The sequence below is a fragment of the Schistocerca americana genome, chromosome 5 (genome assembly GCF_021461395.2).
Source record: "Schistocerca americana isolate TAMUIC-IGC-003095 chromosome 5, iqSchAmer2.1, whole genome shotgun sequence".
In the NCBI taxonomy this organism is placed as follows: domain Eukaryota; kingdom Metazoa; phylum Arthropoda; class Insecta; order Orthoptera; family Acrididae; genus Schistocerca; species Schistocerca americana.
The window spans coordinates 684,314,187-684,386,275 of record NC_060123.1 but is presented as its reverse complement, the minus strand read 5'-3'; the positions used below and the strand labels follow the sequence as shown (position 1 = coordinate 684,386,275).

Below are 72,089 nucleotides of genomic sequence, written 5' to 3'. Positions count from 1 at the left end.
TTTCGATTACGCGGTAAGTCACACAAATCTGAGGGCTGTGAATTCAGCTAAATGCTTAGGGATTACAATTACAAATAACCTAAATTGGAACGATCACACAGATAATATTGTGGGTAGAGCAAACCAAAGACCGCGATTCATTGGCAGAACACTTAGAAGGTGCAACAGGTTTACTAAAGAGACTGCTTACACCACGCTTGTCCTCCCTATTCTGGGGTATGGCTGTACGGTATGGGATCCGTATCAGGTGGGACTGACGGATGACATCGAAAAAGTACAAAGAAGGGCAGCTCGTTCTGTATTATCGCGAAATAGGGGAGATAGTGTTATTGACATGATACGTGAATTGGAGTGGCAATCATTAAAACAAGGGCGTTTTTCGTTGCGACGGAATCTTCTCATGAAATTTCAATCACCAGTTTTCTCCTCCGATTGCGAAAACATTCTGTTGGCACCCACCTACATAGGGAGAAATGATCATCACGATAAAATAAGAGAAATCAGGGCTCGCACGAAAAAATTTAACTGCTCGTTTTTCCCGCGTGCCGTTCGAGAGTGGAACGGCAGAGAGACAGCATGAAGGTGGTTCATTGAACCCTCTGCCAGGCATTTTACTTTGAATAGCGGAGTAATCACGTAGATGTAGATGTAGAGGCTTGGACGTCCAGCACCTTGTCACCCACACGTGGTTTCTCGACCCATCTTACACCTCTTACACCTCTCATAGATTAAAAACTGAAATACACAGTACTGATGCTCCACAATAACATTTATTTTACAGTTCGTTGTGAATTGGCTTTTGGTTTTGTAGGGCAGCCTCAGATATCTTAAGGCTAAACAGATAGTTTATAGCTGTAGAAAGTTATCTGATCTGTTACGACGACCAGTCAAACACACAAACATGATGAAAAATGACAAACAAGACATGAACAAATAAATTTTACAAGAATTTACACTCAAAACTTAAGAATGTACAAGCCAAAACCGCTTCTCAACAGAGTACTGGCATTGACTGCTCTGTGGCATGAACAAAATAACTGGTGAATGTGGTGGTCAGGAAAAAAAACGGGCAGACGAGAGGAAGGAGTCAGTGGAACGTTGGTGGGCACTAGTTACTTTATGTACATCACACACGTTACCTAATGACGAGGAAAATGTTAACTGGCTGCTAGCACTTTAGCATGGATAAATAATGGAACTGGTTTTGATCATTAAGGATTAAGTCAGGACTCTTTGAATGGTGTTCATTGACTGTCAGAATTTCAAGTCGTGTTAGTTTACTGCTTTTAGCTCCTCTACTGAGAATATCACTTTTGGCTTCTCAAGAATGGCATTCATTCAGAACGTGTTCAGCAAAGGTGAAATCTTTCTTTGCTAATCTCCCAACTCCTTTCGTGTTCAGTCAGTCTTGCAGTTATAGCCCTACCTGACTGACTTATACATAATTTTCCACATAAATAGCAGGAAACAATACAAATTATTCTCTGTTCTGAAGCCAGAATCTTGTTTTTACTGTTGAACAGAATGCGGGCAGCAGTATTCCTGCATTTTGTCTTGCCAGCATCTACCTGTGACGTCACTTGTTGTCAGTGATTTAGAGCCTTGTGAGGTGGATAGAGAAGTCCTGTTATCCTCTGTTTTTTCTTTCTACTAAGTACGTCGTCAGTCAGGGCTGAACTGTAACCTTTACTGCATGCTGTTTCTTTAACTATACTTCACTCGTTTTAAAATTTGATTTCGTTTGTGGTGTGAATAGCACCACAGAGTGCAATTTCAACCAATACTCCGAATACCAAATTCGCTTAAATTATTGAAAAAAATAAAGGATGCACCTGTTTCACCTAGTGCTAAAATAGTCTCATTTGAGGTCAGCAGACACACTAAGCTAGGCTATACAAATGTAATATAAAACCAGAAAAAATCCAGTGTATACAACATTGTCAACTGACACAAAATCAAAATTATTTACTATTTCAGTAGTCCCTGTACACTCAGTTAGATGGGTTTGCAGTGAGGTTTTCTCCGAGCCCCATATTATGTGAAATGTTTGTGAATAAGTGCCGGCCGCGGTGGTCTTGCGGTTAAGGCGCTCAGTCCGGAACCGCGCGACCGCTACGGTCGCAGGTTCGAATCCTGCCTCGGGCATGGATGTGTGTGATGTCCTTAGGTTAGTTAGGTTTAAGTAGTTCTAAGTTCTAGGGGACTGATGACCACAGATGTTAAGTCCCATAGTGCTCAAAGCCATTTGAACCATCGAAAAGGCCCTAAAGCCCTAAGTCCTGAAATACAGTACTGAACCCCGTGTGTAGTCGATGTACTGCGCATGTGGACGGGTCTTCAGTAAGCCCAACAACACAGACAGTTGGCAGTAGCAGACGAAGACTTGCAGTGTGATTGGAGAGTCGCGATTTTCTCCCGTTTCAAATACAAGAGGTCGAGTGGTTCATCCACCCGTTGAGGCGTTTAATCAGCAGTGATCGAGTACTTCAGTTCAGACCGGAGGTGCTAGTTTAGTGTCTCCACGGTGTTTCTCGTAGCGTGACATGGACCAACTCTTTCATGTTACAGCGAAAATGAAGCTGGCACAATCCCACTTAATAAGTGTAGCCCATTCTCCTACACCTCCGTGATGGGCGTTCTGTGGACGCTTTTGTTTTCCAAGATGACAACAGCCGTGTTAAAATGGCTGTACGTACGAACACTCAGAGAATTTCTGCTGGTATCTGAAACAGCTGGTGACACGTACCTATCCATTACTTGCAACTGGGAAGCTCTGCGGGACCTAATGGGTAATGAGCGGCTGCATCTGGATACGGCATACCTGCGGACTCTCTTGTGTGTCTAATAGAGGCCACAGTTACTGCTAGAGGCTGTGTTACAGGACATTAATGTCATGTCTCTTGTGGAAAATGAAAACTGTTAGAGCCCTCCTTGTATTCGTCACAGAATCTGTGTTCTCTACAGAGATTCTTTTGTCTGCCATTTTGTCTATTATTCATTTTCACTGCTGCGTTTGTTGGCCTTTATCAGAATGTTGGCAGCATCATCCGCAAATACTTGGCAGTCTGCTACAACCCCAGCTTTAGTTGTAATATTTTGTCTTCTTTAGGTTTTTCACTCTTAATTCTCGCCTTTTTTCCCAGAATACAATTGAGAACAAGTGATACGCTGTCATCACCTTGTCTGACATCTGTATGTATCTTGTAATTTCGTGATGCCTCGGAACACAGCAGTAACATACATATAAAATACACAATGGGCTTATCACTCAATTAATACGCTCGCCATCGTGCATTATCCGAGTTGATCTTCTTCTTCATGTAAAATGTATCAAATATTTTCTTACGATCCATGGCGTTTTGCAGTTGTCAATCATTTACCCAAGCAGCATGCGTACAATATATTGCATCCCAACCTCACATCGTTCTTTAATCCGAACATTTCCCTTTTGATCTCCCACTCTTATTGTAACCTCCGTGTTCCTATCGATATTGTGCATGAAGTTTCTTTCCTTATAGTGTACACGTATTTTCTGGGTATTTCGAATGTCTTCCAGCGTTAAACGTTCCCGAACAGTCGTATGAATGTGATGATTTTTCTGAAAATTTTCTGCCATTATCATACACTTGCTTATTTAGTTGCTTTACCTGTTCCAAGGCCATACTGATCGTCCTCTAACAGATTCTCACTTGTTTTCTCAATTCTTTTGTACACTACACTGACCACCTATTCGATTTAAAATTCATGTATGCGGTCTTGATAATATGAACAAGGGTTAACATAATATACAGAAATTGTCACTTCAGAATCATATTCGCAATGGGACTACGGCTTGGAGTATTCAAAATTACAAAAGCAAGCATACAGCTGTTTCAGTGTAAAAAATTCATGTATGGGGTTGGCAAACATTTCACTATTGAAATCATTCATATGTACTCTGTATTGCATTAAGATCATTTGGGTGGGCAAAACTAATAATGCGATAACGACGGAGAATACGGCATTAATCAAAGTAGCAAGTTGAACACGAGGTTGCTCGAAACAATGCCCCACAGCTTTTGTTCTGAGATCGTATTTATTCTTAAGGGCTAGAATTTGTTGATATTATCAGTATCAATATATTTTACACGTACTGTTTTTCTATATAGTCTCAATCATGTTCTATGGCCTTACGCCTCCGTCGTGTAGGAACAAGTATTCCCTATTGGTAAACACTCTTGTCCTATGCTCGTAGCTATATTGTGTTCAAAGTGTCTTCTACGTAGATAATTCTTAAGTGTCCCAACCAGATGAAAGTCCTAGACGTCCAGGTCTGGACTACACGATGGATGAGGCAATTACGTCCTTTCCGATTTGGTGATGTGTTCCCGGGTCCTGAGACTAGTTTGTGTGCGTGCGTTGTCGTGTTGGAGCAAGATTTCTTTTGGATTTTTGTCAGACTCAACAGGTCGGAAAGTTCCTTTGCTCAGCCTTCACTTACGCCTGTAAATTAATGTTTGACCGTATTAAAAAAAGAAAAAAACCAAGAGAATTACGCCATCACTGTGAGTTAAGACTGCCATAATGACATTGCCACCAAAGGAACTGCCTTGATTATTTTATGTTTTTGTGATTTCACGTAGTGTCACACAGCTGTCTTTTAGTTTCCTATTCAAAAAGTCCCCATGGACCTTGCCGTTGGTGGGGAGGCTTGCGTGCCTCAGCGATACAGATAGCCGTACCATAGGTGCAACCACAGCGGAGGGGTATCTGTTGAGAGGCCAGACAAACGTGTGGTTCCTGAAGAGGGGCAGCAGCCTTTTCAGTAGTTGCAGGGGCAACAGTCTGAATGATTGACTGATCTGGCCGTGTAACACTAACCAAAACAGCCTTGCTGTGCTGGTACTGCGAACGGCTGAAAGCAAGGGGAAACTACAGCCGTAATTTTTCCGAAGGGCATGCAGCTTTACTGTATGGTTAATGATGATGGCGTCCTCTTGGGTAAAATATTCCGAAGGTAAATTAGTCCCTCATTCGGATCTCCGGGCGGGGACCACTCAAGAGGACGTCGTTATCAGCAGATAGAAAACTGGCGTTCTACGGATCGGAGCGTGGAATGTCAGATCCCTTAATCGGGCAGGTAGGTTAGAAAATTTAAAAAGGGAAATGGATAGGTTAAAGTAAGATATAGTAGGAATTAGTGACGTTCGGTGGCAGGAGGAACAAGACTTTTGGTCAGGCGAATGGAAGGTTATAAATACAAATAGGGGTAATGCAGGAGTACGATTAATAATGAATAAAGAAATAGGAATGCGGGTAAGCTACTACAAACAGCACTGTGAACGCATTATTGTGGCCAAGATAGACACGAAGAACACGCCTACTACAGTAGTACAAGCTTATATGCCAACTAGCTCTGCAGATGACGAAGAAATTGATGAAATGTATGACGAAACAAAAGAAATTATTCAGATAGTGAAGGAAGAAGAAAATTTAATAGTCATGGGTGACTGGAATTCAGTAGTAGGAAAAGGGAGAGAAGGAAACGTAGTAGGTGAATATGGATTGGGGGTAAGAAATGAAAGACGAAGCAGACTGGTAGAATTTTGCACAGAGCACAACTTAATCATAGCTAACACATGGTTCAAGAATCATAAAAGAAGGTTGTATACATGGAAGAAGCCTGGAGATACTGACAGATTTCAGATAGATTATAAAATGCTAAGACAGAGATTTAGGAACCAGGTTTTAAATTTTAAGACATTTCCGGGGGCAGATGTGGACTCTGACCACAATCTATTCGTTATGAACTGCAGACTAAAACTGAAGAAACTGCAAAAAGGTGGGAAGTTAAGAAAATGGGATCTGGATAAACTGACTAAACCAGAGGTTGTACAGAGTTTCAGGGAGAGCGTAAGGGAACCAATGGCAGGAATGTGGGAAAGAAATAAAGTAGAAGAAGAATGGGTAGCTTTGAGGGATGAAGTAGTGAAGGCAGCAGAGGATCAAGTAGGTAAAACGACGAGGGCTAGTAGAAATTCTTGGGTAACAGAAGAAAAATTGAATTTAATTGATGAAAGGAGAAAATATAAAAATGCAGTAAATGAAGGAGGCAAAAAGGAATACAAACGTCTCAAAAATGAGATCGACAGGAAGTGCAAAATGGCTAAGAAGGGATGGCTAAAAATGCAGTAAATGAAGGAGGCAAAAGGGAATACAAACGTCTCAAAAATGAGATCGACAGGAAGTGCAAAATGGCTAAGAAGGGATGGCTAGAGGATAAATGTAGGGATGTAGAGGCTTATCTCACTAGGGGTAAGATAGATACTGCCTACAGGAAAATTAAAGAGACCTTTGGAGGAAAGGGAACCATTTGTATGAATATTAAGAGCTCAGATGGAAACCCAGTTCCAAGCAAAGGAGGGAAAGCAGAAAGGTGGAAGGAGTATATAGAGGGTCTACACAAGGGTGATGTACTTGAGGACAATATTATGGAAATGGAAGAGGATGTAGATGAAGATGAAATGGGAGATACGATACTGCGTGAAGAGTTTGACAGAGCACTGAAAGACCTGAGTCGAAACAAGGCCCCGGGAGCAGACAACATTCCATTAGAACTACTGACGGCCTTGGGAGAGCCAGTCCTGACAAAACTCTACCATCTGGTGATCAAGATGTATGAGACAGGCGAAATACCCTCAGACTTCAAGAAGAATATAATAATTCCAATCCCAAAGAAAGCAGGTGTTGACAGATGTGAAAATTATCGAACTATCAGTTTAATAAGTCACGGCTGCAAAATACTAACGCGAATTCTTTACAGACGAATGGAAAAATTAGTAGAAGCCGACCTAGGGATCAATTTGGATTCCGTAGAAATATTGGAGCACGTGAGCCAATACTGACCCTACGACTTATCTTAGAAGCTAGATTAAGGAAAGGCAAACCTACGTTTCTAGCATTCGTAGACTTAGAAAAAACTTTTGACAATGTTGACTGGAATACCCTCTTTCAAATTCTGAAGGTGGCAGGGGTAAAATACAGGGAGCGAAAGGCTATTTACAATTTGTATAGAAACCAAATGGCAGTTATAAGAGTTGAGGGGCATGAAAGGGTAGCAGTGGATGGGAAGGGAGGGAGACAGGGTTGTAGCCTCTCCCCAATGTTATTTAATCTGTATATTGAGCAAGCAGTGAAGGAAACAAAAGAAATATTCGGAGTAGGTATTAAAATCGATGGAGAAGAAATAAAAACGTTGAGGTTCGCCGATGACATTGTAATTCTGTCAGAGACAGCAAAGGACTTGGAAGAGCAGTTGAGTGAAATGGATAGTGTCTTGAAAGGAGGATATAAGATGTACATCAACAAAAGCAAAACGATGATAATGGAATGTAATCCAATTAAATCGGGTGATGCTGCGGGAATTAGATTAGGAAATGAGACACTTAAGGCAGTAAAGGAGTTTTGCTATTTGGGGAGCAAAATAACTGATGATGGTCGAAGTAGAGAGGATATAAAATGTAGACTGACAATGGGAAGGAAAGCGTTTCTGAAGAAGAGAAATTTGTTAATATCGAGTATAGATTTAAGTGTCAGGAAGTCGTTTCTGAAAGTTTTTGTATGGAGTGTAGCCATGTATGGAAATTCAAACATGGACGATAAATAGTTTAGACAAGAAGAGAATAGAAGCTTTCGAAATGTGGTGCTACAGAAGAATGCTGAAGATTATATGGGTTGATCACATAACTAATGAGGAAGTGTTGAATAGGATTGGGGAGAAGAGAAGTGTGTGGAACAACTTGACTAGAAGAAGGGATCGGTTGGTAGGACATGTTCTGCGGCATCAAGGGATCACCAATTTAGTATTGGAGGGCAGCGTGAAGGGTAAACATCGTAGAGGGAGACCAAGAGATGAATACACCAAGCAGATTCAGAAGGATGTAACTTGCTGTAGGCACTGGGAGATGAAGAAGCTTGCACAGGATAGAGTAGCATGGAGAGCTGCATCAAACCAGTCTCAGGACTGAAGACCACAACAACAACAACAACAACATGGTGCAACGCTAGAAATCGTTACCTAATCTATCGGTCCGTTACAAAAAGGCCCCCCCATTGACGGCAGTTTGCTCCAAGAGTTCAAATGAAATAGCTTCCTTTTTTTTCAAGCTTGTGGTTTGTTTTTGGTATTCTTCGAACTCATCATGAGCGCACATTAGAACATCCAAGAATCTCGGTCATTACATACACAAACACTTCCAGTGCTTACACATAGCTGTATAGCTAATTGCCTAGCTGTGATGCACCTGCCTGCACGAATAATGCCACACATTAGATTCGCCAGGGCTTGGGGGGGCGATGGAGGGGGACATTGGCTGACACGTTACAGACGTGGCCGATATTCAGTCTCTGCACATTGTGTACTCCTATCAGCTCCATAATTATCATACACTGGACTATAACGCTTATGAATGTTCACCACGGTTTCATTTTTTATAGCCAAGAATACAAATATAGCACGTTGCTTGTAACGAGTGCCTTACGCAGGCGCCATTGTGATGGTTCACGATGACCCTGCCATCTCTCGGAATTGATGGAAACTTAGCTCACGCGCAGAAGAAATACCAAGTTTGGCTCTGAGCACTATGGGACTCAACTGCTGAGGTCATTAGTCCCCTAGAACTTAGAACTAGTTAAACCTAACTAACCTAAGGACATCACAAACATCCATGCCCGAGGCAGGATTCGAACCTGCGACCGTAGCGGTCTTGCGGTTCCAGACTGCAGCGCCTTTAACCGCAAATACCAAGTTTAAAGCAGCTTTTATATACAGGGTGCTACAAAAAGGTACGGCGAAACTTTCAGGAAACATTCCTCACACACAAAGAAAGAAAATATGTTATGTGGACATGTGTCCGGAAACGCTTACTTTCCATGTTAGAGCTCATTTTATTACTTCTCTTTAAATCACATTAATCATGGAATGGAAACACACAGCAACAGAACGTACCAGCGTGACTTCAAACACTTTGTTACAGGAAATGTTCAAAATGTCCTCCGTTAGCGAGGATACATGCATCCACCCTCCGTCGCATGGAATCCTTGATGCGCTGATGCAGCGCTGGAGAATGGCGTATTGTATCACAGCCGTCCACAATACGAGCACGAAGAGTCTCTACATTTGGTACCGGGGTTGCGTAGACAAGAGCTTTCAAATGCCCCCATAAATGAAAGTCAGGAGGGTTGAGGTCAGGAGAGCGTGGAGGCCATGGAATTGGTCCGCCTCTACCAATCCATCGGTCACCGAATCTGTTGTTGAGAAGCGTACGAACGCTTCGACTGACATGTCCAGGAGCTCCATCGTGCATGAACCACATGTTGTGTCGTACTTGTAACGGCACATGTTCTAGCAGCACAGGTAGAGTATCCCGTATGAAATCATGGCGGTGAATCGAGGAAGTACAGTTCATACTGACGAAACTAAAATGAGCTCTAACATGGAAATTAAGCGTTTCCGGACACATGTCCACATAACATCTTTTCTTTATTTGTGTGTGAGGAATATTTCCTGAAAGTTTGGCCGTACGTTTTTGTAACACGCTATATATATATATATATATATATATATATATATATATATATATATATATATATATATATATATGTGTGTGTGTGTGTGTGTGTGTGTGTGTGTGTGTGTGTGTGTGTATGTGTGTGTGTGTGTGTATGTATTATTCATTGAACGACCCTCGTAGCTCTAACAAGGGAGTCACATAAGGGTAATTATCTGATTCGATTTGACAAAGCTAGGGGAGACTGTGGTTCCCCGAAGGCCGCTGTACACCAAAGAATGGCCTCAGACGTGGGTACTGTTTTATATATTTGTAACATAACAATGAGGTCACAATAAAGTGACAGCAGAAGGCCAGTTACAGCGTCCTTAAGCAGTCAAATCTACTCCTGTAGTCTGACCTCAGCTGTAACTTCCCATGTAAACAAACTCATTAGTCAGCACCAAGTCGAATTCCGTGCGGCATTACTGCATTTGTGGCCACGAATTAAGAACAAAGGTAAGTGTACCTAGCTAATAATTAAACAATGGACAATAGTGAAAACATCCTACGTAAAGGAAATTTTTTTCCACAGTGCAGATGTAGCGCTATACACACAGTCCAGGAAAACGTTATTGTGATGACGTTCTAAATCTATTGAGCAAGTTGAAGGTGTGAAAATCCAAAACGTGTCCTTGCGTGAAACGAAGCTAGAACTGTATCTGGTTTCTATATTTCTTCAATAATTCAATACACTGCCATTGAGGTTAATCACCATAAATACGGATAATTTATAATTAAAATTGGTTTTAGCACTTGACAAACCAAGGTGAAAAAGATAAGAACAAAAAAGAAATATTTTTGCTCTCCTAATTAGTTTTTAAAATTGTACAGTTAATGTCGCAGTAACCGGATACGGCAATGACGCCGCGGACTGATCGTCTGACGCGAGAGATTTCCCCCAGCTCGTAGCGGACCCTTCTGCCACCAGTGTGCCGCGGGCAGCCTGCACGGCAGGCGCGCGACGTCGCGGGAAGGCTCGTGGCGGGTGGCAAAGTTTGCGTCACGAGACGAGCGGCGGCGGCAATCGCGGTAGCGGATCGATCAGGCGGTGGCAGGCCGTCACGCGGGGTTATCGCGCGGTCTGACTGCGCTGCGACCGCTCTGAGACGCTGTGGGCCGGCAATCCGTCAACCGCCGCCGCTCCGGCATGCGGCAGGACCCGCCGAAATCACTTGCCGTCAGCGGACGATCCCCTAGCACCGTCGCTCTCGTGTCAGTCTTACGTCACCCCTGTAGTGACGGAATAAAATCACCGCTGATTTTTTTCGTAGCTGTATACTTTGACTAGCTTTTTACCCGTGGCTTCACCCGCGTACGCGTGTGTCTCACGTATTACCCACACTGTAAATTTCTGCTGTTTTGACACCATACGAGTCTTAGGGGCATGTTAAACTTACTTGTAGTTTTCAGAAGTTTGCTACGAGCTTTGTTCCCAGAAGATGTTGAAAAAATATTAGATCCCTGCACTGCTCATTCTCATGACCCAGATGACACACTGTAAAGCACCATAAGAGACAAACTACACGTCATAATTTTATTGTATTCCAAGTCAACTAAATGTAGAACAGAAAAACCAACCAATTGTTTAACGCCATTTTTACATATCACCTTCTCCTCATCCACATCCCATACATAGAGGTATTATGGTATCTAATTCTATCAGAAATTTTATACAAAAAGTGAGTCACACATACGCCAAATTTTGGTGAAATGGTTTCAGCAGGTCCCCCTTCTGTTTCTCTTCTTTTCTACATGTTTCATCATACAACGACTTTCTTCTACCTGCCTCTTCCAACAATGTACCTCTTCCAATCGTGTACCTCTTCCACCTGCCTCTTCGCAACTTGCCCTTCTCCCACCTGCCACCCCTCCTACTTGGACAAACTACTTCACACACACTCTGTCTTCCACCTTCAACCTCATATCTTCTTCTATTTTCACCTACTAACTACCCCTCTCCACTTTCAATCTGCCTCCTACGTCTCCACTCCTCCTTCTCGACTCTCTGTCCATATTCTCCCCCCCCCTCCCAATCCACCTCCACCTTCTCCCTATCTCTGTCCATCTCCTTCTCCCCCCTCTCGCTGTCCATATCCCGTGCCCTCTCTCTCTGTCAGTATCCCCCTCGCCTTTCACTGTCTACCCTGCTCCCCTGCCTGTTTTCTGTCAGTCTCCTCACTGTTCACCTCATTGTCCCCCTTCTCTCTGTCCATCTCCTCTTCACCCCTCTCTCTGTCCACCTCCTCCCCTTTCTGTGTCCTCCCCCCGCTCTCTCTCTCTCCCTCCCCCTTCTCCCTGTCCATTTCCTTCAATTGTCTGTCCACCTCCTCCTTGCCCCTCCCTCTGTCCAGCTCCTCCTCTTCACTGTCCATCCTCTTTCTCTCGATGTCCTTTTCCACCCACTGACTGTCCATACACCTTTCCCTCTATCTCTGTACATCTTATCCTACACCCACACTCTATTTATCTCCTACACTACCACTGCCCTTCTCCATCTACCCCGTCCATCTCCTTCTGTCTCCCCCCTGTTTTTGTTCATCTCCTATTCCTCACCTCTCTCTGTGCATTACCTCCCTCCCTATCTCTCTGTGCTTCTCCCATCCTCTTATTTCTGTGGATCTCCTCTTCCACCTTCCCTCTGTCCAGCTACTCTTCTTCCCTCACCTTCATGTGGCCCCAACTGCAATGGAAGCTAGGTGGTTCGTGTCCCCCACAATATTTCTTTCTAGACAATAAGTGTTTTGTGCGCCAAGACGATTCAAACTGATCCAGTGATTTAGGAGATGTAAAACATAACCATACATATACATCTGTTTACAACCAATTTAGCTGTTTCGGTGTACAAGCTACCTCAACGCAGTACAATAAATGGTATCAAGATGACGATACGTTCCGCAATTCATTTTGCACGTCACAAATCTGCTTCTACATCTATGCCCTGCAAGCCTCCTTATGGAGTGCGACTAAGGGTACTTCGCCTCCATCTGTCCGTTCCTCCGTACCCTCCTGCAGACGCGAATTACGTGCAAGAAGGACTGTTGGTAATCTTTTGTGTCTATGTGAGCTCTCATCTCTCTGATTTTATGTTCACGGTCTCTTCGCAAGATATACTGGGTGGTGATAGTTAAACTTACGATACATGAGCCAGTGCAGACGGATAACTATTCACCGTATGAGTATCCAACTAAGAAATGTTGTTCAGACCGTGCGTTGCAAGATTTACGTTGTTAATATAGTACCATGACTTGGTGTTAGGCGCAGGTACTGGTACGGTGACGTAGGTTGAAACACAAGCATGGGTGTCCATTATAGTGGGGTAGCGTCTTTGATTCATAATCAAAACGTCTTGGGTCCCAGGTTCGATCCCCGCCACTGCCTAAATTTTGATAAATAATCAGCATTGGCGGCCGAAGACTTCCGGCATAAGAAGTCAGCCTCATTCTGCCAACGGCCCTGTCCAAGAGGGCGGAGGAGCGGATAGAGGTTCAGGGCACTCTCTTGTCCTAGGGGTGGGAAATTGCCCCTAAAGGGGGAAGAATCAGCAATGATCAACGACATGAGGATGCAGAAGGCAATGGAACCACTGCATTAAAGACACGTAACGTGTATCCACAGGACATGTGGCCTGTAATTGAAGAAGTGTCATGATGATCTCTCCATTGGCAAAAGATTCCGGAATAGTCCCCCATTCGGATCTCCGGGAGGGGACTGCCAAGGGGGAGGTTACCATGAGAAAAAGATTGAATAATCAACGAAAGGATAACGTTCTACGAGTCGGGGCGTGGAATGTCAGAAGCTTGAACGTGGTAGGGAAACTTGAAAATCTGAAAAGGGAAATGCAAAGGCTCAATCTAGATATAGTAGGGGTCAGTGAAGTGAAGTGGAAGGAAGACAAGGATTTCTGGTCAGATGAGTATCGGGTAATATCAACAGCAGCAGAAAATGGTATAACAGGTGTAGGATTCGTTATGAATAGGAAGGTAGGGCAGAGGGTGTGTTACTGTGAACAGTTCAGTGACCGGGTTGTTCTAATCAGAATCGACAGCAGACCAATACCGGCAACGATAGTTCAGGTATACATGCCGACGTCGCAAGCTGAAGATGAACAGATAGAGAAAGTGTATGAGGATATTAAAGGGTAATGCAGTATGTAAAGGGGGACGAAAATCTAATAGTCATGGGCGACTGGAATGCAGTTGTAGGGGAAGGAGTAGAAGAAAAGGTTACAGGAGAATATGGGCTTCGGACAAGGAATGAAAGAGGAGAAAGACTAATTGAGTTCTGTAACAAGGTTCAGCTAGTAATAGCGAATACCCTGTTCAAGAATCACAAGAGGAGGAGGTATACTTGGAAAAGGCCGGGAGATACGGGAAGATTTCAATTAGATTACATCATGGTCAGACAGAGATTCCGAAATCAGATACTGGATAGTAAGGCGTACCCAGGAGCAGATATAGACTAAGATCACAATATAGTAGTGATGAAGAGTAGGCTGAAGTTCAAGACATTAGTCAGGAAGAATCAATACGCAAAGAAGTGGGATACGGAAGTACTAAGGAAAACGAGATACGTTTGAAGTTCTCTAACGCTATGGATACAGCAATAATGAATAGCGCGGTAGGCAGTAAAGTTGAAGAGGAATGGACATCTCTAAAATGGGCCATCACAGAAGTTGGGAAGGAAAACATGGGTACAAAGAAGGTAGCTGCGAAGAAACCATGGGTAACAGAAGAAATACTTCAGTTGATTGATGAAAGGAGGAAGTACAAACATGTTCCGGGAAAATCAGGAATACAGAAATAGAAGTCGCTGAGGAATGAAATAAATAGGAAGTGCAGGGAAGCTAAGACGAAATGGCTGCAGGAAAAATGTGAAGACGTAGTAAAAGATATGATTGTCGGAAGGACAGACTCAGCATACAGGAAAGTCAAAACAACATTTGGTAACATTAAGAGTGCAACGGGAATTCCACTGTTAAATGCAGAGGATAGAGCAGATAGGTGGAAAGAATACATTGAAAGCCTGTATGAGGGTGAAGATTTGTCTGATGTGATAGAAGAAACAGGAGTCGATTTAGAAGAGATAGGGGATCCAGTATTAGAATCGGAATTTAAAAGAGCTTTGGAGGACTTACGGTCAAATAAGGCACAAGGGATAGATAACAGTCCATCAGAATTTCTAAAATCATTGGGGGAAGTGGCAACAAAACGACTATTCAAGTTGGTGTGTAGAATATATGAGTCTGGCGACATACCATCTGACTTTCGGAAAAGCATCATCCACACAATTCCGAAGGCGGCAAGAGCTGACAAGTGTGAGAATTATCGCACAATCAGCTTAACAGCTCATGCATCGAAGCTGCTTACAAGAATAATGTACAGAAGAATGGAACAGAAAATTGAGAATGCGCTATGTGACGATCAGTTTGGCTTTAAGAAAAGTAAAGGGACGAGAGAGGCAATTCTGACGTTACGGCTAATAATGGAAGCAAGGCTAAAGAAAAATCAAGACACTTTCATAGGATTTGTCGACCTAGAAAAAGTGTTCGACAATATAAAATGGTGCAAGCTGTTCGAGATTCTGAAAAAAAGTATGGGTAAGCTATAGGGAGAGACGGGTCATATACATTATGTACAACAGCCAAGAGGGAATAGTAAGAGTGGACGATCAATCTGTACATCGAGGAAGCAATGATGGAAATAAAAGAAAGGTTCAGGAGTGGAATTAAAATACAAGGTGAAAGGATATCAATGATACGATTCGCTGATGACATTGCTATCCTGAGTGAAAGTGAAGAAGAATTAAATGATCTGCTGGACGGAATGAACAGTCTAATGAGTACACAGTTTGGTTTGAGAGTAAATCGGAGAAAGACGAAGGTAATGAGAAGTAGTAGAAATGAGAAGAGCGAGAAACTTAACATCAGGATTGATGGTCACGAAGTCAATGAAGTTAAGGATTTCTGCTACCTAGGCAGTAAAATAACCAATGACGGACGGAGCAAGGAGGACATCAAAAGCAGACTCGCTATGGCAAAAAAGGCATTTCTGGCCAAGAGAAGTCTACTAATATCAAATACCGGCCTTAATTTGAGGAAGAAATTTCTGAAGATGTACGTCTGGAGTACAGCATTGTATGGTAGTGAAACGTGGACTGTGGGAAAACCGGAACAGAAGAGAATCGAAGCATTTGAGATGTGGTGCTATAGACGAATGTTGAAAATTAGGTGGACTGATAAGGTAAGGAATGAGGAGGTTCTACGCAGAATCGGAGAGGAAATGAATATGTGGAAAACACTGATAAGGAGAAGGGACAGGATGATAGGACATCTGCTAAGACATGAGGGAATGACTTCCATGGTACTAGAGGGAGCTGTAGAGGGCAAAAACTGTAGAGGAAGACAGAGATTGGAATATGTCAAGCAAATAATTGAAGACGTAGGTTGCAAGTGCTACTCTGAGATGAAGAGGTTAGCACAGTAAAGTAATTCGTGGCGGGTCGCATCAAACCAGTCAGTAGACTGATGACCAAAAAAAAAAAAAAAGAGTCGACATGAGTCTGGACAAGGTGACAAGAGATTATCTCGTAAAGCTGATGTATGAGGACAATAGCAATAGTGCTGCTGCCTTTCGCTAGTATCGAACCATTAAACAAATACTGAGAAGTCCTCTTTCCGCTCCGGTGTTGGAGAACATCATTCGCAAGTTCGAATTAACTGGCTATTTGGGAATTGCTCCTGGGACAGACCGAGGCCAACAGCGTTACAAATTATTGAAGACGCTACTGTTGACATGGCTGGACGCAATATGTTATCTTCCAGCAGTGCATTAGCTGTATCACAACGCCTGAACACTCCATAGTCCACCGTTCGAAATGTGCTGCGAACAAGTGTGAAATGATATCTCTAGTGTGGTTCCAGGTTACTTGCTTCCGCCTGCCGTCACATTGAGTAATGGCTGTAGCCTAGAGCGCAAACAAGGTACGCAATTAAGAGACATCCAGAGGATTTTCTCGGGTACATCACAGCCCTGAACTGTCGTTTCTACGATTTGTTTTACTTGGTTTCCCGCTTTAAACCTCCCTGTGCGCATACTCCTACACACGTAACTTATGCAGCTGGTTCCAGTGACTGTTGGGGAATCGTGTAATCTTCTTTCCGCCTATTTATGCCCATCCCCTACCTTTTTTTATGTTGCAGGTCAAATGCCAGTACGTTGCACCATGCACCGATCCTCTGCAGATCTTCATGCATTTCGCTTCAATTTGCTAGCGTGACGACGACTTTCGTGTGTACAAGAGCTTGACGGAGCTTTTTCGTTATGTACTGGATCATATACATGTATGGCCGTAGTAGATAACGACAGATGGTTCACGAGGCTGTTATATATGTATATAAACAGTAATGGTCTTGTAATACTCCCTTGAGCTACTCTCAAAGCTAGTTTTAAACCTGAATCTGGTGATTTCTCTCCATCAAGAAAAATGTGCTGTTTGACACCTGCTGCCAGCTCTTCGATCCAATTATTAAGGTAATTTGATATTTTGTAAGCTACTATTGTTTCTTTCCATTAAACGACTGCGCGGAACAGTATCGAAAACTTTTCCAAAGATTTACTGCTTTCTTCGTCACGTTTACGATCAGAACGAGGTGGGTTTTACACGCCGTATTTTGCGGAATCGTTGTTGACTCTTACAGAAGAGATATTCGGTATAAAAAAATGCCAGAAATGAGAACATCTGTTCGACGACCCTTCTTAAAACTAGGGAAGGATACAGATTTCTTACCTTCCCAGATACTTCTGCATTGCAGCACTGGTGCTGTTAGTGATAGTACCTATTTAATCCCTGAGACCGCAAAGTAAGAGGCAGTCGACAATTTTGTATCAGCCTCTATCTCTCTTTGCAGGTATTATTGGTCGTTTCTTCTTGATGAACGACAAGAACGTGATGTTCCATAATTTGTAACATTTTTGTCCAGAACGCGATTGAAAGAGTCATATCTCATTTTCTGCTGACAGCTCTGTTATTACACTTTGCGAGATTCATCACGACTTCTGCCACACTTTAAGCACACATCAGTATAAATACGATGTTGTCGTTGTTGTGGTCTTCAGTCGAGGGACTCTCCATGAATGTCTATCCCAAGCAAGCCTCTTCATCTCCGAATAGCTATTGCAAGCTCCGTCCATTTGAAACTACTTCCTGTATTCGTCTCTTAGTCACTCCCTACAAATTTTACCCCCACACTTCCACCCGTCACCAAATTTTCGATTCCTTGATGCATGAGAAACTGTTCTGCCAACCTAGCATTTCTTTTAGTCATGTTGTTCCATTTCCCTTTCCCGCAAAGCGATTCACTGCCTCCTCACATGTTATTCGATCTAACCATCTGCTCTTCAGCATTCTTCTAAAGCATCACACTTGAAATGGTTGTGTTCACTTCTGGTTTAAACTGGTTATGGTTCACAGTTCACTCCGATACAAGACTATACTCCAGAAAAATCCCTTCATAAAACATTTCCTAACACTTGAATTCGTATTAGATGTTAACGTACATTTCAGAAATGCTTTTCCCGCTGTTGCCAGCATGAATATTATATCCTGTTTGGTCATTAACACGTATTTCGCTGCTCAAATAACGAAACTCTTGTAGTACTTTGAGCGTGTCATTTCCGAATTTAAATCCGCCAGCATCACCTAACTTAGTTCGATTACATTCCATTGCCTTTGTTTCATTTCTGCTTATGTTCATCTTATAATCTTTTTTTCAAGCCACGAGCCATTCTTTTCAAATGTTTTTTCCAACTCCTTTGCCGTTTCTGACAATATTGCAATCTCAGAGTTTTTATTTCTTCTTCCTAAACTTTAATTTGCTCACCAAGTTTCTCCTTGACTTTTTAACTCTTGCTCAGTATACAGATCTAATAACACCGGAGATACGCTACAGACCTGTTTCATCCCCTTATCAATTACTTCTCCTCTTTGAATTTTCTTCGGCTGTTATAGCTGCAGCCTGGTTTCCGTACAAGTTGTAAATAGTCTTTTTCTCTTTTATTACGTACCTACCACCTTCAAAAGCTCAATGAGTGTAATCCAGTCAACATTGTGGAAAGCTTACTCTAATTCTGCAAGGTGCTATAAACATAGATTTGCCTTCGTTCAACAACATTTCAGTCTAAGTCGTAGGGCTAGAATCCTCGCATGTTTCTACATAAACTGCAGAACCTGAACTGAATTATCGCGTGGCCAGAATCTACCAGTTTTTCCATCGCGTGGCCAGAATCTACCAGTTTTTACACTCAAACATAACTTCAGCCAACACATACAGTACCAAACAAGGCAGAAAAAATTGTACAAATTAGCACGTTTAAGTGCCACACAATGGAGGCTACCCATCACACACATCAGAGCATACGACGGCGCTCGCTTCGACTCAATAGAACGTTTTGCCGCAAGTGTGCGGGCACATATACCAGTCCCTGTGCAAGTGTGCGGGCACATATACCAGTCCCTGCACAAGTGTGTGGGCACATATACCAGTCCCTGCACAAGTGTGCAGGCACATATACCAGTCCCTGCGCAAGTGTGCGGGCACATATACCAGTCCCTGCGATGAACAGGATAGCTGTGAGGCGCAGACAGAGAAATGTGTTCCTGAGACTGTCAGTGGCATTCAGTATCACCTCAGCTCAGGCACTGTGTGTGATGTTTGGTGGAATCCATGTAAGTATCAAACATCGAGCTGCATACTACTGGCTGGAGAACGGAAATCCAGCAGAAAGGGCAACTAAACACTAGAGGGTCGACATCTGTCAACGATAGTGGGACCAAAGTGATAAGGGTCCTTTGGTATTCACCTTTTTCACCAATATCGGGGATCCGTTACGAATGAAAGGTGCGAATCCGAGGGGTGGCATGGCCACCTCCTGTATCCAGTGAATTTGCAGCGCGTTTCGCTTGCTTCTAGTGGATACTGCCAGTATGGGTACTGTCGATCTGTGGAACATTTAGCGGTACAGCCACTTTGCACTCAGTACAAGAAGCACTCAGGGACGCACACAAGTAAGTACCATTAAACAAACACACAGATCAAATTTTTAAAATTTAACACACTGCCTGTAAAGAAATGAGACCATATCAACATCCGAGTTAGACGCAAGCGAGACGAATGGGTTAGCTCAGATGAAGAATTCAGCACAGCGGTTTCCTGTGACATTATCACCTACGAGGAGACAAAATAAACAATAACACGTAGATAACACATACCATAGACTGAATAGTCATACACAGACAAAGCAGAATAGTAATCTGTTGATCTATTAAGTAGGCTAGTTCGTGACCTGTTATTGTACCAGTTGCCAAGTAAAACATGTAACTAACTACAATAACATAGAAAAAGTAACACAAGTAACCTAGCTAATTAACACACTTATACTGACGAGATAAAAAATAACAGCCAACGCAGACAACAAACGAAATAAATGCAGAAATAGTAACAGATCGACAAAGTAGAATAGAAACCTTCCAATAGATTAAGCAGGATAGTTCGAGGTCGGTAATTGTACGAGGCACCACGTTAAACCTGTAATTAGGTTAGGTTAACATAGAAAAACTGTAACACAATTAATCTAGCTAATCAGCACATATACATATAGCATATAAACACCAACAAATCTTACATACTGGAACAGTTATGCTAGAGATGAGTCGACTCTTGGCACCCGAGACGTGTGTAATCTCGTGTAATAAACTGACAATGGTCTGCACTGTTCTGGGCCGTCTGGCTAGACGACACATTCCGAGACACCGCCCTGACCAGCGCCGGTGAAGGGACAACTATCTCCAACACTAATCTTTCCTGTCTCCTTTCTGTTCTCTTGCAAGTGTTGCACGGGCAGTTTGAGGCTGAGCATTGGCACGTTGCAAAATGACACCTGTGGTCGGAAGTCCCCGTCGCTTTGATCCTGCTGCGGGCTGAAGCTTATGTTTAAGTTGGCACGGTGATGGTGTTACTCCTAGTGGTGTAGTGTTCCAAGACAACGTCTTGTTCATCCCAAAAGAGAGTTAGCAAAACCTTCCCTGCAGATAGCTGGATCCGGAACTTCTTGAGTTCCGGCTATGAGGAATGGCACCATTCCTTGCTTGCTCTTCATGTTTCGTGTTGGTGGTAAAGCACCCAGGTTTCGTCTCCTGTAACAATTCGGCCGAAGAAGATATCATCTTCTGATTCAAAGCGCCACAGAAGTTCTTCACAGACGTCAATTCGTTGCTCTTTCACATCTGGAGTCAGCTGCCAAGACACACCCATCTTTCAGACGCTTTGCGAAACTTAAGTACTTCATGAATGATCTAATGTTCAGAGCCGTGATTAATGATCAGACCTGCGGCTGTTCCGTTCACTGTCAGGGCGGCTGTTTCCATCGCCACGTCTTCAGCTGCTGCAGCAGGCTCTGGCATCACAACGTGATGTGCCTGAATCGGACACTGCTTGCCTGTTACAGAGTCAGGCCATATCCAAGCTTTCTTCTCCACTCATACACATGCTGCAGTAATAGAAGTGCGTCAACATACCGGGCGTTCGTTCGTCGATGGATTTCAAAAGGTTTCGTACATTCACCGCTCTGAAAACATATGACCGAACGCTGTTCTTCCTTGACGGGAGTCGCAAGCGAGGCAGCCATTATGAACTGGTGTTGTGACCGCGTTTTGCTTGTCTGTGGTATGGCACCGCCCGTAGTGCACTCCTTACAGTATTGGTGATACTGCTGTCGACTTACGTAACAGTGGAACGAAATGTCAATTTTTCATTACACTTTTAAGGTTTTGAGTTGACACCCCACATACAGCCTTAATTTTGTGGAACTCCTTCTTGTAAATTTGAACACCCTTTGAAACCAAGGGGAAGCGCCCTCCCAGAGATGCAGACAGCGCAGTATGTTGTTGATCAGGTTATTATTGACAGAGGTAACCACGCTCGCACGTCCTGTACGGCTGAACAATGCATTCGGTGAAACTCTCGTCTCACATTCCAAGTCTAGATATTTAAGATGAAAGATATATTTATCGTAATCTCTGATACTCGAATTAGTTCCTCACCCATACAGTAGGAATTTCCAGAGAATGAGCGTTCAGATGGAGAGAACACAATATTTCCTAGTTCACGTGACTTCCTTTGAAGTCCTTCTCTTCTCACTTGTAGCAGAAATAGTTACTCGTGATTGCTGTTACTGGTAAATGAATGTCAAAACTCGAAGCAAGTACGTGTGATATTAAAGTTTCACTATTAGTGTTAGATATCAACATCAGTATATATGAAAACTGAAGCGACATATGAAAAGTTGTACCAACGCCGGGATGCGAATCCGAGTCTCCTGCTCACTAGGCAGATAAGCTAAACGCTGCGCCACCCTGGCACAGTGGCTTTGCACAACCGCAATGGCTATCCTAGCCCACGTGGTATTCCCCCTAAACTCGAACAACATTGCAGAGGCTCTCCAATAGTACTGGAATAATACCTCAGCATCGAACGAAACAGGGCATTCTGTCCGAAGCCAGGCATAGGTTTTTTAATCTAATGAAACCAATTGGTTCCAGAGACCTTTCCAAGTCTCAGACATGTATGATGTATTCTGGGCGAACATTAATAAAATTGACAAAGCTGAGGGACGAATTCCTGACTGGAAATGGAGGAAAAAAGGTTCTACGAATAGTGTCCGGAAATGTATCTTTGCCACAGTAGATGCCGCTGACGAGCGAAAGTTCCTCTGACCGGATGTCATGTGTTTCTTGCGTGTTGCAGGCTGCGTGAGTGACGCAGCGTACTGTAAGCAGTAAAATGGTCAGGTATTCGTGTTGGAAACAGGCCGAGATGGTGTTCGTGTACGATCAAGCAGATGGAAACGGTCAAGAAGCACCATGGCTATACCAAAACAAATACCGTCGCAGACATACATCACACAAAATTTCAAGCCCTTTTTGGGAGTTTAGGTGATCATGGGTCCTTTCAGACAGGTAAACGTGCAGGGAGGCTGTGGACTGTGCGAGCACCAGATTTGGACGACAGGATTCTACCCCCAGACAGTTTCCATCTCCTCGGCCGAACATGGACACCACCTTGGCTTGTTTCCGACACGAATACCGGACTATTCTGCTGCTTACGATCACACAGTTTGTAACACATGACACATGGTCAGAAGAACTTTCATTTGTTAGCGTCATCTGTTGTGGCATTTCCAGGCACATGCTCATAGGACCATTTTTCCTCAATTTCCAGTCAAGAATTCGTACCTGTAATTTGTCCTTCTTATTAATGCTCACCATATATTTGCACACGGAAGCGATGAATGAACATTGTCCACGTGGTTACACCGCCCGGTCTTAGGCACCTTCACATGATTCGCGCGGCTCCTCCCGTCGGAGGTTCGAGTCCTCACTCGGGCATGGGTGTGTGTGTTGTTCATAATGTAAGTTAGTTTAAGTTAGATTAAGCCTAGGGACCGATGATCTCAGCAGTTTGGTCCCATAGCAACTTACCACAAATTTAAATTTTTAATGAAAATTGGCACTAAAATTTGGGGTGGAAGGCACTCTATGGTAGTCTACGCAGTTGTGCAAAGGCATTGTGAGAGGATGGCTTAAGGCTTGGCTCGGCTTGTTTGGGGGAAGAGACCGAACAGCGAGGTCATCGGTCTCATCGGCTTCGGGAAGGACAGGAAAGGAAGTCGGCCGTGCCCTTTCAAAGGAACTTGCCGGCATTTGCCTGGAGCGATTTAGGGAAATCACGGAAAACCTAAATCAGGATGGCCGGACGCGAGATTGAACCGTCGTCCTCCCGAATTCATGCCTTAAGGGTTAGCTCATGTGTCTAGTGAGCATGAGACCGCGGCTCGAATCTCGGACTTGGTACAAATTTTCATTTGTCGCTTCAGTGTGCACATATGCATCGTAGATGCCTGAGACTTGGAAAGGTCTCTGGGAACAGTTTCATTTGAGCAAACAAGAGTGCAGTAGTTAAGTCACGTGGCAGTTTCAGTTTGATGTTGACGACACAAACCGGTGGTGGAAAACATTATGACCGCCTCATTTGTAGCGTGTCGGTCCGTCTTCGAAACGCAGTACAGCAGCGATTCTGCGTGGCATGGATTCAACAAGTCCTGGACAGGTTTCCGGAGGTATGTGGCACTAGACGTGTAGGAAGGGCTCAAGCTATTCCATAAAAATACGAACCGATGGCTCGTGGGATCTACATTTAGTGGACTTCTTCATTTGTGGCTCTTATGATCGCTAGAATGGTTCCCCATTCGTCAGGTAAAGGGGCAATGTTATAAAGTATTCTTGTAAACAGCAGAAGGTCGTCATGACGAAACAGGAACATTGCCAACTCGGCCCCTTCGTAACACTACGGTGACGACAGCTGGGATGTCACCGGCACGTTCCAGACGGTTCGCCGGGCCACAATAGCCGCGGCAAACGACAGACATCAGCACGGGGCAGCAGTGTTGAACCCTGCAGCAGTCGCATGAATTTCTGTTACATCATGGGTCGCGTGGGTTCCAGCCGTCTCCCCTTCTTCCCCCCCCCCCCCCCCCCTCCCACCCCAGCTTCCCCCCGCCATCCCCCGACCCTCTGATTGATCAACAATGAAATAAAATAGGATATTTACTTGCATAATGATATATGAGTCAGTTAATTCTACAACTCCGTACTGGAATACCGGTACGTTACATTTATTATTGTTATCATTGGCGAATTCCCGCCGGAAAGGGAAAACGTTAAGCAAATAACTCGATCAGTTTTTCTTCAGGTTCTTCTTGTTCTTCCAGTAGGCTTCCATTCTTTTCGACCACTTTGGTCTGTACCGTTTTTGTTCTGGTTGCTCTGACATAACTTCCCATTTGCGTGTGTCTCTTTCTAAAATGTCGGCTGGTCTTATGTTTGCATAACTGAGGTCCTTTCGAATTTCATCCATCCAAGGTGTAACCTCACATAATCTGTGGTGTGACATCACGTGTGCTGGACTGCTGTTGAAATTGCTCGTCGATATTTTATAAAGTTTTAGTCTTCAGTTACTTATTTTAGAGTTTATTAGTGTTCATATTTGTGTAAAAGTAACTTATTAGTGGTTTTTCATTAATCTCAGTCTTTCTTCCTGTGTTATTGACTCGAGTGGTCTGTTATTCGTGGGCGTACTTACGTCGTTCGTCTGAGCCTCACGCCTCAGTAGTGTATTTACATTTTGCGGCGTGCACTACAGCTGTAGCGGTTATGAAGCTAAGTACTGACAAACTTACTTGTGCACTGTTATACAGGTATTAAATTTAATAATTTTCAGCAGTGTTTCGTGCTGTTTGTGACGAAATAACGATGTAATAAACTTTTGGAAACGTTCGCTAGCTGTGTTTTTTAGAGTTTTCTGTGCGTTGATGTAGATTAGTAAACTTCGTGCTCTACTTTTCAGCTGACTTTATTTTTTTTTTTGTTTCTAGTCAAATATTTAAGTAAAATTTTCATTCAGTGTTTCACCTCATTGAGTGTTCCAGTGGCCGCTTGAATTTTTGGTTTTAGATACTAATTTTGTGAAGTTTTGTTGGTATTGGTATTAGCTGTGGTGTAGTAGTATTAATACAAGTAGTTGCTTTCTAAGTAGACAGAGAATTTCAAGATCGATATTGTTAGCTCTATAATAGTTCTACTGATGTAACTGAAATTCGGTAATGTAGATGTATAGTTTTTTCAATTTTGCCATGGGTGAGACGTGTGGGCTTTGTCGTAGGTTTGTGAGTAGTGGGTTACGTTGTGGGATTTGTTCAAAGTATTTTCATTAGGGGAAATGCAGTGGAGAAGCCAGTGGGCATAATAGCGAGATCCTCTCCAGGAAATGCAGACTCTGTAGTAGAAATAAGTTTATAGAGGAGCAGGAGCGTAAGATCTGTGCCCTTGAGGTGCAGTTACAACTAAGTAATTTGAGGAGAGTGAATGGTGCTGGGGAATGGGAACTGGCAGTTGGCAAGAAGGCAACTAGGAAGATGAGGTAGGTATACTTTGCATATATACAATAGATTTGACCAACTGTCAGAGTTGAGTGTAGGGGAGCCTCTTGTAGCTGTAGATGTAGGGAACATTCAGCAGTCCACAGCAGTTAGGAGGCCTAGGTCAGTTGCAAAGTCTAATAGAAAGAAGGAGGTTCTGCTACTAGGTAGTTCGCAAGGTAGAGGTGTGGGTCAGCAGATGCAGGAAGTAATGGGGAGTGAGTACCAGGCCATCAGCATTGTGAAGACTACTGCAGGGTTGGCTCAAGTGGCTGACAGCATAGGAGAGTTATGTAGGAATTTCACGGAGGAGGATCAGGTAGTGATAGTGGGTGGAGCAGGGAACAGTCATGATAGGGACGGGGAATATGATGTATGTGGTGACCTGGTAAAGACAGCTACTCAAACTGGTGACACTAATGTGCATTTCGTGCAACTGTTTCAGCGTCTTGATCGGCCTCATCTTAATGTGGCTGTTAGGCGTGTTAACATGAGGCTGGGTAGGGTGCTGATGGCAGAGGGCATGGGTCACATCTCAGTGGTGCCAGTTGGGTCTAGCAGTAGATGGAGATTCGCTAGGCATGGCCTGCACCTCAATTGGTATGGGAAGGGGAGGCTGGCTAAGCTTATAGGTCACAATGTAGTGGGTGGTGGTGGTGGTGGTGGTGGTGGGATCACTCATGGAAAAATTCCTGTAGTAGTTGGTGTTAGACCTGCACCCTTTTAGACTGAAGTCAGCTGATAGATATACCTGCTTAAAGGAAGTCCCTCTAACTAGGTGCTCACCTTCTGAGGATGTAATGTTATCAAGTAGAGAAGGAATTAGCACATTTCATCAAAATAGAAGAGGTATTAGGGATGAAGTTAGTGAACTGCTTATAGATGTTGACTCTGAAATTATTGGTATATCAGAGCACCACTTAAATAATTTGACAATTCAGAGGCTTCCTTTATCAGGATACAGATTAGCTGGCTGTATTTCAAGAAGTTCCTTGTGGGGTGGGGGAATGGCAATGTACGTAAAAAAACGGTATTCCATTTGAGTCCATTGGCGTATCACGGCACTGTGCTGAACACATATTTGAATGTTGTGCAGGGGCAGTTGAATTTAGTGAAACTAAACTTCTAATAGTTGTTGATTCTAGGTCCCCTGTCTCTGACTTCAGAGCATTTCTGCTTAAGCTAGAGATGGTTCTTGATTCAATTTGTAGGAAGTACCAGAAATTAGTTATATGTGGTGACTTCAATATAAATTTTGTAGATGATGTTGCAAGGAAAAGGATGTTGGTAGATCTCATAAATTTATATGATCTGATGCAGACTGTTTTTTTTTTCCAACGAGGGTATAAGGGAACAGTAGCACAGCCATAGACAATATTTGTATTCATTCTTCATTACTGGATGGGCATTCTGTTAGTAAAAGCGTGAATGGCCTTCCAGACCATTATGCACAAATTTTAACACTAAAAGACTTTAGTACTCAAACAAATGTCACATTTAACTACAAACTATGTAGGGAAGTTAATCCAACAGCAATAGAGATTTTCTAAACCTTGTCAAGAAACAAGAGTGGCAGGATGTTTATAGTGCCAATAACATAGATGACAAATATAGTGCTTTCCTCAACACATTTTTCATGTTCTTTGAGAGTTGCTTTCCATTAGAACGTTCTAAATGGGGTACTAGCAGTAATAGGCAGGCTGGGTGGCTGACTAGTGGGATAAGTATATCTTGTAGAACAAAAAGGGAATTATAACAAAATGTTAGAAGTAGTCACAATCAAGCTACAGTAGCCTATCACATACAGTAATGTAAGGCAAAGAGTATGTGGTATGCAAATAGAGTAGCTAATTCACAGGATAAAATTAAAACCATACGGTCAGTTGTGAAGGAGGTGTCTGGTCAGCAGCACAAGGTCGACGATGTAAAGTCAGTTCGCAGTAAAACTATTTCTGTTACTGATGAATGAGATATATGTACAGTATTTAACAATCATTTTCTGAGCATTGCTGGTGAATTAAATAAAAATTTGGTTTCTACAGGGGATCGTATGATTTTCTTGGCATATGCTTTTCCGTGATCGATGTCTGAAATACTCCTCGGTGATACAAACAAGACGAGGAATGAGTCAATAATTAAATCACTGAAGACTAAGGACTCTCATGGTTATGATGGAATGCCTGGTTGAATATTAAAGTACTGTGCGGCACATGTTAGTCCCGTATTTGGCCATATTTGTAATTTTTCCTTTACGAATGGTCAGTTTCCTGAACGATTAAAGTACTCAGTATAAAAAGAGTGAAAGGGATAATGTAGACAATTTTAGACCTATTTCTATGCCATCAGTGTTTGTAAAAGTTATTGAAATGTCTGTGTATCTGAGGATAATTGATCATTTTATATCATTCCATTTTCTATCACATGTACAGTTCGGCTTTAGAAGTCGTTTAACAACAGGAAGTGCTATATTCTCTTTTCTCTGTGCGGTACTGGATTGGTCAAACAAAAGTTTTCGAATGTTTGGCATATTTTTTTATTTAACTAAGGCATTTGATTCTGTTAATAACAAAATATTTCTCCAGAAGTTGGACCATTATAGAAGACAGGGAGTAGCTGACAATTGGTTCACCTCTTACTTTAGCAACAGACAGCAAAAGGTTATTATTCACAGTGTTGAGAATGGCTGTTACGTGGGGTCTGAGTAGGGTACTGCCAAGTAGGGGGTGCCCCAGAGATCAGTGTTGCGGCCACTCCTGTCCCTTATTTATATAAATGATATGCCCTCTAGTATTACAGGTAACTCTAAAATATTTGTGTTTGCTGATGACACTAGCTTGTCGTGTGCAAAATTGGCTTGGTTTCAAATAGTGCAGTTCATGACCCAAGTTCATGGATTGTAGAAAATAAATTAACGCTAAATCACAGCAAGCCTCAGATTTTACAGTTTCTAACACAGAATTCAACAAAACCCGACGTTTTAATTTCTTAGAATAGGCATATGATTAGTGAAACTGAACCGTTCAAATTTCTAGGTTTTAAGATAGATAGTAAGCTGTTGTGGAAAGCCCATGTTCAGCATCTTGTTCAAAGACTTAATACTGCTATTTTCACTTTTCGAACGGTATCTGAAGTGAGTGATCGTTTGACACGAAAATTAGTATACTTTGCTTATTTTCATTCTCTTCCGTCGTATGGTATTATATTTTGAGGAAACTCTTTCCATTCTAAAAGGATTTTTTGACTCAGAAACGGTCGGTTCGGGCAATAAGTGCTGTAAGTTCACGAACCTCTTGTCGACCGCAGTTCACGAGTCTGGGTATTTCGAGATTGACCTCCGAATATTTATATTCCTTACTGTCGTTTCTTGTTAACAATATTAAATTATTCCGAAGAATAAACAGCTTCCACGCAGTTAATTCATGACAGAAATCAAACCTGCATTTGGATCGGAAAGGTGTGCAGTATACTGCTGTATCCATTTTCAATAAGCTACCACACGAGTTCAAATATCTTAGCAGTAATACACGAGCTTTCAAATCGAAAATGAACGGTTTCCTCATGAGTAACTTCTTCTATCCTGTCGAGGAGTTCCTTGAAATATTAAGCTGACTCTTGTTGTATTGTTGATTGCGTTTACTTAAACTTATGGACTGAATTTTTTTCGGCTTCATAAACATTTATCTGTTATTACTTTTATGTTGTAATTTAATGCACTGACACATTCCACGACCTTGGAGATTTGCTCCTCAATTTGGTCCTACGGAACTTGACGTGTAAATAAATAAATAAATAAATAGTCTACTATTCTTTTCGTCAGTTGATTTTCTGGTAGTCGTCTGATATGACCAAAGAATTTCATTCGTCTTTTCCTAATATCAATTTCGATGTTTGAAAACTTTATTGTAATAGCCACACATAACTCATATTAATGAAAACGAACAAAAATGAATTTACGTTGCAGTAAAAATGCAAAAGTGCTGTTTGTGGACCGTACACCGAGCGCCTGAATATGAACCTAACTACTACGACAATTAAACCAATATTTCCAAATTATTTTTTGACACACGAATTATTTCAGTCCGCACTGTGCAAACAATTGACACGAATTTCCCCCAAATGATCACGGCAGCTCCACGTATCGCACCTAACATTTCCTGGTTCATTTGCTTCACGATCTACCACACTCGTAACATATTCCTCTCTTTCCTTTCCTTTTCTCTTGTGGACTGTTCAGTCTTTTCCATACTAAGTCGTGAAACTCCACGCCTTCTGGTCTCGGCAATCTGTAGCGCTCGACATCTCCTTTCTCTTTGCTCCTTTATGGGTTTCCATGCAAACTTCGCCGGCCTAGTGGCCGAGTGGTTCTAGGCGCTACAGTCTGGTACCGCGCGACCGCTACGGTCGCAGGTTCGAATCCTGTCTTTGGCATGGATGTATGTGACGTCCTTAGGTTAGTTAGGTTTAAGTAGTTCTAAGTTCTAGGGGACTGATGACCTCAGAAGTTTAGTCCCATAGTGCTCAGAGCCATTTGAACCATGCAAAATTCGTTGGCAAAGCTATACTCTTCAGTAATTTACTTGTTTTTATCGAATTAAACACTGAAAACTAAATAACTTACGTATCGAAATAGAAACGGAAATGGTGACACCAGTAGTCGTATTGCTGACAGTTGCCGTGGTGAGCGTCTCCAACACGTGGCGAAACCAACGTGAAATCACGTCCAGACGTCGTGGAGGGGGGCTGCCGCACCTCATTGCAATGTCGGACTTCTTAGGCTGGGCAGAGTGGTAATACAGGACAGGAGGCGAACTGTGGCTAAAGTAACATGAAACATTAATGCTGGATAGAGTACAAATGTGTCTGAACACACAGTGCGCTGAACACTCCTAAAGATGGGTCTCCGCAGACGATGACCCATGGGTGTGACAATGTTAATAATACTATGTCGGTAACTACACTATTGGCCATTAAAACTGCTACACCAAGAAGAAATGCAGATGACAAACGGGTATTCATTGGACAAATATATTATACTAGAACTGTCATGTGATTACACTTTCACGCAATTTGGGTGCATAGATCCTGAGAAATCAGTACCCACAACAACCACCTCTGGCCGTAATAACGGCCTTGATGCGCCTGGGCTTGAGTCAAACAGAGCTTGGATGGCGTGTACAGGTACAGCTGCCCATGCAGCTTCAACACGATACCACAGTTCATCAAGAGTAGTGACTGGCGTATTGTGAGGAGGCAGTTGCTCGGCCATCATTGACCAGACGTTTTCAGTTGGTGAGAGAGGTAGAGAATGTGCTGACCAGGGCAGCAGTCGAACATTATCTGTATCCAGAAAGGCCCTTACAGGACCTGCAACATGCGGTCGTGCATTATCTTGCTAAAATGTTGGGTTTCACAGGGATCGAATGAAGTGTAGAGCCACGGATCGTGACACATCTGAAATGTAACGTCCACTGTTCCAAGTGCCATCAATGCGAACAAGAGGTGACCGAGACGTGTAACCAACGGCACCCCATACCATCACGCCGGGTGATAAGCCAGTATGGCGATGACGAATACACGCTTCCAATGTGCGTTCACCGCGATGTCGCCAAACACTGATGTGACCATCATGATGCTGTAAATAGAACCTGGATTCATCCGAAAAAGAAATGAGGTGGCTGCACGATCCGTTACAGCTATGCGGATAAGATGCCTGTCATCTCGACTGCTAGTGATACGAGGCCGTTTGGATACAGCGCGGCGTTCCGTATTATTCTCCTGAACCCACCGATTCCATATTCTGCTAACAGTCATTGGATCTCGACCAACGCGAGCAGCAATGTCACGATACGATAAACCTCAATAGCTATAGGTTACAATCCGGCCTTTACCAAAGTCGGAAACGTGATGGTACGCGTTTCTCCTCCTTACACGAAGCAACACAACAACGTTTCACCAGGCAACGCCGGTCAACTGCTGTTCGTGTATGAGAAATCGGTTGGAAACTTTCCTCATGTCAGCACGTTGTAGGTGTCGCCACCGGCGCCAACCTTGTGTGTATGCTCTGAAAAGCTAATCATTTGCATATCACAGCATCTTCTCCCTGTCGGTTAAATTTCGCGTCTGTAGCACGTCATTTTCTTTGTGTAGCAATTTTAATGGCCAGTAGTGTACGACTGAAATGTTCAAACGGCCATCGGCACTGGACATGGCACAGTAGCAGAGGGTTGCATGTTCTGGTGAGTCCCGATGCCTTCTTCATTATGCCGATAGAAGGGCACGAATCCGTCCTCTTCCTCAGGAACAGCACCTTGACGCCTGTGCTGCGAGACGGAGACAAGTTGGCGGCTCCATTACGCTCTGGGGAAGATTCACTTGTGCACCCATGGGTCGAGTGGAGCTCGCCCGAGACACCACCACGGCCAAGGCGTGTCCTACAGTGGTTGCACACCACGTACACCCTTGATGGCGATCGTGTTTCCCGGTGGCAGTCGCATTTTTCAATAAGATAATGCGTCATGTCACAAGGCAAGGAGTGGTTCGAGGAACACAGTGGAGAGTTCCAGTTGATATGACACAGGATTTGGTATGGACATTATCAAAACAAAGGCGTTTCTCGTTGCGGCGGGATCCTCTCACGAAATTTGAATCACCAACTTTCTCCTGCGAATGAAAAAATATTTTGTTGGTTCCGACTTACGTAGGAATAAACGATCATCGCAATAAAATAAGGGAATCGGACCTCACACGTAAAGATATAGGTGTTCGTTTTTATGCGCGGTCTTCGCGGGTGGAATAATGGAGCTTTTTTGTGAAGGTGGTTCGATGAACCATCTGCCAGCGACTTAAGTGTGATTTGCGGAGTATCCATGCAGATGTAGATGCAGTACCTCTAGCGACATAAAACACTTGTCAAAGCTCTTACTACAGACTCTTCAGTATAAGCTCGACATGATTGATTAGATACTGGTGACTATGTTTCAACGGACGTGAACGTGCACGGGGCAGTGACCGTCGTCAACGGACTTTCCCAGAAGGCGGGCAGCTCCGGCACGTGGCTCGCTCTTCCGGTGAAAAGCACGCGCCCCTTATCTGGCCGGCGACTACTGTCGGCGCAGTTCGCCAGCCCCTGCCCCGGGTTTGTCCTCACCCTGCTGCCGCCTTTGTGAAGGAAGCACCCGCGGCCGCACACCGCGAATCCGACCGCAGCGGCAGAAGGAACGGTGCTAGGTGCCGAGAACTTTATATCTCTAAATGCGGGAAAACTTTGTTGCCCAACTCCGCTCTCTTTATGTGGACGTAAATGTTCCCATAAAATAAATTTTAAGTACGCTGTGAAGAAAATTATAACCTCCTTATTAGCGCAATGAGAATTTATTAAAACGGAAAGTTTAAAGCCAGTGGAGTATATTGTGCTACTGTGCGCGCGGCGCGGAGTTTTCCGTTTTGATTACGTACCGTATACTCACTTACGTATGGAAGTAGAAGCAGTGCTAAGAATACACCGCCGAGATTTGAGAATATTATACATCGCGCATGCACGGAGGCCCGAGAGTCTTAATTTTGTAAGGAATTCCCGTGTGATACGAACTGTCAGCATAGCTTCTAGTGACAAGTATTACTGAAGAGTAAAACTGTACAGGACCTATACGAGGGGCAGTAGCTTCTATTTCCGTTTTACAGTATGCTTGTATCACACTCATTTTGGAAATACAATGAGAAGTATTTCTGAGGAACGAATTCGACACAATATTTTACGGAAGGGAGTATTTTTCACTTGAGTTTTATAATGAGTGTGCGTAACAATTCATTTTCAAATGGCTTGAGATTGTTCAGTACATATTACTTTATTCGAGTTAAAATAATGGCCAGATTATTTACACAGCCTCTTCTGGGGCTGAGTAAAGGAGATTATGATATTACGAAGTCTTCCCTGTAAACACTTGAAGTTATATCAGACGTTGTTTAAAGCAAGACATTGTCTCTTCATCGAAGCATGGTCCATTCTTTATCGAGCTTCATCCCTGGGACACACACCTGAGAACAAATACGAAGTATTGCGCTCCATGTCGACATTCTCAGTGCTTTTTTCTTGAGCAAAAAAGCAACGACATTCTAATTACGTAGAAGGCTGACGTGGATTATCCTTTATTTCAGAACGCAATAAGAATCATTCCTGAACTTCCGATACAGTGGCTATCTTCAGAACCTACAACTCATTGTCGAGATTTGGTGATAACTCGTGCACCGAACATCGTAAACCCATTTTCCCTCACTGGCCACCAGAGATGACATAGAAATGAGGTATGAATTCTGAAGCTAAGGGCGAAAGCTCTTATCACTATAAACATATTCTACGATTGTGTATAAAATAAAAAATCGTGTCGAACTCAGTCAAGTAGTTTAACTAATAACAAACACACACGACCGCCTTAGGATATACAGCGTGATCGGAAGCAGACCGAAAAACTTCTAAGGATGTTTCAAGGTAAATTGTGCTGAGAAGTAATTGTTGACAAGAAAATTCGATACATTTCGCTGTTTCAGAATTAATTAGCATTAAGTTACCCAATCAGGCCGTTGCGCGCGCAAATTCAAGCGGCCCGTCAGTGGCGCTGTCGCCAATCGAGTTCTTCGTTTGGTTTCCTAAAATCGAAGAAGAGAGCGATACAAAAATTGGACATTGAAAGATAGTGAGGATCGAATACTAGCCCAAGTCTGAACAATCTTGTACGCCGTCGTCTACGCTTGAAAACAACTGATGCTGTTTGCACCTGTTGGGAGGGGGGGGGGGGGGGGGCGGTAGCGGGGTTTGCACTTGAATTTGCGCACGCAGTGGCCGGACAGGAAAACAGAATAAAAGATGTTAAATAGCACAGCAGAAGTCGTGGCTGACACCCAAACCTTCAGATGTCAGACACTCAGATCGATACCAAACGTTATTGTCGATAGAGTGTCAACCAAAATCCCGATTTAATTTGTAAACCTGCTGGTGTTCGGAGGAAGGAGCGTAAATGTTAATTGAAAGTAACACCAGAACCACGGAGTTTATCACAGGCACGACTGTTTGTTGATGTTTGGTTTGTGCGGCGCTCAACTGCCAGGTCATCAGCGCCCGTACCAAGTCCCAATTTTAACACAGCCAATTTTTTTACCCAATCCAATCTAGCCACTGTCACGAATGATGATGATGATGAAATGATGAGGAAAACACCCAGTCTCCGGGCAGAGGAAATCCCCAACGCAACCGGGAATCGAACCCGGGACCACGTGATCCAGAGGCATGAACGCTCACCACTAGACCACGAGCTGCAGATTAAGCCATGGCCGGCCATTCTAACCGAGCGGTTCTAGGTGCCTCCGCCTGGAACCGCGCGACCGCTACTGTCGCAGGTTCGACTCCTGCCTCGGGCATGGATGTGTGTGATGTCCTTAGGTTAGTTAGGTTTAAATAATTCCAAGTTCTAGGGGACTGATGACCTCAGCAGTTAAGTCCCATAGTGCTTAGAACCATTTGAACCATTTTTGACTGTCTGACACAAATGTCGGGTTGAAACTACCAGACGCATAATATGGAAACAAGAAACCAAACTGACCGGGCTTCAATAGAACGCGGGAAGGTCGCTGAAGGAGATTAGATGAAAGGATAATAAGTACAAATTTTGACTATAAAGTGGCAGTACTGTAATCCACCAGTCCTGGTGAACACGCTGTAGCCTTAGAAATTCTTTCACGTTGGGTATCGTGACAAATTAACACTCTGCGAAGACACTGGCATTGAACAGACATATCGAAAAATGAGATATTAAACTTAACAACAAATAACATACCAAGCGCACGACGTCAGTAAATGAGAAAGGACGAGGCATATCGCCAAAGTCGCATGCAGTACGCGAATTAGATTGCAAGAGCGAGCATCAGTAAAAGTATTGATAACCCGACGTGAGAGCGTTGATTTTTCTCACACCAGCCGACATCATATGGCGCACTGAGTTAGACTGGGTCACGTTCCAGAGAAACGCGCGTACTCACACCAGGACCTGTGCAGCAAGAGTACCTCACAAAACCGGCCTCCAGGTGTTCGTTGAAGACGGAGCCTCGACTTTTTCCGTCAGAGGGCCAAGGAAAGCGGTTGCTGATTTCGAATGGCTTAAAACAGAACCACTCCACCGCATCCTTTCCCCAAGTATCTGTGCAACCTCAACTAGACAGCAAAGGCTAGAAAAACTTAAGACACGAAATCTTAAATTATGAAACACGTACCGCCCTCAACGCGAACTCGCAAAATTATCGACGTTGGATTCTGAATGCCTTCATAATTGACATGGAGAACGTCTACTTGATGTAAAACCAGGAGCTTTGAGGTCAGATAGTGCAACGCGAATTATTGGCCTGATATTTTTCCACTGAGCCATAACTTATGACAGGTACGTGGACAGTATACTGCTATCCTTTCCAAAGAACTGACAACTAAAGAAAAGACTTAACCGTTATTTAATGCTGATTAGAGTAAGAACGCATATCGGAAACCCACAGATGACAGTATCACGACACATTGTCTGCCGGTTTGAGGAACGAATCGCAATGTATGTGGTGGTTGGTTCAAATGGTGGTGAAATCTTACGGGACTTAACTGCTAAGGTCATCAGTCCCTAACCTTACACACTACTTAACCTAAATTATGCTAAGGACAAACACACACACCCATGCCCGAGGGAGGACTCGAACCTCTCCCGGGACCAGCCGCACAGTCCATGACTGCAGCGGCCTAGACCGCTCGGCTAATCCCGCTCGGCGTGGCGGTTGGAGAATGTCTTCTAGGTTCGTATCACACATGAAACTTCTTATATTTTGGTAGCTAGACAGGTTCCAGCTACGTCTCGTTAATTCCGTATTGACAACGAAACGTGCTAGTTTGAATATTTCTACATTTAGGGGCAGTGTCTCTCCTATCCAGCCGCTGCTTATTCTCTAAGTTCCCATCGGATATTCATACTGTCTTCTCCAGACACTCCTCGTTCTTGAATAAGGTTAATTTCGTGATGGAGTGGTTGCTTCTTCTGGATATTTCTGTTCCCACATCCTTGTGTCATTACCAGTGCGACCTCTGTGTCCATTTACAGGAAAATTTATGTACGCTACCTACTAAAAAGCATTTTCTTCCATATTTAGATTTATCTTCTGGAACCTTGAGAGCGAAACGTACGTCATTTTTCCATGCTATCCTGTTCCATCACGCATGGTGTGAGGCACGAAAGATCGGCATCAAAGTTCCAACTTAGTTCCTATCTTACTGGTATTCAACTCATTGTCATTTCATGGAATTCAAGTAAGAGGAAAACAATATGTCTCTTGATTCTACAGTTACACTTCTGTCAGAGGTATTTTGTTGCGTTTTTAAGAGTAAGTCTTTTAGTAGTCGGCAACTTTTCTCTCGTAACGTCTACCACTTGAGTTGGTAAACATTTCGGTGATAGTCTTCTCTCTGCTGAGGAACTTGTATCTTCTTCATTAGTGTTACCTTTTTAGGGTGCCAGCCTGACAACAGTGCTCAAAAATCGGTCGAAATATGGTTTCGTAAGCTAGCTGATTCTAGAGTAATTTATATTTCCTTAGTTTTATTTCAATAGATATGACTAGCATTTACCTTAGCTAGGCTTATGTTGGGTGGTTCAATCGGGAGAATGGACGAAACAGCGAGGACATCGGTCCCATCAGATTAAGGAAGGTTGGGGAAGGAAGGTGACCGTACCCATACAAAGGAACTGTCCCGGCATTTGCCAAAAGCGATTTAGGGAAATCGCAGGAGATCTAAATCGGGATGGCAGGACGCGACTTTTCACCATCGTCCTCCCGAATGCGAGTCCAGTGTGCTAACAATTGCGCCACCTCGCTCCGTAGGCTTTTGTAGCCGTAACTCCTACTGTTAGATATTTTGCGGTTATGGCTATTTCCAAACCACTGGTACCATTTCGATAATCAAACAGTGCTCCGTCTTTATTCCCATTTATGCCCAGGAAGTAACATTTGTTGCAATAGTTAGCCCTTACGCACAAATTTGCACTCCGTCTTCAGGCCACAATCGGGACCATCCGACCGCCGTGTCATCCTCAGCTGAGGATAAGGATAGGAGGGTCGTGTGGTCAGCACACCGCTCTCCCGGTCGTTATGATGGTTTTCTGTGATCGGAGCCGCTACTATTCGGTCGAGTAGCTCCTCAATGGCAACAGTGCATGGCGGCCTGAATGGTGACCCATCCAAGTGCCAGCCATGCCCGACAGCGCTTAACTTCGGTGATCTGATGGGAACCGGTGTTTCCACTGCGGCAAGCCCGTTGCCTTATGCACAAATTAGAAACCCTAAAATCATCACTGTGATTACTTTGATGTAAGTCTTTCCGGAAAATTCGTTGGAGCACTTGCAGAGCACTTTTTCGCCCAGTACAGACTGTCACGTTATGATTATAGTTAATTAGTTCATTTCGACAGCAAGCAGATAATAGGTGACTTATCCGTAAGCTATAACGTTGAATTTTTGTGCATCCGTAGACTTCATGTCAACCACATAAGTCGGGGGAGTCTTACAATCAACAGATTGACATTTCTTAAGATTGTCTCATAGCATGAAAGGTATGAAGAAATGTCGTTAGCTCCACACTCAAAGTTCAAATGAACCAAGCAAGATATCTTGCCCCGACTTTTCATACTTTCTTCTACATATGAAAATATATGCATATCGGTGGTGTGTAAAAAATCTTCGGCTTTTTTCTGTAATTAAGACAGGAATAGGATTTAGACATCAGGGCGCAACGCTGAGATTTCTGCAGTGTAGTTTGCAGACTATGTTCATTTCACATATTATCGACGTGCTCCAGCTGTCCACTATTTAGGAGCTTTTGAAGTTTAGTGTACACAAATTAAATATTCCGACTCATTTCATCTCTTGAAACGGTATGAGCAGGGCAAGTACCAAAATAAAAAAGACCGAGGTGACAATTTCCTCGTACTTCATGGAAACCCTTTCATTCCGTGGACTGCCCTTTTGCATATAATATCTTTGTGTACGGAGATAATTCATTTCTGTTCTTACTCTGCAGAAAACGAGTTTCGTGGAACTCACGCCACCCGCACATTTCGCAACAGCTTCAGGCCGCTAGGATCTCACATTTCCAATTATTCCGCAGTAATGCGAGAATATTGCTGACATTTTCTCATTATGTCCACCCACCCACGTGAGACTACTGTAACACTATGAAGAGATGTAGGATGATTTTCGCTTACCAATAATTATCTGGATATTGGCAGTAACTATGAACAGCACACGACTCTGGGTTAAGTTTTCATTAATGTATAATCGAAGCAAAATAGTTACTGAAACATGAGTAGCCTCTGGACCATGACTGTTCTTCTGTAAAACACGTAGACTCACAGAACGTAGAGTAAGCAATAATCTTACGTATAAACAGTGTTAGGGTTTAATGAGACAACGAGATATAATAATAACAACAAACTAACAATGTAACAAAGTAACAATGATATTTATTTGTGATTTAATAATTTTGTGCAGCGTATAGGAAAGTCACTTTCTACAGAGAAATCAACTTTGCACACAGAACTTAGATAGTATATATATGACTTAATAATTAGAAAAAGATAGAATCATACATTCAAGTCTTTCCTTACAAACCTAAAATCTATAAATTTTCGTAAATCCTACACACACCACATAAATGAACTTCATTACCGTTAAGAAAGTTCAGTGTGATTCATAGACTTCACGTTGTTTATACCTTTCGAACCCTTATGTTTAATAAAAAGACTGATCATTTCATATCTTTAAAGTGCTATTATAAATTTTCCAGCTAAGTACCTACTGACTTGTTTTTAAATTAAAATGTTGACATAGTGCACTTAAAATGTAAATATCTTAATATTTTCGTCATTCAGCTCGCTTTTTAGTAAATGAGAATCATGTATCTAGAGGCCCAAATGAATCGAACCTTGCGACATTTTGAAATAAGGGAGAGGAAACTTTGTAGTTATAAAATTTGATAGCCATGCAAGGTGTAAGTTTTTGTATGATTTTTCATACTTTCTGCAGTGGCGTGTGGGAACAGAGCAGTGATGCTCCAATTGCCAATAATTTCCTTAATTATGTAAAGTTGATTAATTGTTACACGTTCAACGCTCAAAATGTAAAGCTTCATCCTAACTGCTTTAACGTTCTCTAGAGTATGCAACAGTCCGTGTTTGTGTGTCTCCTCTACGTGTGTGTCTAATTAGCTCATTGCACCAATTATCGGCTTCCCGCCTCAGCCAGCTAAACGAACATGGTTATGCCAAAACTCGCCATAGTACCTGATAGCGCCTGACATACACCATGCACTAACACTTTGCTTAGTGCTCTGATAGTTTCTACATGCCTGCTACTATTTTACGTGGAAGTACCTAAGGTATTCATCTTTATACTACAGTAGTTTTTGAAGTATTAGTTGTATTGAAGAGGACCTTTTAACAATAATTTGAGCGTCACCATTTGCATCCATTGGTGTAAGATTTGGAGCATTACGACACAATCTTTGACTGTTCAACGAAGGCGACGATTGCCAACGAGTACTGGAGCAGTGAGAACGTTATCAATGGCTGGATATCCGATCCGCTTACCTCCTCGGGAGGTCTGATAGCCAAATACCTAGACAGCTGTTGCGAGTACGTCGCTTACAGCTCTCTCACTCGTTACGTTTAAGGCATCCCGTCTCCACATGCATACACGAATAATGTCACTACGTAATAGGTTTCTGTGGCTTTGCTTATTATAAAGACTCCTTTCTTACTAGGCTAATTACCTAATTACTGTTTAGCTCTACAGGGCCTTTATACTGAAATGTTTCCCCACACCACCTAGTATTGTCTTTCTATGTGTGTGAGTAACTGTATGTTCACTGTTGTGGGTAAATACATACAGCGTACACAGGGCGGTGTGTGAAACCGATAGCGATTACACGCTTCCGCTGTTGTAGAAATCTGCTCCAGATTCTGCGGATACCGTGTTGAGCTGAAAGTGGTAACCAAAGTACGGAGAAATATTCTTCGGGGCTCTGTTGCATAGCAATCAGATTGCTTTCAGTTCTGAGAAATGTCCAGTTACTATTGTGGATTTGAATGATCCACGAAGTGACTTCTTTTCCGAAGAAAACATCGAACTATTTCACTAGAACTGAACGCTCCCGTCGGAACTGTTCTCAGCTGGTGTTTATTAGTAAATCACAATAGCAGTGGGTGTATAATAACACGTACCTTCTTGAAATGAACAATATTTTATTGTTCTATTAACTGATTTCCTTCCATATGCACTTATATTTTACAATTTGAATCAAAACTCGCAATGGCGTCGATTTTTTACATCACAAGAATGGCTCTCTCCTCCTAAAATTACTCTTAACCAGAACAAAAAAACTCTATATCCTACGAATAATTATGTGAGCGCTGTCCGCCACAGAGTAATAAACAATATCTTTGTCTCTCTCTCGCACTGTCACAGCAGGTTACGCTGCATGATACATCATATTATGTCATCTTGTTTGTGCGACCTGTGGCTAATAACCCAAGGTCCAGCTGCAATAGTCGTCAAAATATTTTCTCTGCGCTCGGCAGCACAAAGTCCACCGACAAGGCGACAGTAGTCGAGGCTTACCTTAACATACCGAGTATCGCCTGAGACTGCAGCGTCCCTATCGACAACAAAGCCAAACAACTGAACAATGCTGTCACCTATCTTCAATAACTTCGTATCGCTACTAGGCACTCAAATAAAAAGATCTTAGCCTGTAAGTACTGTTAGCAAGCAAACAGCTGAAAGTACAGTAATGTTGGTTACAAAATCATCTCAAGTGTGTAAGGAACGTCACTTACTGGCAAACTCAGGAGAAAAATATTTGAAAAATCTTACTTGAACGCTAAATAGAAAGTGGATCTGTTTGAAACGCATGCAACGAAATACTGACAATGTGAATGAGGTCATACTGTGATTTATCACGTTTGCTTATATGTATGATCGCGAAAACGTGATCTGCTATATACAGGGAAAAGAAAAATTTGTTGTATTTTATGGTCGGACTCGGTGTTAATTTTGACCACATTCGGTGTTATTTTTTGCAAAAATCGGTGTTTTGTATTTGCCAAGATCGGTGCTATTTTTGCCAGGTCTGTTTGCCCCTTTCGGATACTTTCTCTTACCAAATCTCCTGTTTTTGCCAGATTCGATGTTAATTTTTGCCAGATTTTGTGTTACTCTTTTGTCAAATATTTTGTTATTTTTGGGTACATTTTGTGATGCCTTTTCATTGGCGTTATTTGCTATACCAAATTCGGTGTTATTTTTTCCACTTTCGGTGTCATTTTTGCTATGTCTTGTGTTTTTTTTTTTTGTTTTTTTTAAAAAATTCCTTGCTACATTTTTGCCAAATTCGATCTTTTTCCAATTTCGATGTTGATTTTGAGCCGAATTCGATCTTAATTTGTAGCAGAATTCGTTGTTTTTGCGGAATTCTACATTATTTTTGCGTAATTGCTTCTCTTGCCAAAGTCGACGTTGTTTTTTGTAAATTTACTGGTATTTTCTGTGAAATTCGATGTTACACTTCCCAAATTCGGTGTGGCTTTTTGCCAAATTTGGTGTTATTCAATTTGTAAAATTTGGTGTTTTTTATTTTACAATTTTTTTTTATCAAATTCCATATTGTTTTTTTGCCAAAATCCTTGTTTTTGGCCAAATTATGTGTTATTTTTGCTAATTTCAGTGCTATTTTCGTCGTCACATTAATGTTCGTTACACGGGAGAAGAACTGCAAGCTTAGGATTTTACACGAAACTAGGATTTGAGGAGATTAGGAGTCAAATTACAGATTTAACACTCGATGATTATCAGTTACAAATATCTGTATTAGTAAACTTTCGTTCTCAGATTTATGAAAGTTTTATACTTCAGAATTACAAATTTGGCAATATGTCATAAAAATCTCCGATTTCACGTTATTTTGCTAAAATCTGCTAATTTTGCGCTATTTTTCGCGTTATCGTTTTCGCGAAATTTTCTTGTCCCCAGCTATATATTATGCAGCCTCAGTTAACCGCATGTAAAGACCGAAGTGTACTTGTGGCACCTTATGACGATAAAAGACCTCAGTAACATGAAGAAGGTTAGTCATTTGACACTGCTGGACATTCATTAATGGCAGTTCAGCTGTGAGTAAACGCTGACACAAGAAGAGTGTACGAAGAATGAGCCGGACATAAGTGCAGGTTTAATTGTTGATAGAGATTTGTCACATGACAGCCCACCACGTCTCTTTCCCGCTGACTCATAGGAGACTAGGATTGATGTTTCCTGGTAATTGACTTTGTAAGTACAGAATTTCCGCTTCACAAACAATTTGTAAATCTACAATCTCTGTGATAACTTCACATGTGGCAAATTCTTTTTGTTGTGTGTGTGTGTGTGTGTGTGTGTGTGTGTGTGTGTGTGTGTGTGGTGCTTTGCAAAAGATGGTGATGTTCAAATTACGGAGGTGCTGGATATATTTAGGAAGATTCGAAAAATACAATCCTGCAACTTTGTAACAAAATCGCGCGGAATTTTCGACGGTAACAACACACCAAAAATACTTCGCCACAGTGGAATAATAAAAATCGAAAACGGACGATAATGTAAAGTGTATCTTGAAAATCATGTGAACAGCCGTCTGATGATGAACTTGCCAGTTCTAAACTGGTAACGGCGCTATTTACCTAAATAAATACGAGTATTAATAGTGGCTGGTTGCTGTTTTCTTCTTTGTAAGAATTAACCTACATTAATTTCCAGTATACTTTCCCTATTTTCCTCATTACTTCTTCAACTCGTGTCTGTCACTCCCCTTCACCTTAAGCTTTCTTCTCCATAGCCACATTTTAAAACTTGCTAAATATCTTATTTTTTAACTGCTCATGATTCACTGCTATATAACACTACACTCTGGGCACAACATTTAGCATATCTTTTCCTCATCGCCATGGGAACTCTTCAAGCTGTTAGTAATTGCTCCACACTCTCTTTCCCATAGATATCCTCCTCCTTGTTTCTTCCGTACACCTTCAGTTCCATGTCATGAAACTTCCCAGGTTCAGAATGGATGTTATTTGACCCATATTCCTTTCCGCCTAAGAATACGGGTATGTTAACTGCCATTTCCTTCTTGCTTATGTTAATCGCTTTTGTTTTTTCCATATTTATCTTCATTTCATACTCCTAGCCGCTTCTCACAACACTCTTCAACATCTGGTATAGCTCCCCTTCTGATACCAGCTGCATCCGCGTATTTTATTGTCTTTACATTTTATGACACCATCCCTCTCGCGCCCTTCCTGTAAAATGGCAGTGGTCTCCATGTTTCACATCCGTTTCTTGGGAACATTCCCTGAAAAGGTGACAAACTTCTGCTGTTCGAAATGCATCTTTCTCTTTGCTACTAATAATCATCCTATTGTTCTGCAACAAATATTTTTTCTGCACTTGGCAATCAGATACAGCTGTTTGATAAACCATTCTATACAATCTGCACCTCAGTGTAACTGAAACTCCGCATATACTTCGCTGTAACTGCAGTGCGCATTGACCTAATCCTCCACTTTTGAAATTATACTTCTAATTTGAATTGCGAATAGTTAACTGAGTGTGCCGACAGTTTCTGTTCATAATGGAAATAATACAAATAGCGTTCACGTTCTTCACCAGAATGCTAATGAACAACAACAGTGCTACGTGCTAGTCTTGAAAGGTTTTCAGTGTAACGGAAAATGAAAAATTATTTATTTGCGACGAGCACCATAAAAGATTCACTCTTCCGACGTTTATAATGTTTCGAGACATGCAGTGAAACCACTTAAACTCTTTTTCCCTCGTGTTCCTCTTCTGCCCTTCCTCTAAGCATCTGATCTCGCAGTACTGACTGCTGTACAAATTATAATACACATAACAACTGTTTTCCTGATATATTTCCAGGTGATTCAGGTCAGTGGGAAATGAAACATTTGCACAGCTTAATACATGTCATTATTCATAGTAACACTATACGTGGTTCTGTCTCTTATAAGTTGTTTACAAATGATAACTTGTAGCAATAATCACCTTTCTCTGAATAAATTTCTAGCGCAGCTCTTTCATCTGGAATCACTGTTGGTAGTTCACTTTAAAGTCCCACACACAATCTTTTGCTTATATCTGCATTAACACAATGTGTCACGATTTATTTTAACGCCCACCAGAATCGTGAGGCATGCCCTTTGTTGGTTTAAACTGACAGACATGTGGCATGAAATTTTTGGCATTTTTAAGGCCATCATGACTGGCTGTTACGCCAATACACATCGGAATTTTAAAAGCTGACCGTGCGGGTTAGCCGCACGCTCTAGGGCGTCTTATCACGGTCCGCGCGGATCCACCACGTCGGAGGTTCGAATCCTCTCTCGTGCATCGGTGTGTGTTTTGTCCTTAGAGTCAGTTAGTTTAAATTAGATTGTCGTTGTCATGGTCTTCAGTCCTGAGACTGGTTTGATGCAGCTCTCCATGCTACTCTATCCTGTGCAAGCTGCTTCGTCTCACAGTATGTACTGCTGCCTACATCCTTCTGAATCTGTTTAGTGTATTCATCTCTTGGTGTCCCTCTACCATTTTTACCCTCCACGCTGCCCTCCAATACTAAATTGGTGATCCCTTGATGCCTCAGAATATGTCCTACCAACCGATCCCTTCTTCTAGTCAAGTTGTGCCACAAACTCCTCTTTTCCCCAATTCTATTCAATACCTCATTAGTTATGTGATCTACCCATCTAATCCTCAGCATTCTTGTGTAGCACCACATTTCGAAAGCTTCTATTCTCTTCTTGTCCAAGCTATTTATCGTCTAAGTTAGATTAAGTAGTGAATAAGCTTCGGGACCGATGACCTCAGCAGTTTGGTCCCATAAGACCTTACCACAAATTTCCAAATTGAAAGGCTGAATCCATTGAAACCCATTCTAGATTATCATCACTTATTTTAACACAGTTCATAGATGGTTCACCCATCATTTATAACTACACGATGTACTACTTCACTTAGTGTGATGTTTATGACGATTATATCCACATAGATCAGCTTATTGAGGGGTTTGTGTTCGTGCGCTTCAGTCCTCTAACCACGGCATATTCTCCACTGTTCGACTGAGTAAAGCTAGCAGTTTCTGTAATACTCATTGAGTGAAGCTTATTTGAGTTGCGTTAACAGATATTACAAGGAAAGAACGATAGACTGCATGAACAGAAGAATCACTAGGTGAAGGATCTCAGAGTTATATTTCCTTGTATCGAATTTCAGTGAATTTTTCCAGGAAACGATTAGTCTCTCTCTCCAACTACTTTTACAAATAGCAAAACTGAGAAAAACTCTTGTATGACTAGTCAGTAAGTGAAAGATATAAATTTATTAGTAGTCAAGTACTGTCTGTCAGACATTCATTATTTCGGTTGCACAGGAACCCATGATGTTGACATCTATGATGATATGACATCAGTGCCTTTTTCGAGTTGAAGCTCTGCCTTATCTCAACCTCCCAGCCGAATAGCTCCCAATACTTCCTAGGAGTTCCGAACCTTTCTGCTGAGTCAGCAGTGACTTTTTATCTCGTTTTTCGAATTCCTGACTGTATCAGTGCCTGTGCACGAACATTTTTATTTCGTGTGAAATGCCGAGTTGCCGCGAGCTTCCATCCTTGTTCCGACTGGCAAGTCCACCTCTTGCATAATTTTTATCGAGCAACAGGAAAGAGGTGAGTGGACCCTGCGTCCCTGTGCCACAGTTTGTGATCTTGTTGCCTTCACCTGCTGCTTGTAGGCTAATTACAGCCGCTAGTCTTGAGAAGAGGTAGCGCGGTGCGTATAGTTTTAAAAATAACCGTGGCAGACTGAATTAAACGTTTCACAACATCAACATTTATTCTTCTTTTCTACAAACTAAAATCCGACACCCATCCATTGCGCAAAGAATCCCAGAGGGCACGGTTTTCTCAGAGCTAGGATTGTACAGGTAAAAAGGCTGGGAGACTGAGCGAAGGCAGACGACAGTTTTCTCGGTATTCGACTGGAATCGGCAGTGTTCAGTTCGCATTCACCTGAGTTCTACTAGTTGTCTCTCATTAAAGGAATTTGACTTCCATAGCGCAGAAAACTTTCTGTTGCTGTATTTTAAACTTTCGAATTTTTCTGAAATTTTTTTGCGAGCGATAAAGAAAAGTCGATGGAAAATTGGAAATTTGTGGTAAGTTCATGTGGGACGACACTGCTCAGGTCATCGGTAACCTAGGCTTACACACTACTTAATCTTAAACTAACTTACACTAAGGGCAACACACACACACTCATGCCCGAGGGAGAACTCGAACCTCCGACGGGGTGAGCCGCGCGAACCGTGAGAAGGCCCCTAAGACCGCGCGGCTACCCCGCGCGGTAAAATTTAATGCTGATGACAGAAAAATACAGGTGTTATAGAAAAAGAAATAGAAATCACTCAAAGGTTCCAACTGGAGATGTAAGAAAGATGAGAAAAATGCATCAAGTACGAATAAGAACTAACATTTTATTTTTTATTAATAAAAACGGAAAGCACATTAACTTTCTTCGAAAGTATACATTTGCGAATACTTGTCTGCTGATGATTCTTATATTCGTGCTAGCTACAATTAGACGGCTGATGTATCACTGTTACGTTAGAGATATTTTATGATAAATAAAAGTGATCACGGTACTTGCCTTCTACTAAACTGTGCAATAGATTTATTATCAGTATCCCATCTTGCAGGTTGTACGCGTATTTAAGATTCCATTTGTTAACATTACCTTCCTGAAACACCCTGGAAGATGAAAACTGTGTGATGCACCAGACTCGAACTCGGGACCTTTACCTCGGTCCGGCACACAGTTTTAATCTGCCAGGAAGTTTCATATCAGCGTACACTCCGCTGCAGAGTGAAAATCTCATTCTGGAAACATCCCCTAGGCTGTGGCTAAGCCACGTCTCCGCAATATCCTTTCTTTCAGGAGTGCTAGTTCTGCAAGGTTCGCAGGAGAGCTTCTGTAAAATTTGGAAGGTAGGAGGCGAGGTACTGGCAGAAGTAAGGCTGTGAGGACGGGGCGTGAGTCGTGTTTGGGTAGCTCAGTTGGTAGAGCACTTGCCCGCGAAAGGCAAAGGTCCCGAGTTCGAGTCTCGGTCAGGCACACAGTTTTAATCTGCCACGAAGTTTCATATCAGCGTACACTCCGCTGCAGAGTGAAACTCTCATTCTGGATTATCTTCCTTACATATAAAATCCTTAAAGTTTTCCATCAGAAACTATCTGATATATATTTGGTATTTAAATGACGTAAATCAGTCCATTTTGCTAACATGCAGAGTTAAACTGCAACAAGAAGCGTCAACTGACATATGTTCAAAGTTTGGAAACAATGCAGAGGAAAGCTGGCTCTGCAATTCTGTGTTATGTGCACTTTTTCCACGCGCTTCAAGCCTAAGTACAAATTCCGAGAGCGAGGTGGCGCAGTGGTTAGCACACTGGACTCGCATTCGGGAGGACGACGGTTCAATCCCGTCTCCGGCCATCCTGATTTAGGTTTTCCGTGATTTCACGGATGAAAATCAGTGTGGGTTTAGGCCTCTTAGAGGTTGTCAGGACCAGATCTTTAGCTTACGGCAGATAATGGAGAAGTGTTATGAGTGAAACAGGGAATTGTATCTATGCTTTATAGATCTAGAAAAGGCATATGACCGGGTTCCTAGGAGGAAATTATTCTCTGTTCTACAAGATTATGGAATAGGAGGCAAACTTTGGCAAGCAATTAAAGGTCTTTACATGGATAGTCAGGCAGCAGTTAGAGTTGATGGTAAATTGAGTTCATGGTTCAGAGTAGTTTCAGGGGTAAGACAAGGCTGCAACCTGTCTCCACTGTTGTTCAGATTATTTATGGATCATATGTTGAAAACAATAAACTGGCTGGGTGAGATTAAGATATGTGAACACAAAATAAGCAGTCTTGCATATGCGGATGACTTAGTTGTGATGGCAGATTCGATTGAAAGTTTGCAAAGTAATATTTCAGAGCTAGATCAGAAATGTAAGGACTATGGTATGAAGATTAGCATCTCCAAAACGAAAGTAATGACAGTGGGAAAGAAATATAAACGGATTGAGTGCCGAATAGGAGGAACAAAGTTAGAACAGGTGGACGGTTTCAAGTACTTAGGATGCATATTCTCACAGGATGGCAACATAGTGAAAGAACTGGAAGCGAGGTGTAGCAAAGCTAATGCAGTGAGCGCTCAGCTACGATCTACTCTCTTCTACAAGAAGGAAGTCAGTACCAAGACTAAGTTATCTGTGCACCGTTCAATCTTTCGACCAATTTTGTTGTACGGGAGCGAAAGCTGGGTGGATTCAGGTTACCTTATCAACAAGGTTGAGGTTACGGATATGAAAGTAGCTAGGATGATTGCAGGTACTAGTAGATGGGAACAATGTCAGGATGGTGTCCACAATGAGGAAATCAAAGAAAAACTGGGAATGAACTCTATAGACGTAGCAGTCAGGGCGAACAAGCTTAGATGGTGGGGTCATGTTACACGCATGGGAGAAGCAAGGTTACCCAAGAGACTCATGGGTTCAGCAGTAGAGGGTAGGAGGAGTCGGGGCAGACCGAGGAGAAGGTACCTGGATTCGGTTAAGAATGATTTTGAAGTAATAGGTTTAACATCGGAAGAGGCACCAATGTTAGCACTGAATAGGGGATCATGGAGGAATTTTATAAGGGGGGCTATGCTCCAGACTGAACGCTGAAAGGCATAATCAGTCTTAAATGATGATGATGATGATGATGGTGATTTCCCTAAATCGTTTCAGGCAAATGCCGGGATGGTTCCTTTGAAAGGGCACGGCCGATTTCCTTCCCAATCCTTCCCTAACCCGAGCTTGCGCTCCGTCTCTAATGACCTCGTTGTCGACGGGACGTTCAACACTAACCACCACAAATTCCGACACCTAGTCTTGTTTCCCAACCCATTTGACTTACTTCTTCAAAAACAGTGTGCCAAATATTCTATCGAAGTTTTTTCATCACGTCACTAAGTGAGCAGTGTGACGATTATTCACCTCAGAAAACGACAACGCAGCCTTCATCTTCTCTGCTCGTGTGCTGTTCTATTCCCTCCAGTGTAAATTTTAGCACAGGTGAAAGTCGACGAGTTATCTGCTCGTTCGGTCCGGTGTAAACCCACCCTTCATGTTTAGAGGAGTTAGGTTCGATTACTGCGTGAAGTTTACGATCGCTGAATTGCAGAGGCAGCCGTCCCACAAAATGTATGGGAACACTTCATGTAACTGCAGCATCTGGACTCGTACAACAGGGGAACGTATTCACATACTGCCCACGTGGGTATTATCTTGCTGCAGCAGGCTGGAGGCAACCGTCCACCTGGTATCTTTAAGATGTACTGTGTCTTGCATTACTATGCGCGCACTCAAAGAGCGGTAATATTTTTTTTCGTACATCAATATTTTTTACGGAAAACACCGTAAGAAAAACATAGAAAAGGTTCGCTTAGGTGTCCCCTTTCGCAGGGATTATACTCGCGCATCAAAGGCTGAGTTTTCTGTTATCTTCGATCGTGAGGCAGACAACTCTACCAGTTGAATGACGTATTTGTCGGTCTGCAGGCTGCAGACTTCGTTAGTAAGTCGGTTCTAGACTGTAGCGCCTAGAACCGCTCGGCCTCAACGGCCGACTCCTAAACATCCCTAGCTCCACTGTTGCCGATGAGATAGTGTGGAAACGTGAAGGAACGCGTACAGCCCAAAAGCGTACTGGTCGACCTCGTCTGTTCACTGATAAAGACCGCCAACAGTTGAAGAGGGTCATAATGTGTAATAGGCAGTCATCTATCCAGACCATCATACGGAAATTCCAAACTGCATCAGGGTCCATTGCAAGTACTATGAAAGTAGGGGGGGAGATGAGATTTGGATTTCATGGTCAAGCGGCTGCTCATAAGCCACACATCACGCCGGTAAATGCCACACGAAACCTTGCTTGGTGTAAGGAGCGCAGACGTTTAACGATTGAACAGTGGAAAAACGTTGTGTGGAGTGACGAATCGCGGTACACAATGTGGTGACCCGATAGCAGTGTGTGGGTGTGGCGAATGCCCGGTTAATGTCATCTGCCAGCGTGTGTAGTGCCAACAGTAAGATTAGGAGGCGGTGGTGTTATAGTTTGGTGGTATTTCTCATGGAGGGGGCTTTCACCCCTTGTTGTTTAGCGTGACACTATCAGGGCACAGGCCTACAATGATGTTGGAAGCACCTTATTCCTTCCCACATTTAAAGAGGAATTCGGGGATTGCGATTGCATCTTTCAACACAATCGAGCACCTTTTCATAACGCACAGCCTGTGGTGGAGTGGTTACACGACAATAACATCCGTGTAATGGACTGGACTGCACAGAGTGCTCACCTGAATCCTATTGAACTCCTTTGGGATGTTTTGGAACGCCGCCTTCGTACCAGTCCTCACCGACCGACATCGATACCTCTCCTCAGTGCAACATTCCGTGAAGAATGGGCTGCCATTCCCCAAGAAACCTTCCAGCACCTGCCTGAAGGTATGCCAGCGAGAGTGGAAGCTGTCATCAAGGCTAAGGGTGGGCCAACACCATGCTGAATTTTACCATTAGTGATGGAGGCCGCCACGAATTTGTAAGTCATTTTCAGCCAGGTGACCGAATACTTTTGATCACATAGTGTATGACGACGGTGAACCGTTTCTACGATAGTGTCATGAAAGAAGCGATTGAATCCAGGCAAATACACTCAATACACGGCTTGCAACTCAGCACATCGTGGTATTCGACCATAGCATCAATGAAGCAATACGTGCTGTCTGAAGACGTAAATGTGGCCTTATGTACGATGTTGCAGTATCCTGTGTTAGGAATAACGATGAATTGTTCCTTCGGACATGCATGCATGTCCTAGGAAACAGGCACCGCGGCGACTACAGCCGCTATGAAGTACAGGAAACTTGTTCGCAGTTGCGAATACGAACATCCATTAGCTGTGTAAGGTAATGACAATGAAAATTGATGTCTGACAGGGGCTCAAACCCGGAATTCCCACTTAATGCGAGCGCTCATCTTAACTGCTTTGGTTATACGTGCACGACTCACCCCCAGACCCAAATTTTCAGATATCGTCGTTTCGGTGACACAACTTTTATAGATACCCACATTATGTAATTCCTGTACTGAGGAGGACTTTTAATTGAAAGTCGCAGCGGGTAAATACGATATTGCAGTGCCTGTGTTGTTAAGAAAAACGATGCAGTGTTCCTTCGGACAGGCGCTGCAGTGTCGTATTTATCGTCCCATACCAAGCAGCGACTTCCAGTTAAAATGGCCTCTCCTTTATGGGAATTACATAATGTGTGTACTTTCACAGGCTGCGACATAGGTACGATGCCGCTTGGCAGTTTGGGTCCATCCGTGAGTCGTACACGGATAGACAAATCAATTAAGTTGACCGCTCTCGCAGAGCGGGAAACCTGTCACTTTTCATTGTCGTCATTCCCTTATACCAGGGGTCTCCAAACTTTTTAGTCCGCGGGCCACATTGACTCCTACACGAAGTCATAAGGGCCAAGATCTACCTAGTGGGATTAAAGCACCCTAGCACTCCATGATCACCGTAATGTAAGGCTAAAGGAAAGATGAAATCGCAAAAATCTAAGGTTGTGGGAATAGCTAGCACTGAAACGAACTACGATTTTTATTTAATTACATAATTTTGATTGGTGGGCGTACCTGACCGAAATTCTGGCGTATTTTATTCTGGCGAATTTCACCGACAAAAAAGTATGTCACTGCACATTCTTCACGAAAGCGTCCTGCAAAGTTTATATTGTTCGCAACACTATTACTGCAAGACGTAGCAGAGGTAGAGTCTGTCAACGCATTGTTATTTCAAGCGGCGCAACAATAAGTTTAGTTATGTAGTCTCGTAGCGAGTAGCAGAGCCAATGTCGCGGTGTACTGGTCGCGATAGGCCTCGAAACTCAATTGTTGGGAGCATAGGTACCACCTCAAGTATTTGGCGGTCCGGATACCGGGGATGACCGGCCAGCTAACGCGGGCAGGTTTGCCAGCCCGGCCGGTTTCGGCCCGCGGGCCGTAGTTTGGAGACCCCTGCCTTATACAGATGATGGATGATTGTCCGTACTCGCAGCTGCGAATGTTTCCTGTGTTGCCTTATTTAGCACTGGATTGAGCACCACTGACATCAAAGCCAACAACGAAGCCACCGACAAAAATAATGTGTGTGAAATCTTATGGGACTTAACAGCTAAGGTCATCAGTCCCTAAGCTTGCACACTACTTAACCTAAATTATCCTACATGCCCGAGGACTCGAACCTCCGCCACCGACAACATGGCAGTCAGGTTGCACTTGTTAGCGGCTGAGAATTACTCGCCTATAAACTCGTCTCAATTTTACCAGCTGGCCGGATGCCTGACGAGGTTTTACAGGCGTTCCAGGATGTTTGTTACAGTATCTTTGCTGGCAAGAGAATACAGGCCGAAAGTAGAAGGAAAAGGATATCTGGTATGAAGCTAATTACAGAATACGAAACGACTCAAAAATTTAGCGGATGATGAACGTGGAATATTCATTCGACATGCTCTCGGGAAAACTCGACTTCAGCAACTGCCAACTATAGGAAGTACGTATGCGTAATCAGGACAGAGGTGCGCTCTTGAACACTGGTTAAAATGTATTACTGGTAGTAGCGCTTCCTTTGTTAGCCGACACCCTGCAACACAGCTGTCGGGCACAGTGTTCGCGCAGCAGAGGAAGCCAATGAATTAAGTATTTCCTCCACTGAGTGTTTTTTACTGTTTTATTCGATGCCCACGCGCAACACACGACTGGAACAGCAAGTACGTTTTTCGTGTTTTCATTGACCCACTTGGTCGCTTTGCTCTCCATAATTAATTTTCGACAGCCGAGACACAGACCGCCCATGCAGGAGCTCAGCCGAGTCTCGGCTAAGTGCTGCCACGTGTTCCCTGCCCAAGTCTGGCTCCAGGGAGGCTGCTGGAATAGGAGTGGGTTCCTGGTGCGAAATAGTAGAGCGAAATTAATCATTTAGAACTGTGTCCGTAGCGGAGGGACGTTACAGAAAAACAGTGTCGAGGATCAGCAGCTGGAAATACGTGTTATGCGAATTTGGCTTTCAATGTATTCTGAGATACATCTCGCCACATTCTAAAATTACGGTTCACTCGCCAATCAAGGATGACATTACGACGTGACGTGACTGGATAATGTGGCAGAAAAGGATTCATTCTACGGAATTTGTGGAGACACAGTTCTGTTCTAGAAAGAGGAGGACACTTATGGGAAAAACAGTGAGAGTAAGCATATGGAGAAGAACTGTTCTGCAATTTTTTAATACTCTTTATAGATCACGTGTGCCGATACTATTAAAGGTGCCTGCTTTAGGGCAGTTCCGGCAATCATGGCGTTGCCGTATTTGTGGTCTTCAGCCTACAGACTGGTTTGATTCATCTCTTGACGACAATTTACCTCTGTTGAACTGCGTAACGTGTATCAAAGTGAAGCCTTTTAGTGTCGTTAACCCCTGTTATTTTTCAACAATTTCTGACTCGCCACACGTCTCTCCACAACCGAATTCACTATCCCTTTGGTTGTGTCCGATCCAAGTATCCCTTCTTTTCATCTGTGCCAAAAATTTCTTTCCTCGCCAAGTCGACGTAGGAGCTACTCATCAGGTACTCGACCTACCTGTCTAATTTTCAACGTTCTCGTGTAGCACCGCATTTCAAATGCTTCTGTTCTCATCTCACCTGAACTGTTGGTCATCGACGAGTCAACTCCGCACAAGGCTACACGCGAAAACAGTCACTTCAGTAATGCTTCCGAAAGCTTAAATTTACTTTCGGTACTAACAATTATTTTCTTTCTACGAGAATCCTTTGGCTTTATTACAAGTCCGTTTGTATACTGTTATGTCTAGGCAAGACAGCCTAGACACAATGAGAGGAAGCCGAAAGGCACACGCTTAAACTCACGCAGGCTGGCGTGAGGTCTGAAACAGGATACGTAGCAGCTTCTGGAATACTTAACTTTAATCCACAATTGGTGAACATTGGTCTTGTTGATACAGTATTATCATCGCAATATAACTTGATGATGGCGCCTTGCTAGGTCGTAGCAATTGACTTAGCTGAAGGCTATGCTAACTATCGTCTCGGCAAATGAGAGCGTATTTGTCAGTGTGGCGTCGCTAGCAAAGTCGGCTGTACAACTGGGGCGAGTGCCAGTACGTCTCTCTAGACCTGCCGTGTGGTGGCGCTCGGTCTGCTATCACTGACAGTGGCGACACGCGGGTCCGGCGTATACTAATGGACCGCGGCCGATTTAAAGGCTACCACCCAGCAAGTGTGGTGTCTGGCGGTGACACCACATATACCGCGTCTCTTTCTGCCATTACCACCTATTTTGTCAGTAAAGTAGCAAAAAGTTAGGTGTCTCATTACGTAGCCTAATTTCCTCACCATCGATGATCTTATGCATAATACTCCATTACCTTTGTTCTGACTGTGTTGATGTTCACCTTGCAACCTCTTATCAAGACTGTACACATTCCGTTCAAATGATCGTACTTTTTTTTTTTTTTTTCGTCTGCAGTGGAATTGCTACCTTACAACAGACCTGAAACCGTCTATTTGTTCTCCTAGAATTTTTACTTTTTTCTGCAGTTCTTTACGGTGTCATATACTGCTTGCTCGTAACGCAAGAGTTGTAGATAACCTTTCGCCCGCCGGCCAGGGTAGCCGATTGGTTCTAGGCACTACAGTCTGGGACCGCGCGACCGCTACGGTCGCAGGTTCGAATCCTGCCTCGGGCAGGGATGTGTGTGATATCCTTAGGTTAGTTAGGTTTAAGTAGTTCTAAGTTCTAGGGGATGATGACCTTAGAAGTTAAGTCTCATAGTGCTCAGAGCCATTTGAACCATTTGAACCTTTCGCCCCCAGCATTTTATCTCTCGTAACAATAGGATTTCAAATAGCGTATTCCAGTCAACAATCAGTTCCTTTGGAAATTCCTTTCTTTAAGGTCATGTTGGAATCTGCATACTTGCAATACATGGAAATTTCCAAAGTCCGTGTAAACAATGAGAAATGTAATGGGGTATCTGCATATACAATACTTATTGTCATGGAAGTATTCAGAGGTCATTGGGAAAGTTTCTGAGATAACAGAGTATGGGAATATGAAGATGGTGGCTTATATAGCGTCGTAAGTAGATTTAAAAATGACAGTATCTAGTATACCAGTAGGATGCCGGGAAATTTGCCTACAGGCTAGTTTGGTCGGATACATTTTGTTTATTTATGAATGCAATGGCAAATTTCTGGCAGGTCCTGAAAAGGCTCGGGCTACGGTAAAGAAACCGTCTGCATTACGCTATCGGAATTCACGGGAGTTTTGGGCGTCAGAGAATATAGTCCTACAATGTAAATGAGTCCGCCCCCGGTAGCTGAGTGGTCAGCGCGACAGACTGTCAATCCTAAGCGTCCAGGTTCGATTCCCGGCTGGGTCGGAGATTTTCTCCGCTCAGGGACTGAGTGTTGTGTTGTCCTAATCATCATCATTCCATCCCCATCGACGCGCAAGTCGCCGAAGTGGCGTCAAATCGAAAGACTTGCACCAGGTGAACGGTCTACCCGACGGGAGGCCCTCGTCACACGACATCATCATGTAAAGGAGACACTAAAGCTACTTTAAATGAAATGAAGCTGGATTTGAAAAAGGTGATACATTTGTACCTGCTGTTTTCAGTGTTATTCTATTCGTCTCTCACAATCATCACCTTCTTCTTCTTTACTCCTCGGGCTACTCGAGAAATATAGGTATCTGCTGCGCACTAAATTATCTAACATGAATACTGCAATGGTTCCATCTATAATTCCAATTATAATGACTAATTCTATATCCGATATGTATCCTGTTACCTCAGCTAGCGACCCATCCATGATGACACGATTATACACAACACAAAACACCCGGTCTTTCTTACTCTTTGGACTACTGTCTATAAAAATCGATACTGGAGTTTTATTTCAAGCGGCAAGAAAATTGCTGGGATATACATTAAAGACAATCCGTAAAGTCTCTTAGCCGCAATATTCTTGTTCTTCTTCCAGCACTTCTCATTCTTTCCAGCATCTTTCGAAGCAACACCACAACATATACTAAGGACGTCCGAAATAAAACAAATACTCTGGTAATTTTGTTCAGATCGCTACCATAGCCTCCATTTCATTAGCTACTCATTTTAAAGAACTTTAGTTGTGAATAGGTCGTATTCTTGCAACTGGGCTCAGCATGTCTGAGTGTTGCATCACTGTTACTATTTCCAGTCATCGCTTCTTAAGTGATTTCATCTTTACCTCTTAGCTTTCAAATTAAATCAACTGATGAACTGCCGTTATGATTCTGCTCGTTAAACGTAGGTTTCAAGTTTTTTGAAATAAAAGTGTCAATGATTTGTAATTGTTCTAGTGTTTTTGGTAATTAATAACTTTACATATTGCATAATTCATTTGTACATGAGTCCGCAGCTCGTGGTCGTGCGGTAGCGTTCTCGCTTCCCACGCCCGGGTTCCCGGGTTCGATTCCCGTCGGGGTCTCTGCCTCGTGATGACTGGGTGTTGTGTGATGTCCTTAGTTAGGTTTAAGTAGTTCTAAGTTCTAGGGGACTGATGACCATAGATGTTAGGTCCCATATTGCTCAGAGCCATTTGAACCATTTGTACATGAACAAATGGTATGTTCGAATCTGAGAATATATTCCCACAATTTTTGGACATTCAGTAAATCCTTCCCTGTCTGTAATATTTCTTTAAACAGTGAAAAGGTAACTCCTTCCGTGTGTTTCTATCAAAAATTATTTGTCGGACAGCATTAGTAGTTAGCCGAAAAATCTATTCATTCTTGAAATTTTGAATCAGTCGCCTTACTACAGAGACGGGATTAAATTAACTGATTTTAGATGAATGGAATACATCGGCATAAAAGCAATCCAACATAACTACATGAAATGACGCAAGCAAAATACGTTCATACAAGCGAAACTCTCGTTGTTTCTTCGGAAGAATACGAACAAGACCAAAGCTACAGTGGATGTTTGAATAAATCCTGGTGACATCCTCGGATCGATCTATACATCAAGTGACTGCACGCTAAAAGCATAAGGTTCGTTTTCGAATATCAATATGGCCATAATCTAGATTTACCATGACATATTCATAACAATACTGGTTCAGTATTCATAGGTAATCATATACCCTTTCACGTCACTTATTTTTGATTAATAACTTTCAACATAATTTACAGTAACAGTGTTAGCTACTAAGCTATAATGATTGAATATAAGAAACACCGCCTCACATCCGTAGAAGTGGGTAATAATATTAATACATGTCTATGAATACCATTTATTTCATCCTCATTTATTACATTTATGTAATTTAGTTGGTGAATGTCGCTATATCATCAATCATCTGTCGTATCCGTTCATCTGATGGAGATAGTCCCGGTCGGAAGGATCTGTAGTTGTTCCTTCGGAACAAAAATATGGGAAGAAAACACGCGTGGTGTTGATGAAATGTTTACAAGTTAACAGGCCATGAGTAGCCTCGTGCTGTCGCAACATTTTGATGAGTTTAGTATTTAGTGCTTGTAATCTTCGCCTGTAGATAACGAGTAGGAATCTTGTCGAAACCTTGCAACATCAGGAAGCCACGACGTGGCTGATAAACCGGGATGATGTAGCCAACTGAATTTGCCTAGAACGCCGGCATTCTCATATGTATGAATATACGTTAAAGTGCGTTCGGGACCTCCTCGGATGCCCAGTTCATTATGGACTCTGCTATTGGTAAGTGGGAGATCCAGATCAGAATCCTGAACTTGCACAAATTTGCGTAGCCACTGAGATGCCAGTCGAGGAATATTTAAAACTGTATACAACTGGTGGACAACTGATAGCCCACGGACAGGATCTGGCGTGGGACTAATTTCAATCTGGCCAACGACAGAAATTCGTGTGTGTATGTGTGTGTGTGTGTGTGTGTGTGTGTGTGTGAGAGAGAGAGAGAGAGAGAGAGAGAGAGAGAGAGAGAGAGAGAGAGGGAGAGATCCTACAGAATTTTGCAACAGAAATTTTTAAGACAGCTGTTGCAAAACGTCTAAGTATAGAAACAATGTGCCTGACAGTAGCGCCACGATGATCGTTCTGGCGCAGTTTTAAATTGTCTGAGATGACGGCTCTTCCTGGGTGGTTCCCCAACATCCTCGCTGTGGGAGGTAACTGAGGCATTACTGACGTCAATCCTCTACTATCCTCCACTTCCTCTCCCCAGAAACATTTCCCTCTCCCTGCCACCACTTTCCATCCTCTCCCTCATTCTTGAATTACTGGGAAAATTACTGTCAGTGCTGAACTCCTGGAGAAGTAGTATGTAAAGTTGTAAGTAGCCTGTTTAGGTTTTTATGTTGGTAATGCCACGTATGAAAATCATTGACTGCGCTGTGTGCAGTCTGTGGCTGGTTGGACTCGTTGTTGGAATATTCGCTTGTGTAGTGTTGGGCAGTTGGATGTGAACAGCGCGTAGCTTTGTGTAGTTGGAGGTGAGCCGCCACCAGTGGTGGATGTTGGGGGGAGAGATGCCAGAGTTTTGAGAGCGGACGATCTGGACGTGTATCCGTCATAAAAAGGCAATTTGTAAGACTGGATGTCATGAACTGGTACATATGACCTTTTAACACAGTTAAGACAAATACATTGTTTGTTCTCTATCAAAATCTTTCATTTGCTAAGTATGTCTATCAGCAGTTGGTGCATTCAGTAGTGACAATCTTTTATTTAGCTGGCAGTATTGGCGCTTCCTGTACTGCAGTAGTTCGAGTAACGACGATTATTGTAAGTGATTCATGAAAGCCGGCCGAGCGGTTCTAGGTATTTCAGTCTGGAACCACGTGACCGCTACGGTCGCAGGTTCGAGTCCTGCCTCGGGCATGGATGTGTGTGATGTCCTTAGGTTAGTTAAGTTTAAGTAGTTCTAAGTTCTAGGGGACTTATGACCACAGCAGTTGAGTCCCATAGTGCTCAGAGCCATTTGAACCATTTTTTGAATTGATTTGAAACCTCGGCGGCGAAGGACGTTAACTGGCCCTTCACTGACGCATTTTACATGTGGTAAGTGTACCAGTGGAAGCTCCTCTTCTTTGCCTTCTTCTCTCATGTTCTGCTCCCTTTGATTTTAGATACCTTTCTTATGATGTTGTCAACATAGCGGTCGACACGAAACGTGTGTTGTGGCTCCTTTAATTCTTGTTTGATGTTATTTTGATCACTTATCCGGTAGGCTCGGACAGTTAACGTATGCAGAACAGAATACTTTTGAGCTGGGTGGTGGTGGCTCTCCGCGTGCAGGTACCGATTAGTGTGCGTTGGTTTCCGGTACACTTTGTGTCCCAGTTTACCTTCGGCAGCTCTGTATACTTCCACATCCAGAAATGGTAAGGTACCACTGTTTTCAGTCTCATGTGTGAACTTTATATTTTTGTGCAGGCTATTTATGTGCTGGAAGAAGTTTCCCAGTTCCGCTTCACCGTGAGGCCAGATAACGAATGTGTGGTCCACATATCGTAGCCAACAACATGGACGTAAAGGAGCAGAAGCTAGGACCGTTTGCTCAAAGGCTTCCATGAAGATGTCCGCAGTTGCATGGGAGAGCGGGGAACCCATTGCCACTCCATCTAACTGTTCGTAATACTTTCCCCGCCAGGTGAAGTACGTAGATGACAGGCATAAGCGCACCAGATCGCATATATCTAGTGGGATCCGATCCTGTAGAATGCGCATAGTCTCCTCGATAGGTATGTTAGTGAAAAGAGACTTGATGTCAAAACTGACCATAATGCCCCGCTGTTCCCTAATCAGTTGTATGAAGTGGGAAGAGAAGCATCTGGCGCCTATGTTACGCCGTCTTGTGGGACAAACAGGCTCCTACGTGAAATACCCTTCCAACTCCATACAACTGATTAGGGAACAGCGAATAAAGCCATCAGACATTAAGGTCAGTTTTCACTTCAAGTCTCTCTTCACTAACGTACCAATCAAGGAGACTATGCTCATTCTACAGGATCGGACCCCACCAGATATATGCGATCTGGTGCGCTTATGCCTGTCATCTACGTACTTCACCTGGCGGGGAAAATATTACGAACAGTTAGATGGAGTGGCAATGGGTTCCCCGCTCTCCCCTGTAGCTGCGGACATCTTCATGAAAGGCTTTAAGCAGTCGGCCCTAGCTTCTGCTCCGTTACACCCCAGTTGTTGGCTACGATATGTGAACCACACATTCGTTATCTGGCCTCACGGTGAAGCGGAATTGGGAACCTTCTTCCAGCACTTAAATAGCCTGCCCAAAATATAAAAAGTTCACACATAAGACTAAAAACAATGGTACCTTGCCATTTCTGGATGTGGAAGTATACAGAGCTGCCGAAGGTAAACTGGGACACAAAGTGTACCGGAAACCAACGCACACTAATCGGTACCTGCACGCGGAGAGTCACCGCCACCCAGCTCAAAAGTATTCTGTCCTGCATACGTTAACTACCAGAGTCTGCCGGATAAGTGATCAAAATAACATCAAAGGAGAATTAAAGGAGCCACAACACACGTTTCGTGCCAACCGCTATGATGACAACATCATAAGACAGGTAGCTAAAATCAAAGGGAGCAGAACATGAGAGAAGAAGGCAAAGAAGAGAAGCTTCCACTGGTACACTTACCACATGTAAAATGCGTCAGTGAAGGGCCAGTTAACGTCCTTCGCCGACGAGGTTTCAAATCAATTTTTCGAAGCAGTCACAGGATCCACGAAATGATAGGTTCCACCAAGGATGTAGTCAACAATCTTAACACTACAGGTGTTTACGAACTACGGTGTGAGTACGGAGCTACCTACATAGGAGAAACAGGGAGACCTGTCAGCTTACGAGTAGCAGAACACGAACGCTATGTACGATTACAACAACATAATAAATCGGCGATAGCGGACCACCACCGTGATTGTGGACAACCTATCAGGATCCGGGAGGCCCGAGTACTGGGGAAAGAATCGTGGACGCGAGAAAGAAAAATACGGGAGGCGATCGAAATGATTTTACAGCCTGACAACATCAACAGAGAAGATGGCTACAAACTCCCGGCGTCCTGGCTGCCGGCCATCCCAGTCCAACGGGCCGCGAGCAGTCGCGGGGCAGAAGCCACACGGGACACGGACGTATCTGCACAAACAGCTGTAGAGCCACTGTCAGTCCACTTCCGCGCACACCAGCAGGAAAACTCGCCGACCAGAAGCCGAACGCTGATTGGCGGACAGCTACCAATCGTTGACGACATGGACATCCTCGAATAGCCTTTTTCCTTCCATCTTCCTTTACGTCATGACTAGCCATCCATATTAGAGGGACAATTAGAAGTTTTACAACAGTGACGTCAGACATCGATAGTCTGTAATAAATGGAAGCACCTATCCCCATGCAAAACCAGTCGTGCCCTGAGAAAGGCCGTTGCAATTCGGACGAAACGTCGGTTTTAGTTTATTATTGTTGTTAGTTTTTAGCAATGACGCGACGTAATACCCAGAAGAATTTTAATCACTATATCAAGGTACTTGAGTCTTCGTTACAGACAACGCTTTGCGAGAACACCAGCTAACAGCACGTTGCAGCCCTTGACTGCGTCTCGCGGTGGGAATAAGCAGCAGGTCCAGGGCACTGCGCCCTTTAGAGAGGTGGGTGGCGTGATCGGGGGGGGGGGGGGGGGGGTGGACGCTGCTCAGCATGCCGGCGCTAACCTCACCGATGCCGCCAGCCCCTTCCAGCAGCCTACCGTAGACTGCTGACCATCCAGTTCTTCATATATGAAGAATAGTCAGGTATATCGCTGTTGTTCCATGGGGGACCAGTTTTTCCGAGAAATATGTTTAACAGCTTGCGGGAAGCTCTTACTGTTCTTGAGTGTTTTGTCCCTCTGCGACTGATTTCTGCAGTCAGGAAAAAGTATATCATTGCCAGCAGATGCATCTCTTTGTGTACCGTCAGCAACAGGTTAGCGTAGGCTTGGAAGACGAGTATCCCTACCTGTAGCGGGAGGAGGGGAACTAGGAGGAGAGGTTAAGCCTGATACTAAGATATTTAGTCCGTCTTCATCCATGTAGAGCGAACAGACGTGCAGCTGCCGGAACTCATTCCTGGTGAGATCTTTCGGAATCAATTTTTGTGGCAGTTGTGTTATTAGAATGATATTTCTCAATTCCCTGTTTGAGTGTTACGTTATGATCCGTTGTTACGTTGTGGTGGTTTTTTATCGACACTCTAAATGTGTAATTAGAACAGTAAAGCATTTTCAGTCACTTGTAGTAGCGTGAATTGCCCCCCTACACTTCACTTAAATTTCCGGGCTGATACGCCGTGGTCGATGTATAAAATTCTCCCCCGACGTTTCGTCTCCGACTGCGGGAAACGTCCTCCGAGGTAAAGCGGCGAATAAAAAGAGAACTCGAGGAACCACTGATTATATAGGCAGTGTAGAAGGCGCCACTGTCCATCACGTCGGCTATGAGACTGTCTCTGGTAATGCCAACATTCTCGATTGAAAGTAATCGATCGTCACGCTTCCGGTGTAAAGCTGACATCCAAATTTTATCCAGTTTAACACCTTCCTCTTCCGTGTTGCAATTATTACGGTGTTCATCGACCTAGATAGCCTTTCTACACATGCGCGCATAATAATGTGATGTTTTAGATATGACTCTCATCTTGCTGAATTTTATTTCATGATTACCTTCCTGGTAAACATGTTCTGCTACAGCCGATTTATCCGTGTGACCCCGGCGCCAATTCATGTTCAACAAGACGGATGTTAACTCTTCTCTTTGTGGTACCGATATAAACCTCTCCACAACTGAAAAGAATTTTTTTATACCACCGGTGCAGCCAAAGGATGTCGTACATCTTTTGCTGATCTTAAATATTCTTTTATTTTCATGGTGGGTCCGAAAATAGTTTCCACCACATCTATAGAGAGGCTATCGAGATTGATAAACACCGCAATAATTGTAACAGGGAAGAGGAAGGTGTTAAACTGGATAAAATTTGGATGTCAGCGTTGCACCGGAAGCGTGACGATCGATTACTTTCAATCGAGAATGTTGGCATTACCAGAGACAGTCATACATCCGACACCACGTGATGGACAGTGGCGCCCTCGCACTGCCTATACAATCAGCGGTTCGCGAGTTCTCTTTGCTGTTCCCCGCTTTATCTCGGAGGATGTCTCTCGCAGTAAGAGTCGAAACGTTAGGGGAGAGTTGTATACATCAACCACGGCCTATGGCTCTGAGCACTATGGGACTTAACATCTATGGTCATCAGTCCCCTAGAACTTAGAACGACTTAAACCTAACTAACCTAAGGACATCACACAACACCCAGCCATCACGAGGCAGAGAAAATCCCTGACCCCGCCGGGAATTGAACCCGGGAACCCGGGCGTGGGAAGCGAGAACGCTACCGCACGACCACGAGGTGCGGGCACGGCCTATGAGCTAAGAAGTTATAAGTGAAGTCAGTACCGTCCGTAAAAGCCTACATTGTATGAACTTCAGTGATGGTTTGTTGCGCTGTCCCTTCTTACCGTGTGTGTGTGTGTGTGTGTGTGTGTGTGTGTGTGTGTGTGTGTGTGCACCTTCCTCAGCAGCTGCTCTTCCCACACTTTAGTGACAGTTCACCGTTCTTTCCTTTCTTACCATGTATTCATGTTCCTCAGCAGTTATATACATATACTGTAGATCGGTAGCAGGCAATTCTTCTGGCAGTGGTGTTGTGGACTAGGGCACAAAGCAAAGTGATTGTATACACACAAGCGATTGGATACTGCATCGTAACCCGTTAGGAGCATCCTCAGTCGAGCCCCATACACCAAGGCAAGCACCTCTAGTTTATTCAGTCTGGGGTGGCAGAATAGGACGAAGTTTTCTCCTGCACTGTGGATTTATTGGGCATTTGAAAAAAACGTGAACAGCTCCAGCACACGCAGTAGTCTCTATGAGTTGCAAATTGCATCAGCTGATCCTGCTCCACCACCATTATTCGCTGAAAAGTATTCCCCCCTACACTCACCCATTAACACTTCCTTCCATTTCTCATGTACAAGGCTAAGGATGCTGTACTCGGTTGTGTACTTGTGGGCAATACACTTACTAAACACCTCTCTGTCCAGTACCAACATCTTGTCAATCAAACACGTTTCCCAGCAATTAAATTAATTAATTAAATTTTTAGACAAATAAACAATATATTGCTCGAATTTGCCAGCCTTTCGTGTCATGAGATACATTTTCCCATGAGAGCATTTTTCTGTCATCCTACGAATTTCAAACAGTTGTGTTTATTTGAATATCAAGCAGCAAACCTGTAGGATAATTGCCGGTTCGGTTTGCCTGCCAACATTTTGAAATCCGATGAGCAGGACAATACGCATATAAGTAAATGAATACAATTCCCAAGACAGCACCTTACATCTTTCCTCTCCAGCAGCGCAGCACACACTAAATCTTTCGCAAGTGGGAAAAAAGGGAGATGATGTGGAGGAAGGGAGGAATAGGTGGAGAAGTGGGGGTGATGACGTCAAAAACGCGACATTGCCCCCTCTACCTTCATGGAGAGGAATTGGGGGAACTACCTAGGAAGAGCCACCATCTTGAATAAACTGAACCTTCGCTAGAACGATACAATGCTTAAACAAACTAAACATTTTCAGTTGTTGAACACAAAATGAATGTGGTCTCAAAATCATATGTTCTGAGCATAACTTTTTTCATTGGTATTCAGAGAGGGGAGTGTTAACCCATGAACGTTAGTGTCAAGGACGCTGCAGTTTTTAATTTGTGTACTAAGTGCGTTGCTGTCGCGTAACATGGCAGGGTGGTCTGCAACCTTGAATAAATTTATGAATTTGGCTCACAGTCCCAAAAGTTGCTACTGCTTGCTGCATACCGTAAACGATGTTTGTGTATCAGTCAATTCGACAGGCAGTGAGTCTATCATATCGTCTAAGTACTACATCACAGTGAAAGGAAAATTATATAAACTATGTGATCAAAAGTATCCGGACACCTAGCTGAAAATTACTTACAAGTTCGTGGTGCCCTCCATCGGTAATGCAGAAATTCAGTATAATGTTGGCCCATCCTTAGCCTTGATGGCAGCCTCCACTCTCGCAGGCATACGCTTACTCAGGTGCTGGGTGATTTCTTGGGGAATGGTAGCCCATTCTTCACGGAGTGTTGCAGAGAAGAGAGGTATCGATGTCGATCGGTGCGGTCTGGCATGAATTCGACGTTTCAAAACATCCCAAAGATGTTCTTTAGATTTCAGGGGAGGACTCAGTGCAGGCCAGTCCATTACAGGGCTGTTATTTTCGTGTAACCACTCGGCCACAAGCCATGTATTATGAACAGCTGCTCGATCGTGTTGAAAGATGCAGTCGCCATCCCCGAAGTGCTCTTCAACAATGGGAAGCAGGAAGGTACTTAAAATATCAATGTAGACCTGTGCTGTGATAGTGTGACGCTAAACAACAAGTGGTGCAAGTCCCCTCGATGAAAAACACGACCACATCATAACACCACCGCGTCCGAATTTTACTGATGGCACTACACGCGCTGGCAGATGACATACACCGGGCATTCGCCATACCCAAATCCTTCCATCGGATCGCCACATTGTGTACCGTGATTCGTCACTCCACTCTAGGTTTTTCCAATGTTTACGCTCCTTACACCATCGAGGCGTCGTTTGTCATTTACCAGCGTGATATGTGGTTTATGAGCAGCCGCTCGACCATGAAATACAAGTTTTCTCACCTCCCACCTAACTGTCATAGTACATACAGTGAATCCTTATGCAGTTCGGAATCCCTGTGGATGGTCTGGATAGATGCCTGCCTATTACACTTTACGACCCCCTTCAGCTGTCGGCGTTCTGTGTAAGTGGACGAGGTCGGCCTGCACGATTTTGTGCTTTAAGTGTCCGTTCACGTTTCCACTTCACTATCACATCGGAAACAGTGGACCTAGGGATGTTGGGGAGTGCGAAATCTCGCGTACAGGCGTGTGACACAAGTGACGCCCAGTGGCCTGACCACGTTCGCAGTTCGTGAATTCCGCGGAGCGCCCCATCCTGCCCTCTCACGTTGTCTACTACTGAGGTCGCCGATACGGAGTACCTGGCAGTAGTCGGTAGCACAATGCACCTAATATGAAAAACACATGTTTTTGGGGCAGTCCGGATACTTTTGTGTGAGAATTCGTTAAGTTATCTAAGTGACGAAAGAATTTCGTGCCGTTGGTGAAACATTGCGTAGCGCAATATATCAATGCTTCTTTCCTGGTGCTGATAGTTACCCCGCCATGCGCAACGCGAAGGCCAGTCGCTGAGGGCAGTCGGGAATTCTGAGACGGAGGGAAGCGAAAGTCGTTGGCTTGCTCCCCGGCTCCCCCATTCGTTCCGTTGCTCCCTTCCTTCTTGGCGGAATCGCCTGCATAAAATTATACGCGCCGCTAGGAACACGGGCAGGCATTCGCGTTTAATCTGGCCCGCAGACGCCCTGCCGCAGCCGCCGCCCTCTCTGCCGCTTTCTTCCGCCAACCCCACCAATCTGCGACTAGAACTAGGGCACACTAGGCTGAACGCTGCCTTCCTCTGGCTGCCCTCGAATAACCGCCCCGCGGGCAATGTGGGAACCACCGTTGCAATTTTATCAGCAAACTGTGTGACACGCGGTGCTAAATAAAATCTTTCCTTGCGCGTGTCACCGAAATAGTAATTTATTTAATCAAACGCTCTCGTGTTATCAAACGAGTGGCACTGTCGTCTTGCTACAACGTTTCATTGTGATTCTTATTAGTGATTTTCTGACGAAATTCGTGTAAATACCACCTCAAGACGATCTTCCCATTTGTCTGATAACGCGAGAAGATGTAAGATGGATGTCACATCACCTTGCATGGGCAGAAAATGCAGTAAGGATCCCACAGCCGTCTGTCATTTGCCCACTAACGTTCTTGCTCTACGTTATTGGTTCAAATGGCTCTGAGCACTATAGGGCTTAAGATCTGACGTCATCAGTCCCCTAGAACTTAGAACTACTTAAACCTAACTAACCTAAGAACATCACACACATCCATGCCGGCCGCGGTGGCCGTGCGGTTCTAGGCGCTTCAGTCTGGAACCGCGTGACCGCTACGGTCGCAGGTTCGAATCCTGCCTCGGGCATGGATGTGTGTGATGTCCTTAGGTTAGTTAGGTTTAAGTAGTTCTAAGTTCTAGGGGACTGATGACCTGAGATGTAAAGTCCCATAGTGCTCAGAGCCATTTGACCCACACATCCATGCCCGAGGAAGGATTCTGCGACCGTAGCAGTCGCGCGGTTCCGGATTGAGCGCCTAGAACCGCTCGGCCACCGCGGCCGGCTTTGCGTTATACATCAACCATTTGTACTACATCTAAAACAGTCACCTGGTAACATGGTCCTAGTTACAGTCAAAGTTTCCAAGAGCAACAAAAATTAGAATTTCAATATCTCACGTAACTATTGATTAAATTTAAAACATTTACTTAATTTGCATATATTTGCATATATTAAAAACACTTTGCAGGTAATATTGATATACGGCGTGGTTCAGCTGCCCAAACTGATGTCGTTTTATGTTACCCACAATGTCATATTTGGCCTTCGAAAATCACATAGGAGATTTTCATATTCTCTCGATCGCTACGAGCAAACTATTCGTCCCACATAAAAACGATCAAGATGTTTTTTGTAAGGAATGTAATGTAGTTACATTTTGTACTGGGATACGTTTTCGCAAGAGGTTGTAGTTTTTGAGTTGTTCAAGAATACTTACAAAACTGACGTTCAAACAAACGCACATTCATTCCCCCCTCCCCCGGTCAGGATTTCCAGCATGTTGTTCATGCCACTCTGTCCTACCACTGTACAAACATTTGCTAATACGAGAATTATTTCCCACATTCAACCTTTCTCGCCCTTCATTGACTGGCCTTATTACACTACCAGCGTAGTAGACAACTCGCAAAGTGTAAAACTTACGTTTGTGTAAATTTCACCTAACAGTTCTGTAAATTTTAACATCATAAAATAAACAATTCCATCGTTGTACTCGTCAACTCTCTGACTATGAAACTACTGTGGTTGTAAGTTTAGATTGAACTGTTAGCGCGATTACCCTTAGCGTAATGTTTACAAAAGTCCTTTTTATTTCTCATTATCCTCACAGTCACGTTCAAATTACTATTGTTAACGGAATACCCGACTATGCTGGTGGCTCTACAGCTTAATCAACAGAGACCAAAATAAGGCAAATATCAGGAACCGCTCGTATAGTCGGAAGTTTTTGAACAGCTCTAGGAAAGAGTGGCATGAGCAACATACTGGAAATTCTGACTGGTGAGATGATTTTGTTTCTCCTTAACTACGCCTTCTGTACCACAAAAGAATCCTTCAGTAGAAATAGTCATGCATACATAAAAAGCTATAAACGGCCAGCACGTAGGCACATAGACGTTTTTTATTTTTTCAAAAGTGTATGCCTTTTTTTTCAGTTGGCACGTTCCATGTTACAACGTCTATCTTGAATATGCTCTTTGAAACGCGCAACCAACATTCTGACTGTATAATTCGCCTAGACAGCCGGCAATCGCGAACGAAATCTTTATTGGCTAGTAAGGAAAAAATGATAATCATTGACATTCAAATAATATTATCACTTGAATGCACAATCGAAACAGAATTCTATTGAAATTTCCTAAATAAATCACGTGTCAGCCCCAATAGCTGACAGAGGCCGAACATACAACGTTCTCCAGGGTGGGAAGAAAGAACAGCTGACATATGAGGCACAATGCTTCAATAAGTGCATCTCAGGATGAAACAAGAGTACAATACGTTAAGCCGTTCTGGACGTCGCACGGTCTTCACTGCTGTCTGCCGACCGCAGAGAAACTACAGTGTCTGTCCCAGTAGGCCGGTGAGTTTCAAGCGGTACACTTGACTATCCTTGTACGCTTCTCCGAACCAGCAGAGGAAAAGCATGTAACATATCAGCCTGAAAGGCAAGTACCACAGTTCGAACAGCTAGAAGGAGTAGAAATCAACTTAAAATTCAGGGGTGCGTCTGTTCTACGAGCCATTGTGGTCATTTATCGACAAAAATCTGCATTTTTGTACAGTCATACCAGAAAACGAATGTAAAAAGTACAGAAGCAAAACCCACTAAGAAACAACAGAACATTCACAAGTGTCGTAAATGAGCATCGAAGCTAACCATTTCCTTGAAAAAATCTATGTTAACGCATACAGTACTTACTGAATAATATTCCTCAAATTAAAAGTTGATGCATTGTCGTACTATCTTTCTCTGTTCGTCAACGAGGCACAAATGTGCAATCTCAGTGGCGTGATTCAAATACAGCGGAAGGAAACGGTATACACACTTCACACGGGCAGCAAGTGGTCATACTACATCATATTCGTTATATCCACACGTTTCCCAGATAATAACCCGACAAAGACTTTCATTGATCTAGTGGCCGGGACTGTCTGCTACCACGGACTTACCTCTTTGCCGACTTTTGCGTCTCTTGTCTTCAGATTCGTTAGCCTCCGAACATCTGTTGTACACAAATGCAGAGTTGTTAACTTCAGTGCCCTTTATGGATGGTAGAATAGACCAGTCTCTGAATTTCAAAATCGTTGTTCATCAGTTTCACTCATACTAGTTCGAGAACATCTCTTCGTAGTCGACGCTGATATAATTTGAATTTTGTTTACGTTACTAAATTTTTAGCAATATGTCGATTGCACACTGCATTGTGGAATACTTTTGTTTATACTTAAGACATAAAATTCTTTGACTCCAACAGTTTATAGCTATTGGAAATTCATTCAAAACTATTGAATGGACATAAGGAGTTTGTTAATCATTTTTAGTACTTACAAAAATGAACACGATCCACGTAAAGTACTTCTCAGAGCAGCAAGCACAGACGAAAATGTCGATGAGGTGCTCGACTTGTTATTCTTTGGTCCTAAATTTGTGTGCATGAAGTAGATGTCCTGACAGAAAAATCAATAGAAAAAGTTCAGTGCATCTTATAAGGAAAATTAACTTTCAGACAACATTAGGCAGCATTAGTACGGTTTTGTGCTGTACGTGTCCATTCACGTTTCCGCTTCACTATCACATCAGAAACAGTGGACCAGTGATGTTTAGGAGTGTGGAAATCTCGCGTACAGACCTATGTCACAAATGACACCCAATCGCCTGACTATGTTCGCAGTCTGTGAATTATGCGGTGCGCCCCATTCTGCTCTCTCACGATATCTAATGGCTACTGAGGTCGCTGGTATGGAGTACCTGGCAGTAGGTGGCAGCACGATGCCCCTAATATGAAAAACGTGTTTTTGGTCTGTCCTGATACTTTTAATCACATAGTGTATGTAAGGCGTTTTTAAAATCATCCATACGAGTATGTGCAGAGACGATACCGTCAGGACGAATCGCCATGCTTCACATCGCGCCAGGAGCGGAATACGAATCCGATCAGGGGGGTGGAAATCAGAACAGGGCGCGAAAAATAAGTTTCATCTGCGGGGAAGATTGAAACGACGGATCGAGAGTTGCAAAATGATTCTTTCTATAGATTTCTCTGACAAGGAAAATACAATTATCGCATATTAAGCCAAACTGGGTCAAAATCAACCTGAGAATAAGCACGGACATGAGCACAATAACAGCCTTCTGCCGCCGAGCAGTGTGTCAGCAGTGCGCAAGTAGCAGCATTACTGCATTTACTAGGGAGCCTTGTATTTTAACTACCGTTTAAATTTTGTGTCGAATTGTTTGTGCTCTCTTTAGATTAGTTCAGACGCTCTTTGTACAACAGTATTTACCATGGATAGGGACTGCGACTGCTGTGTTCAGATGCGGGCTGAGTTGGCATCCCTTCGCTCCCAGCTTAAGGCAGTGTTGGCTTCGGTCACACAGCTTGAGCACAGCCAATGAGCATCACTGTAGGGGTCCGGACGGGGGTTTGTCGGGAACGGCCAGCTCGTCCCACGCATCCTCCGATCGGACTACGGCTATGGCTGACCGAGATACTGCCCACATT

At 43.3% G+C, this 72,089-nt stretch overlaps 1 pseudogene; it reads right to left on the bottom strand.

Moving 5' to 3' along the window:
* Window positions 1-37,836: 37,836 nt before the first annotated feature.
* Window positions 37,837-37,954, bottom strand: LOC124617037 (annotated as a pseudogene).
* Window positions 37,955-72,089: the final 34,135 nt, after the last annotated feature.